Source organism: Brachionichthys hirsutus, unplaced genomic scaffold (genome assembly GCF_040956055.1).
Source record: "Brachionichthys hirsutus isolate HB-005 unplaced genomic scaffold, CSIRO-AGI_Bhir_v1 contig_1197, whole genome shotgun sequence".
Lineage (NCBI taxonomy): Eukaryota > Metazoa > Chordata > Actinopteri > Lophiiformes > Brachionichthyidae > Brachionichthys > Brachionichthys hirsutus.
In genome coordinates, this window is record NW_027180657.1 from 1 (window position 1) to 53000 (window position 53000).

Consider the following 53000-nt stretch of genomic DNA (forward strand, 5'->3'; position numbering starts at 1 on the left):
CCCATCAATAAGAGAACAGGGAGCCCCACCGACAACAAATTGAAGAGCCATGGAATTTCCTGAGCCATTCTAAGTCCGTAGGTGAGGACATGGACTAGGAACGTGGGAGGGCAGAATTCTCCGGATGTTTGAGGATGACACGTCAGGATGTCATTCCCAAGCTGTCAGCTGTATGCCCATTACCTTTAACTGTCAGTGCTGCCTTTGTCTTTGTGTCCACTGTTTGTCATTGTGTGGAGAGGCCTATGAAATCTTTACAAAATGATGATTGTGACAGGAAGCAGCAGCAGCATGCTGGGTAGAGTTATGTGCCCTGCTTGGAGGGGTTTCATGGTGATGCTGCAGCCCTTTTTTTTGTGTGTCTGTAGTGTGGAATGGCTTTGCGCCATAGTGTGTGCGCTGAGAAACAACACATTTGTCAAAGTACCTATTCGATGTTCTCCCAAACGAGACTTAAATATCATAATTCCAAGATGAGAATTACCTTCCCTTGTATTGAGAAACCTCTTGAAGAACTTCTGGACAACTTCTAACCTACTGTATGATCATGAACTCATCCGATGGGAACAAGAGGAGAAACATGAAGGCTAAGAGACATCATTGCCATAGAATTCACACAAAAAGCAAAGATTCAAATGAAGCTTGTGTCAAGTGGCATTTCACTGACGGGCACTTGTATCCTACTTCTGCCTCCTCCTGTCAGATGTCCTGATAGCTGGAGTACCTTGCGGTGAGGGGTCAGGTGAATACTTGAGACAAGTGTCTCCCTCTCACCTCTGCTGCTGTTCGGGGATATGCTTTGATTGCCGTATTACACAATAATACGCAAGTGTCTGTGCCACGACAATTGCCACTTCCGCTGTTCCCTACTAAAAGTTGCCCGATCGAGGTCCTTACTTCAATTACAGTCTACAAGTAGGATTTGATCGTGAACTGCAGTGGCCGTGGCTTGTTAATGGATGCTCAGAATGAGACAAGGTCCAATGATGGAGTCGAGGTTGATATTTTTCATACATGTTGAACCTTTTCTTTTTCTTTTTTTAAATCACTCTGTCTTATCCTCAGGCCTTGCAGACAGTCTTAGCAATATGGCATTGACTGACAGTTTCTTCAGTGTAATATTTGTGTTTTTCACCCTCGCTCACATTCTGATTGTTGTTTTCTTGTGTTCCTTTTATAGAGGAGGACCGATATGATAGCTACTCTCGTATGATCTTAAAGTACTTCCTGGCAGAAGGAGTGGTGTGTCGACATGAACTTTTTGTGGCAGCTGCTCAAATGAATCCAGATGACATCTTGCAGGTACAAGAGGATGTGTGGTCTTTTCTCAAAGCTCTTGGGAACAAAACGTTGCTACAAAGAATTGTATTCTTCTCGGTTCCAAATGGAGCCTAAACGGCCTGAATGTGTCAACTCCGATGTCAAACTGGGCTGCTGCTGTAGACTTGCAAAATACATTTTTGTAAAACTTTTCTATACACATGTCACCATAAAATCTTGAAAATGTTCTGACCACATGCCACAATATACCAACCAGCCACCACTGAGCACAATTGACCAGATATTGTAGATACACAGCTTTTCCCAAGATGTGCCAGGGTCAGTCTAGTTGTCTCGGGGGTCGAGGGTGGCATGGTTGTGGCATTGTTGAAATGTTTCCCGATGCATCACACTGTGAAGAGAACCATAGCCGCAGAAGCTGACTGTCACCCATCATAAGGGAGAAGGGTCACTCTCCCACTGATTGATAGTGGGAGGGGTCAGAGCCTCACCCTGCTTTTACATATCAAAGGCTTATTAAGAGAGGGGCAATCCCAGTGGGGATATATCACATCATTTAGTGTTTTCACAGCTACATTCATGAAATGGGGTGGCAGTGGGTTGGGCTTTGGGTTGGGAAGCGGAGAGTCCACTGGTTCAAGTCCCAGCTCAGATGAAATAGAGTGTGCGCTTGTGGCTGGTGGTTGGAGAGGGGCCAGTCTACCTCCAGGGGTGCCCGAGGTGCCCTTGAGCAAGGCATCACCCCCCCCCCCCCCCCCACACCCCCCAACTGCTCCAGGCGTGCCGTTCATGGCCGCGCCGTCACCCTATAGCCTCTCCATTCATGTTACAGGGCCCTTAAATATATGCATGTGTGTGGATTGTTAAAGGGGCCCAATAGCAGTAGGGTGTAAAAGTGTGCAGTGATTGTGTATGCGACAATAAAAGCGTTTACCGGTAATCTTTAATCTTCAATGAAATGCTAATATTAGATACTAATGTTATTCTTTGTGTCTTATTTTAAAATGGACACAAGAAACCATCTTATTGTGAGAAATCAGGGCGAAAGAAGGAAATTAAAGGACAGGTCAACTCTGACAATAAACAACTTGTTTCCTTTCAATGGCCACAAAGTTTGATGGTACTTTTATATATGTGTAATCATGGAGTATTAGCATAGATGGAGTTACACTCTCTCCAAGTGCCTTTCTATTTACATTTATCTTTTTTTGTTTGTTTGTTTGTTTTTTTTTTTGAAGGAGCTCCCTTCTCCCATCCTGGACGACGTTGCTGTCCACAGACCAGTGCAGCATCCCATGATGTCAGATGAACCTCAGGACAGTTTGGATGCCATGCAAATTGCCTGGCGTTATCAGAATCTTCCAAAAGTACAGGTAATGACACGATATTTTATATTAACTCCTGTAATTCTTAATAATTGCAGCCTACTGGGATTAGAATGCAGTCAAATATATATATATATATATATATATATATATATATTTATTTTTTTAATTCAAGCTCAAATGTGTATCTGATCATGATGGTATGAGAAAGAACAAACTGGCTCACTGGTCTTAGTTGTTTGGCAATTGTTTCCAGCACTAAATCCATGAGCTTCTAAACTACTTTATGAGTGAATGAGGTCCGAGCCTCTCCTTTGAGGGCTGAAGCAGATTACTCACACTTAGCTGGCACTAGGTAGGCTTTTCACTGGTCTCCAACTCTAATATACACGGATACCCAAGCGGCTGCACCCCTGCTTGGCCTGGGAAACGAGAATACTTTGGAGTCTGTGCATTGACATGTCTCCTTCCTCAATCCTATGACCGAGATCTGCGCCTCAAATCCCTGCCTTTCCCCCCTGCTAGGGTCGGCATCCCTACACTCTTTCTTCCGCTTTTGAGTAGTGACCCTCTCCTTCTACTTCTCTGCAGTTTCTCCCCATCTGTCTATAATCCATATCGCTATGTGGATTAACAGAACACAGTGTGTCCCTGGTGATCCGCTCCCTCTTTTTCACCCCCTGGAAACTTCTTTATATCTGTGTCCTTTCCTCAACTCTCCCCCTTCCCCTGTAAAATTGTCTTTACAAACCACTAGTAAGCCCCACCAGAGGATTTGCATTCCAAATTCACCCCCAGAGTCAATGCTTACTTTCCCCTTACACACACCTCCTGGCATTGCCCACTGTGTCGCTCTCCCGATGAAGACATCAGATCAAAGGTGAGGCCGTTAGGGCGGGGATGGAACGCTAAGCGGGTTGCCAAGCTCACAAAGAGAAGATGAGCCCCTGACCCCCCCTGCCCTGCTGACCCCCTCGTCCCACCAGGAGAGGGACACACCGGGGGCCCTAATCCAGATTAGGAGTAGATTAAGGGCCCCTCGAACAATGGAATCCCCGGTTTCACTGAGAGAGAAGAGCTAAAACTCTCTTTTTCAGCTGCTGGAAAACATCCGCCTTCCCATGCGTCCCTGACACGTTTGCTTTCACAGCCAGAAGTGGACGTTTATGTGAAGAAATGATAAAGAAAATGGTCATAGTGGTTATTAACTTCTCTGCTGTAGGAACGTTGAGGAATGACCCATAAACAATGCAATTGCATTCACATTGTATCGTGAAGCGCACTCATTTAACATGTTTTTTTTTTTTATTAGTTTATTGCTCGTGGATTGTTGTAAGTAGGTTAAAACAACTAGATGGGCTGGCTGCAAATACATTTAAATGTTCTTAAATAAAAGGTGTGAAGCTTTGCTCTATGCATTTACATGCATTTTCAATGTTGACCTCCTCAGAGTGCCCTAGCATCCTCATCCCGCTTTGGGCATTACTATGACGTTTCCAAGGTAATGGAGGCAGAAATTCGCCAGGCAGCCCAGTGTCACCGCTTCTACCTCCCTGAACATCCCTCCCAGGCATCACCCACACGGAGGTAAAACGACAAGGCAGCGTCCACAGAATGCATGAAAACCACCGAGACTTTATCTGCAGAACACAAACGTGACATCATGCACAAAACATAGGTACACCATCATTTACACGACACAGGCAAGCAAATATGGCATTGTTCACAGAATAGAGGTGAATGGCCATTGAGATGGCCCAACTTCACTTAAGGAGCTCATACGGCAAAGACCCTGTAATTAGAAAAAACTACGTCGAGCTCTTTTCATGAGATATCAGACTTATTCATAAATAAATCTGAATTCAATTCAATTTTATTAATAAAGCACCAGTTCATAACAGAAAGTTACCTCAAGGCCCATTACAGGTGTAGCAGGGAAAGACCTACAGGGAAAGACTGAACCCAACTTGAATGATTATCGCTAAAGGATAAAGCACCCACCGTTTCCTTAATTATTAAATGAAATTACAGATTTCAACTAAGCAGTGTTTTTTTTTTTTTACTCTGCATACTTAGTTTGTTTTAGTTGCTTTAATTTTTATTCACATTTAATTTCTACACATTTTATTCATTCATTGATTCAGGTCAGGTTCATCCTCTGTTTGCAGTAACTTGCCATTGGCCCGTGACATTCAGCCTCTTGGAAAGGTTGTGCATGTCTATTCAAATAAGGGTCTTGTTTGCTCAGCGTCTGTTTGATTTCTCCTGTGCTGAGTGTACTTAGTGTTAAGAGGTAATGCAGGCTCTTTACTCAGAGAGTGCCGCTGAGCACACCAAGGCACACTCTCACACACTGGGTAAATACTGCAATCTGGAGCACAGAGGATGTGGAGGAGGCTTTACAGAATCCCTCTTCCTTTATTTCGGTAAACAGACTGTTTGACAGAGCATCCATGCAAACACATTAAATGTTGCAGACATTCTTAAAGGAATACAATTCCACCAGATCATTTGCTATTGCTCTATATATCATTGTGTGTCCCCGCAGATGACAATTAAAAATAAAATAAAAAGTATTTCATTTCATATTTCATTTCATTTCATCAGATCAACACAAAAATAAATCATATAATTTGGGGAACAAATAAATAAATAAATCCCTTTATCCGTCATTGTCAGCAGTGTTATACGATGGTTCGGTGAGTAAGAGTTATGTGGTGCCACTGTTGAGCTGTCTGAATTCGTTGTATATCTCACAGACATTTTGACAGCAGGAAACTACACCTGCATCGCACCATTGTGGCCCCGGTCCCGCCTCAGTACTGAATGCACACACACGACACACATGTACCACACAAACTCCGAAGCAGGCAACTCCCCCTTGCACGTGTCCACAGCCCCATGTTGATACCCTAGCTGTTAAATTGCTCCGTTTCACTTGAAGGCATAATTGGTACAAATTGCTCTCTAGGTGATACAGATCCTGTTGTTTAAGACCAAGCATCCCCCTTTCTCTCCTCCTTTCTTCCTATGCTGAAAGAGGAACGCTAAGATAAAGAAGCTTCCCTGTGCTTGATCCTAATTAGCTGAAGTGCTAGCCCCTGTAGCTAAGCACCTAGACCTTTTTGGTACCTGAATGAGGGGTGCTCAGTAGGGGTAGCTAAAGCACAATGACGCCCTACACAATAGCTGCTAACTATAGGCAACCTCCTCCTCAACTGCATGTCAAACCATCCTAGCCCCCTACCTCATAGAAGGGGAATGGGCAGAGAGGCCAAGGAGGGTAGGTGTCCTTCTTTCACCAAACTAGCTCTATCATTAGCCCCAGCGGGGTCAGGAGGCACCATTGTTAGGCTGAATAACAGAAATAGAGTATATGAATGTACTTGGAGAAGTGTAATCAACACGATTGTGTATCACTCTTTATGCAGAGCTATTGGTGTGTGATCAATCTATATGTATCGGTTTTTGTAGCCCGCAGGTCAAATTGATAACTGTCACAGCAGCCTACTGTGACTCACTGCAGAGTCATTATTACATTGGGGTAGCGTCCTTAAGTGGCATGGGCCTGTGTTAAAAGATGGGGTTAACATTCCCATTGGCCGTCCCCTAGGCACACGGTAGGCTCAGCAGTAAGCCATCCCTTGACTGTTGCTAAATGTTGCTCCAGTGTTAGCGGATGCCCTTTGTCAGAGGTGCACATCTTACCCATGATTAAACACCAAAATGCTGGTCCATGTTAATTTTAGATATCGGCCCATTAATCCTTCTCCAACCTGTCACTTTTCCTCTTTGTTTTTATGTTTGTTAGTCCACGCGGACGTCTCGTGTGTGTCTGCAAAATCAGATCTTTGGGGAGCTGACAGTCATGTTGTAATTTAATCAACCAAATAAATTAATTGGATCTCTTGACATGGATCATCTGTCTACTTCAGTGGCTCCAGAAAAGCAGAGTCGGAGGAACTTGCTGCAGTTATAGAGGATTAAGCAACTGCACTGATGGGCTTGGCCTAGATTTATCAAACTGGTTTCATTTACAGTTTATATGTCCTAAGTAACCATCTTGTGTTCTTGCTCTGATTGCTTCCTCCACCCTGTCCACTCAATGCTGTGTCTTGTGCTTTTTCACAGTACCATGCTTGAGTCCTACTCTGCATTGCTGAAGTCACTTCAAGAGGTCATACACAGCCGGGGATTTGGTGTAGCAACATCCTTGGTAAGACTTGAATTTCTGTTCTGAATTGGTTTCATTCATCCTGAATTCAAAGGTATTTTTGCCCCGTAGTTTCTTTAGTTGTATGCTTATTCGTTATTCTTATTTGGTCCCACAGTTAGATAGACAGTCTAGAGTTGTATTTAAGATTGACATTTGTTGAAATACATAAAGTCAGCTCTTAAAAATGAAATACAAAATGCAGCTGTGCATTTTTCAAGAGCAAAACCATTGATGTATGTGTTTGTTTATAGATCTCTCTCTATCTCTAGACAGAGAGACAGACAGGCAGACGTACGGACAAATGGTAGATAAGTACGGAGAGGGACAGAGAGGGAGATACCTGCTGTGTGTATGTGTCCACATCTTTTTTATCAAATACATTTGGTGACCCCCTCTGGTCTTCCCCTGCCACCACTCACACACAGGATTCACCTTCAGTGCGCCTCACCCCTCCTCCTCGATCACCCACATGCAGGATTAACTGCTGACATCACTAAAGCAGTATGGCCACCTGACATACTGTTGGCACAGTCCAAGAATGCCGGCCAGCACAGAGTAACATGGGCTCTTGCACAAGAATGTCTAGTATGGGTGATGGCCATTGTGTATACATTCATATATTTATTTGTTATTCTAACATTGTGAATGCTAAAGAGATGCAGATTGCATATGAGCTGTGGTGTTATGCACATTACAGATTTGAAATGTGATTAAATTCCAGGTGCATGTTGTTTGGTAGTATTTTGAGATGAGTGGGACAGACGTGGCAGCTGGATTGAGCCTCTTCAGAGACTGGCTGGTGATCAGGCTGCGCTCCCAAGCTGGCTCTACCCTATATGGCTGGCCTCTGGTTCTTGGCTGGACTCTACTGGCACTGGTCCCTGCTTTCTCTATAGGCTGAACTATAGGAGTTTGGTTTGGCCGCTCTTGCTGATGCCACAGCAACAGTCTTGTTACCACAGTTCCTGCCTGCAGGGGCTGCAGACAGAAATTGAGTTCTAATTCTTTCCCCCCCAAGACCTATATAGACAAACAAAGAAATAGCATATGTAATCATGACCAAGGCACATTCACAACACTAATACTTTCATACAATAAGGTACAAAAATGCAGGATTGAAGTTGGATGTTGTACAGGAAGATGAATAGTCCTGTATGAGAGATGTGTTTGAGGAAAGTATGAGCGAACGTTGAGAAAACTCTGAGAAACAATGGAGTTTATTTTTCTTAGATGCGCAAGATCGTGATCCAATTCCAAACAAAGGTTAGGTCATACTGATGGGAGAGGAAGCAATGGAGAGTGGGGCAGAGAAGATAATGGAGGGGAAGGGACAATTGAGAAGCGAGGTTGTAGAAACAATTGTCGCCTGGACTCATGTTGATCACTCTTGGGTATCACCTCAGTAATTAGGAGTCACCACGAAAACATTCCCAGTTAAGAAGCTGTTGTACCAAAGGTTAGAAAAGTCTTGCCGTTCAGACAGGCTCCTCCATTCTCTCCATTCCCATGATATATGTCCTGCTACTGTTTGTCCATCTTCATGAGAGTTGGTTGTCGCTGATCTCTGTTGGTGGTGTGGGGGGGTTTCGAGGGGTGGCCCTCCACCCTTACTCAGGCCCCCCTTGGCTGCAAAGCGTCGCTGCTGTGCCAAGAATGTGCTAGGATTTCTGGGTGGCAGCCATATTGGAAGCCTGTCTGACAGGTCCATTGTGCATGTGTCAGATGGCCTCTGTGATTGGGCAGTTGTGTCCAGTCACGTTTGGGCACTGTGTTCCAATCGTCTGTGTTGGTGACCAGACTGTCCAGTTGGTATCTCCCAAAGTTTGGGAATCTTACCCAAAACAGCACCTCTCCAAAATAAATCACAAACATTGATCTGTAAATTTTTAGATACACTGTGAGATTAACTTTAAAATAAGTCTAAATCTTTTGCTGCATTGTGTTTTCTTTCTGACTTACAGTCAAAGACATCCAACATCCTGCGAATTGGTCTACATTCTCTTGGCTCAGTCATGTGGGGCGATGACCTGTGTTGCCATGACAACCCCACAAATAAACACGCCCTAACTACCTTTCTCTATGGACTGCGCTCTTTGCTAAGGTCATCGCTCTCCATCGCAGTAGTAACTGTGCCTTCACACCTCATCCAGGTAAGACGGTATTTGACACCATCTGATTTGCATTTTTCTTACCAACTGATCTATAACAGATTCATCCACATATTTTTTATTAGATGAAAACAGTTTACAATAATTTTATGAATCGTATTATTCTCCAAGAAAACCATGACATTAAATGTTATTACTTTTTCACTTCATTCATTTTGTCTTTGCTTGTTTGTCCTAAATCATTTAACCTCAGATTGTCACCAGAAGGAAAATGACTTGAAATGAGATGAGTTTAAATATAATAGTCAGGCCTTTTCAATGCATTGGGTGAAATTTTGCAAATGTACTTTTGCTTTGTATTGTTCATTAAATGGTTACAAAAAAAAGTTTCAAGTCTTTTGAACTAAGGCCTCCTTGACCCTGTGATTCAGTGTCACCCTGGTTTGACTCAGACCTGTGAGGGGCCTCTTCCCCCAAGCATCACTCCCCACCAACTGACCCAGTCAAGTTCACATTTCATTCAAAGGCCTTCGAGTCTGTTTGTTTGTTTTGTTTTTCTTGAATCCTTAAACAGTTGGAGTGTTTGCCTCAGTATGCATTTTATCCTCTTACAAATATCCCTCCTTGTAGTTGAGTCTGTCTCTGGCTGTTTTGCAGGTTTGGGTGTGTATGTGTTTTAGGGGGTTTATGTCCATGTGCATGCATCTGTGTACAGTCTGGCCTCTCAGTGTGAAGGTAGAGTCATCTGCTCAGGCATATGGCAAACCACAGCCCTCCCCCAGACCATAGAGACAGACTTGCAAGAAAAGCCATTTGAGACTTTCTACCAAAATGTTTTTATCTCAACGTCACTTAAACCTCTACTTCCCTCTGGTGTATTCACAACCACATGGAAGCTGCATTGTCTGTGATTCATTATAAAACAAAGATATAAGTCCATGTTTAACTTCGGAACAGCTGTGTTGTCATAAAGTGTTCTGGCTCCAAGCCTGTATGTGGCCGTCCACAGTTGCCTTGGCCTAGTCAAAAAAGGTGGAGTGTCTAACTAGCAGATGTCAGCTGTGGTGAGAGCGATTCCCCCAGTCCCGCTCTAGCCTGGCCTCCAAACCCTTAATCTGTACCCTCCCCTTCTCCACCCTGGGGAGTGAAGAGAATGAGTGGGGGGAGAAGTGGAGAGGAGGAAATTTTGGACTGAATCAGGTGTTCGGTGACAAAGCCAACATCGAGGTAATGAGAGGGTGTGTAGATGAGCATCAAGGAAGTGGCCTAATGATGATTTTAGTCTCAAATGATGTTGTTGTCATAGGAGTGCATTCTTTGATTGATCATCTGAGGTCACCAATGTGTGCAGGTTTCCCATTTTAATAATTAACATGTTAGCAGAGTGACTTTTCGGCCACTGCCTGTGCTTTGATAATTATCTCAGTTAACAGTGTGTGTGGCCTTTGGAAAACCGTCTAGACGAGACGCAGTGGGCTAGCTGGCCAAGGCTGCACCGGACTTTCTATCCATTATTGAGCAGCTTGGGAAGTTTAGCAACTCACTGAAAGCTTCCATACAGCGGCCCAGTGCCACAGTCCATCTGAAACATTAATTAGGCTTGTCCTTCTGTGGTCCTCCTCCATCAAACTATGGCCTGCTACCATGCCTATGCCGGCCAGAAAACACACACAACTCACCCTAAAATGCACCCATATAGACCTCACCTGCTGGTCAGTGGTATTTTGACCTATGCTAAAAAAATAATCCTGCCCCACACGAGTGTCTTCTTTATATCATCTCTCTACAGAAAGCCATTAAAATATAATAACATCTTGTATACATTTATTCTGTTAAAAAAAATGGTACTAATTTTCATTTGCATTGTAATTTAATCTGTGATTCTTTTTCTTGAATAATAAATTAACTGTTTAGTTTTGGAAATATAAAAATATTGTATTAAAAAAAACTACAGCTACAAACAAATTCCAAAAGTTCCAAACACTACAATATGTTATTTACGATGTCTGTGTGTAGGGATTTTATGTAAAATGAGCAGAGCAGGTCAGTGTTTCCCCTCCTTGCAGGGTGTACTCCCTCAACCCAATTGTGTATTTTCCAACAAATACACAAGCATACACACAAGCTTGTGAAAGTCGTCTGAAATGTTTCTGATCAGGTATCTCACAGAGTGCAATTTAAGATCAATAATTGGTGACAGTTAATTATTTACCAAATGTCCTGGATCTGTTACTGGATACTTCTTATATACTTTATGTTGAGATATCGTTCTATTATCAAAGCTGTTTGGGAATAAATGCATTCGTTTTTTGGATTTATCATGTATTGGCCCTTCCATGCTGTACTTCTGTTAATTGCATTGATTATAAATCGTATATATTGTCATCATTTGCTGCATCAACTTCTAGGAAAACAAATGTTCCATTTTTTTCCCCTCAGGTTTTTATTTTTTTACAACCTCAAATGTCTTCTGCTAGTATTAATAGGCCTAAAGTTGACACTGTCCTTAACTGTTCTAAAGTCGTCAAGATCATATAATAGCAGAACTAAACCAAAACTTCAGCCTTGCCATGACCTCATTTTTTATTTTTTATTAATTAAGTTAATAATATTGGTCATGCGCAATTTTTTTTTTCTTCATTTCTTTTCATTTCCTGTTGACCTTTTTCCATTTCCTTTGAGTTCCCAGTGTTCTATAGGCAGTGTAAAATTGTTCGTTTATTTATTTTTTTTGCTTTGCATTGCCATAATAAAAGAATAATGCCAGAATAACGGATAAATCCAAATCCTCTCATTTGGGCATTGTACTTCAAAATGTGACTAAAATGTTCAGTTAGTTATATCATATTTTATGTTTCCAAACATTTGTGAAAGAAGCACTCGACTGAATGAAAATGAAAAGTCTCCTTCAAAGTGATGCATTTTTGGACTAGACTCTGCAAAAAAGAGAAATCATATTTTGTAACAAGCAAAAGCCGGTACATATACAGTCAAGAAAAACCAAATGAGCAAATCAACTGTGGCGAATGATGGGGTTCATCTGTAACTACTTGCATGGAGTGACTGTAGTTAAGTAAAGGTAAGATGGACACTGGACTCTGCGCGTGATCTTGCAGTGACCTTACTTCAATAATATTCAATGGCTTATAGTGTAAAATAAAGTTTTGTTTTACCATCTTTTAATCATTCTGTACTATTGGTGTTTTGAATAATTTATGGCCAAACACTGGCATTAATTGCTGTGTTACAATGACCTGAGATACCCTGTAAGTGCTGGTGGCCGTGGCTGGATGGGGTATGCATATTTTAAAAGTAGGACAAAACTGAAAAGGAAGAATAAAGAGTGGGGGAACGACATGAATGCATGAAAACTGCATTAGGCGGTGGCAGCCAACACAGAATGAAGGATGTGAATGATTCAAGAAGCAAAGAGATTAATAATGCAGGACTCCTTCTTTCCCTCTACTGCAGGATCCCTCTATCTCCTTCCTCGCCACTTACTTTACCCTCTGCGTTCACTCTTCTGTATATTTCCCCTTCATTCTTTCTCTTTACTGTATTTGCCCCTTATTTGTCCTGTTAGGGCACTGACCTAACCAGTAGGGGGAGCGCTCCCCATCAAGCCTCTGCTACTTTCCCCCACCCATTTATACCCTCTGGCCTCCCCCTGCTGTGTGCTGGTTTGAGAGTGAGCAACAACTGTGAACCCTTTCATAGGAATTGATGCTTGATTAAAAGAAATCATCAAATTTTATAGCTATGCCATTTTTCCCATGCTACTTTAGCTTTATGACAAATTTAAAATGCATGTCCATTCACCTGCCCTGACATCACCTGTGACCCCCCCCCCTGTCAATCCCCTATCCCTAAACTACCTCATCACCCTCATTGAAGCCATGGACAAAAATGACCTGGTCTGGGGAACTGATGACCTATTTAATTGCAACATTGATGGCTTGTCGGGAGGCTTTTAATTACCTGCTCATGTCTCTCTCTCTCTCTCTCTCTCTCTCTCTCTCTTGTCCTACAGGACAGAGCTCTAATGGGAAGCATAACCAGGCTATGTGACAATGCCATAGCGCTGGAATCATTCAAAGGCTCTGAAAGAGAGACCAACCCACTCTACAAAGATTACCATGGTAAGAACACACACACGCACACACTCGCTTATCTTTCTATCTCTTTTCCAACAAATACACAAGCATACACACAGGCAGTGCATTAAGGCTGGGGCTGGGCTGTGGATGGAGGCAGGGCAGCCCCCTTGCAGGCCAGGCTGTCAGTGCAAGTTAGCGTGCTGTTGCTCAATCAGACGTGCTCCTCAGTAGACAGGCCGGGGGGGATTCAGCTGCCACGCTGTACCCCCTCTCCCTCGCACTCTCAACCCCCCCACCCCCACCCACCTCCAGCACAGCCTCTCTCCCTCTCGCCTCGCCCCCTCTCCATCCCTAGTCCCATACCCCTGAGGCTCTGGAACAGAGCAAACCAACACTGGGGAATCGATATTCTCACCATCACTCTCTCTTCCTCTCTGTCGCTATCTTTCTGTCCCTCGCTCAATGTCTCCATGGCCAGAATGCTCTGCTGATAAATGGAGGGCAAGGCTTTCAGTTGGGGAAGAGGACATGGGTAAGGGATGACTGGAGAGATGGAAAAGGGAGAAAGAAGAGGAGTAAGGGGTGCAACATGGTTTGTCCCGGCTCTTCCAGTTCTCAACATCACTTTGCCTCCACAGTTTTACCATTCCCTTGTTTCTCCTTTTTGCTTCCCTCCTTTCTATCTCTCTATCACACTCTTCACACATAAAGGTCAGTATATGCGAGTAGAGTATTTTTAGCTGTGCCTCTCGTACTCTCCACTCACTCGCAGGCTTTTCCTCCCAGTTCTCCCCTCCCTTTCCTCCTGGGGTAAGACATGAAGGGATGAGGAGTAAAAACATTCAATGGCAGATTTTGGTTTCTTCCAGCAGCATGTTTTATTTGGAAAATGCATATCATAATCACATTCCTCTCAGATTGCACACCTCATGGCAAGCAGATTCAACATGAGTCTCATCATTATCTTAGTATTATCAGTATTATCTTTTACAATAATTGCAAATATGTTGATAATATTGTTTAAAATTTCGAGTCAAAAGTCTTTGGCACAGGTTTTCTGTTCAGATTATGAAGTACATTTACGTGCAATGATTGTTTTGATGAGCGTACATAGGCGCAAATGCATCTGGTGTGAGAGTGCGTGCAGATACGTGTGCGTGCGTGTTTGCGGCAGCAGTTCAGGGCTGCTCAAAGCATGCTGGGAAGCCTGTCATTGCAAATCACACAAGGGGAAATCACCCAAGTGCACAGAGGAGAGAGCCCACCATCCCCCTCTTTATGTCTCTGTCTCCCTTTCTTCATTACTCCCTTGATCTCTTCTTCTTTTCTCTCTCTCTGTCATTTTATACCACCTCACTTGTACAATACTTCTTACAGTTTCATAAAAATGTAACATTATGGTGACAGTAAAACATACTTTCTTCAGTGCTTTGCAAGAATATTTAGGTTGCAAGTTTGTTAAATTTCCCAAATTCCTCTAATACATATTGGTGAGTAGCAAGATTTACTGTACACTATTCTCCATAAACAGTAGAATAGATAGTTGGGATGTTGATGTCTAAAAACAAGTTCTTTTCCAGGCACTATTTTATTTTACAATAAATATACAGTAATACGTTTTATTTAATTGCAGAATTTCCGATTAGTTTCTGATGCTCTCATCAATAATGTACTAAAACAAATTAAAAAAAACATTGATTTAAGTCCAGTATTTTCAAAAATGTCAAAATCGACCTGTTGAATCATTGAAAGTTTGCTTTTAGATAAATTTCATATTTTCTACTCTAGAAGAAAGTTAGGTAAAGAGGAAACAGCTTCCCTAAAAGCATCAAAAAAGTTATTTGAAATACAGAATTGCAATAGTTTAGGAATTTATTATACCCAAAATAAAAATATCAAGAGATGTCCAGATTGAACATATAATAATGAACATTGCATTCTAGCCTCACCAAACTTTACACAGTGCCTTTTGATATTTAGAATTTTCCAAAATATTATTATTCAAGTTTGACATAGAGGGATGATTTTAAGATTGCTGTGAGGGTTAGCCATCTTCTTCATAGCATATATCCAAAACAATATTTACTTATCCCGGCTTATCTCGGTATGTCATATACTGATTTCATGGGGGGGGTATCTCCAGGTGACATTAGTTTCACGCTTGCCACATTTTAACAGAAATTATCTCTTGTGTATGAAATGAAAGAATTTTACGAAGGAGGTTTCAACATCTGAAAAATGCTATTGGATGTTGCATCTATAATTTAAACAGAGAAAAGACATTATTTTGAAGACCTGATCCTTTCTATGTTGAACTATTCAAACAAGAGTTTTGCGCTGTAAAAATCATGTACATACAATTATTTTTACGACGCATAAAACACCAAAATTGCAGATAGGACTAGATATGTTGGTTGCACTTTCTCTCTTTGAATCTATTCTTACTCTTGTTTGCAGGCCTGCTACATGTACAACAGATACCTCACCTGAACTGTCTGGTGAGTAATCTCCCTGACCACAAGGACCTAGCCTTCAAGCTCAAGAGAAAACAGTTCAGTATTGAGGTACGTTGTCAGGATTACTCAGCATCACCAGGGTTGCATCCTAAACAAAATATAATGTTCAGCAGCGCAACCCTCCTGTTGTATTTTTCATGATGTCAAATCTTTTTGTTTTTATTTTGTTGCTTAAATTTTATTCCAGGAATGTGTTTTTGTGGGCTAAAACGAGAGCTGAATTGAATGATGACGATGAAGATAAGTCTCTCGTATTGTCCAAGACCTAGCTTACCTTAACGTTTGTCTGTTATTGGGTGTTGATCAAAGGTAAAGCCATTGATTATCCACTGTTGTTGCCACACTCACTCAAGAGGCAGCAGAGTGAGAAGATTGTCAATACCTTATTCATGAATGTGCCACGAGAATTAGATGGCAGTAGTAATTGAATATATTTATATTTTGATGTACTGAAGGAGCATGAATTAACTGCACTTCAGCAGAGTGATAATATTTAAAAAAAATAAGACGGAGTGACTTTCAAGTGAAAACGACACACGCACCATTCGCTGCTTCATGTGTCTGGCAGCCCACCTGGCAACAGGCGTGACCTGCTGAGAAAATCATTAGACATTTTTAGAGAGCAACAGTACCTTATCCTGCCAATGCCTGTCAGCTCATTTGAATGGCAGGGTGATAAGAGCGGCTTGTAGTTTGATGAAGTAGTGCTAATATACGGTAACTACTTACAGACTTCTAAGTTCTGACATATCTGTTATATCTCTCCAACAAGCGAAAATTATATTTTGACTTCTGTAACATAACTGCGACAATATGGGACAAAGTAATAAGAAGCAAGTCATAAGAACAAAAAGACCGTACCTTTACTGCAAGTGCTCTCCATGCAGTCGGCAGTGGCAGCAGCCCAAGTAGATTTGGGATGTAGTTACCATATATGTTTGGCATTATGTCATTTGTATTCATCTATTCGGACGTTATTTCCCGGTATGTAGCTGCATGTATACGCAGAGAAATTCTTCTCTGACAGGTTATTTAATTTGAGCACGGCTTCGGTATCTGTCCCAAGGGCCTTTGTCTCATAGACGCAATAAAAGTGGAAATGCATGACAAATTTCTTCTTTTTTGCTTCTCCATGTTGCTTAAATCCATTGATTAGTGTGACCTTTCTGAACAAGTGCAGAGTAGGGGGCATATATTTTAAATAGCACAATACGACAAGGCCTTTCCCATTCTTGTGTCGTTTTGATTTGATTTCTCATTCTCACGCTTCCTCTCATAGACAGATCCATTTTGCCTGTGTCACATCATCACACTCACCCAGAGCAATCAATCTGTCTTTGAACTACCACTCTCAAGACAAATTAAGGGGCCCTCCTCTCAGCTCGAGCTCATAATTGGTCCTCATTACATTATCATTACCTTATCACACCGTGGCTCTGAGGGAGGCCTATTGTCTTGTGCATAAGGTGAAGCGGAGGAAAGGAGTCCCTTCCCTGGAACTTCTCCACAACCTGCGGTCGACCCCTTTTCATCTTCTGCTGGCCTTCACCATCTTTCTGAATCTTTCTGCTGTCTGCATTAACCCCCCCCCCCCACTCCTCCATTCTCTGACACCCTGAATAGGCCACTGTAGTATAGATTTATAGCATCTATAAAAGTCAAGGTGGTTATCCTCAGTGCTCTTTTAATTAGGCCTCTTTATTGGGCAAGCCGGGGGGCTTAGCCCTGGAGCATCCCTATAGCACTGTGGAGTCTGGAAACTATGCCATTTATCCCAGCAGCACATTGTAAAGATCAAGCTTTGTCTATCAGGCTTGTTTATGGAATTTTATTGGTGCTTTTTGCAGAATGGATACCACCCACTTGCATTTCCCTCATGATGTACACATATCATTAAAAGAAAATCAAAGTGTTGTCATTACAGGACTTTTCTAAATACTATATTGGCTTCTGGCAAAAGAGAGTACTTTGTACGAAATGTCAGTCGCTGGCCTTGGCCATTACACTATGATATGTGTTTTGGGAATTCCGAGAAAATATCACCAGCCATGCATCAAATCAATCACAACACGGATTAGTCACTTTTGTGAGGTAGTTATTTTCTCCTGTTGTGTTTTCTGGCAATGTGATTGGCTGTCATTGTTAATTTGTACATCTCAGAGAGCCTTGTCACAAAGGTTTGAGTGCACGTTGGATCAGTGCCCTTCAATGCAGAGGGATTGGTAGATAGCAGAATGCATGCACATACGTTTGCATGTAAGACTATTACTGTGTTCTGTCTTAAGTGGCTTGTGCACCGCGTTTGACCTGTTGGTCAACTGCTTCGGTGGACCTCTGATTGACACATGCAGTGGTGACAGTGGAGTCTAAATCCGGTGTCTGGAGTGTGACAGCTCACACCATCCCTGCTAATCATCTCATTTAGCCAGGCTATTGGACTCCTCTGCCTGGGGGCACATAATACAACATTCTTGTGCTTTTTTTGGAATTGGTCAGCCTTTCCCACATCCATCATGGAAGTTATATTATAACCTCATTTTTCAACCTTTGAATTCTTTTACATATTGTAAATTAAGAAGAAAATGTATCTTTACTCTACGCAGTCTCTAAATTGTTCTGTAATATGACATTGATGGATGTTGGGTGATTGACAGTGCCAGCGCCTCACAAGTTGGGTCAGGCAGCTAAATTGCACCTCAGCTGTGTATTTATTCATCCTGTTGACTAATTTCTTGACTGCTGTTTGACTCATGACATTTGCACCAAGCACCTTGAGAATGCAAGGAAATAATTATTTGTTTCTCACATCTTGAAGGCTTCGCCAATAAAAACATGCTCTGTTCAGTTTGTTGCAGTAATTGATTTCACTACATAATTCCCAGCCTCACAAACTGAAGCTCCATTGCCAAAAGTTCTGTTGAGTGCGTGAGTGTCTCAGACTAGCAGTTGACGCATCTGAGAGTTCAACCTGCGGTTGATGAGCGGTTATTAGCTGTGGCGCCTGAAGCCAGAATTAACCCATGGCCCTGTCTGAGCAGGCAGAGGAGTGTTCAGTGTTTGGACAAGATTAACACATACTCAGAGGCATCCACTGACATTTCTTACTCCCACAGAGAGAGCGATATTGACATTCATGCAGCAGCACAGGTGAAAACCTGAGAAATGCACGTATGTGGCACGCAATGCCTGAGAATTCTTTTCACTTGCTCATGTGAACCTAGCAAAGTCTTCTGTCACGCGTCTTACAATTCAGGATGCTTGGAGGATGAAGCTCTGAAGAATGCAGATGGCACGCGATTACAGTCTCCTTACCTTTGTTTGACCCTTTAAACTGGCAGGCAGTATGCCTGTGGGGTACTGGGGTGCACGGGGGCAAATACAGCATAAGACAGGATTTGTGTCAAATTAGTCTTCTCTTAGTGAGACTGTTTAGAGGCGTCTGTTGCGTTGACGAGTTCGGCCAGTTTGATGGCTGTGTAGTCTGCACACGTGTTGGCCTTAAAGAAAACTTTGCCATCTTAAAAATGTGTGGCTTTATATTTAATGACTTTATGGTTTATGCTTTTACTGACATCTCAAGTTTTACAAGAGCTTCCATCTTTGGATGAGGAGCAGGAAAGGCAAAATGTATACAGAAAAAAACAGAGGAAGCTGATAATGGTGCTAAGGGGGAGAAGACGTAAGGAGAATAGGATTGCAAACTGAAAGAGTCCAAGGGAGGTGTGTAGAGTAGGTTAATGTTTCTTGGCATGTCCTCAAAATGTCTTTAAGACAACGCCTGTGTGTGTCCCCCTGTTGAAGCCTGTGGGTGCTGAGGGAAGGGTGTTAATGGACCTATGTGAGGAGCAGAGCAAAAGCTTGGAGAGGAGAGGGAGGCATAAGCAGAGAGGAGCAGATAAGTGATTCTCAGGTCAGGTCTAATTAAAATGAGGGCTTTTCCTTGGAGGCACCAAACCATCTTATTGAGAGAGGAATAAAAGGGGAGGGAAAGACAGAATTGTAGAATGCAGAATGAGTCAGAGACCCAGTCCTCTGGGCTTGCTTTTGTATATGTTTACATGTTTGTTTGCTTTCCATGCCTTCCATATATCTGTTATAATGCTTGGTACAACAGATCAGAGAACAGCCAATGTTAAGAAGAACTCATGTATAGAACTGAATTGGGTCATTTAATATTTACATATTAGCTGATCAGAATGGTTATTCACAGGCTGAATAAAGTAAATGCAAGCAATAGGCTTATTGGATGTCTTGAACCTATTAGTAGAATAAAAATCCTCACATTCTCTACACAATCCTGTGATTCCTATATCTGCCTTGGGAGTCACGTTCAGATGGGAATTGACCTTTGTAATATTATTTAAATTGAATAATTTATACTTCCCCTCTTGGTATACACCAGCCTCTGTCACATTTTGGAATGAGGTGTGCTTATGGTTTGTGCATGTATGAGGGAGCGAGAGAGCCTGGTGCAGGCCAGTCAGTGGCACGCAATCGGACCCCTCAGCTGAACAATATTCACAACATACATCAGATTTCAATCTATTATTTAACAGCGATTTTATCTATTCTGCAAATGTGTATGAGGGTTTGAAAAGGGCCAGCTTGTAAGTCATCTGTGCTGAGTCTTTGGGATGTGAAGAGAGATACAAATATATGCAAGTCTTTGTTGGTTGTTTGCTGATTTTTATTTTTAAATACTGCTCTAAATCTTTGATTGAGAAAACCAAGCCTACGGCACCAAAGAATCAACTGAGTTTCACAGCTTGAAGTGCAAATTCATGCTGTTACAGTGGTTTAGTGTTCTGATATGAAGTCATGGCATGGAAGATGTGGTTGTTCTGACAGGGTCACAGTTCAGAGGTCATTCAGAACACTGGATAAAACATACCCGGAAAAATTTATATATTTTTTTTTATCATTGTCTGGAACGCCTAGGGATGAAAACCAGCAGCACTCTTGTTTGCTGCAGTCGGGACGAAGCTCAAAACAGAGAATATCTGGGACTTAGTCAAATGTGCTGCCCTCTATGCTATATCAACACAGTGCCGAAACGTTTCTTACAAACAAGCCATATTAAAGGAAACAAAACAGGGCATGTGTGCTCCTCCTGCCAGATTGAGTAACACTGTGGTCTGCCTGAACTCGCCCTGGAAGTGAAGCTGTTTCATCAGTGAGCAGTGAACCCTTAACATAGTCCATGCACCACTCATTCCCCATCAGACTAGACTGGCCACACTGGACTCAGTCCTTATTAAAGTAGCCCAAGTTGTCTTCAGTTCCTATTAGAGAGAGAAGGGGAAAGAGGCTGTAACTTATAAGGCGTCCACGGGGTCTTGTGGTTCTATAGGGTATGTGTAAGTGTGTTCGGAAAGGGTTCCACATTAGCATAATGGTAGTGACTGGGGAACCATTGGGCCCCCTGATTCTTATTAACCGGGTCTTCATTGTATCCTTTGGCTTCTCAGTCCTGCTATTGTTATCTCCTAGGCTTTAATAAATAACGTCTAATGTTGTCGAAGGTTTGTGCACTTATGAGTATGTTTTAAGTACTGTGAATTGTGTTCACTGTCGGTATAATGGAGCAACAAAAATGTAATAAATATGTTAGCATTTATAGAAATGCATTCAAACATTTGGTCACGCAAAATTAAATGACAAGGATATAAGAAAACATTTTACAGGTAGTTTTTAAAGCTCAGCCGTAAATGTGGTTCTTAATCCAGACATTGCACTAGGCAGTTCCTTTAATTGCCCTGAAGCAAATTTCGCAATGGACACAAAAAAAATACTGGCAAAAGCAAAGATTGTCGTGTTTTGCCTGAACCAGCCAAAGTGAAATAGTTTTGTCACTGCGGTTGATTCACAGAAAAAGTTAAAATTGCCATCATGGGCACAAATAGCTCAATGGAGGGAGTGATTCAAAGGTGGAATGTTGATCCGGAGCAGGGGCATCAAACTCAGGAAGGCTCTTTCTGCTTGGGACCTAAAAAAAACTTTCCCACACTCTCTCTGCTCATTGTCCTGGACGCTCGCTCAGGATGAGCATATATGCATGTATTTCTCTCTGTGTCTCTTTAGTGTTTGCAAATATTGTATTGTATGATACATGTGTGTATATTTAACACAGTATTTTTAATGAGATGCTGTCCACAACAATCCTATGGTTGTTTTGCTATTATTATTATTTTTCTGATCCGGGTCACAGAGTTGGAAGCAAAAGAAAGTTGACTCATTTGCGATACTGTTGACAATCACATTTAACACCGTTTTTGTAGAAACCTTGGGGTTTTTTTTTACATTCTCACTACAAAATGAATCATCTCTCCTTGTCTTCAAGGAGACAGACGGGACATGATGGCGTCCTCACCACAGCACGTCTGTGATTAACTTCATTCATTTCTCTGCTTTACAAAAATTCTATTTACTGTCTTACCTGTCTCTCAAATTCTATGCCTGATGAAAGCATAATCTTTCCCTGTCACTGATCCTCTTTCTTAACACACAATCAAAGCATTTGTTTCAGCTAATTATGGGAGCTACTTAACCTCTGCTACTCTGAATATGGCTGTATTTATAAGGGATTCGCCCGACAGTCCACACAGAGTTATTTAAAGTGGTGTTGGCCATTGAGAAAAGTTGGCTGGCTGTTGAAAGTAGCAGTGCTCATGAATTTTATGAGGGCAAGTGTCCCCGTCCTTCAGAGTTCACAGGTGGCTGTTGAAAGGCCTGGCCCGATGGTGGAGGATAGTTAGGACACATATGGAGTGCTGAATAGACTTTAATTACACTCAGTAGATGAGTAAGAGGGCCATTCGGAGGGCAAGCCTGCACTTCAGAAGGCAAGTTAGAAGCCAAGGTGATGCTGTCTTATCGGAGATCTTTCAACCCCATCCATCAGGGTGCGTGAGTTAGTAGTGCTGTGTCCATGTGTGTGTTCTACGTAACACACACATGGGAATGTGTTAAGGTGGGCGAGGCACTGGCTGGGAGAATATACTCCAGTGTGTGGCTTAACCAAACTTTTCCTTTTGTCCCTAACAATGATGAGTGATGATGAGTGACAGGGGTGTTAGGAGTGGGATCTGGGGAACAGAATGTGCCTAAGCAGTGCCCGGCCAAACTCACACAAAAGACAGCGAAAATTCAAATCTGTGGAAAGCTTCTTATCCCAGCAAAAAAACGGTAAATGTTCCAAAAAAAAAATTTTCAGCTCTGGAAAAATGAGAAGCTCTGCACCATTTGAACCTTGAGCTTCTCTGTCTTGCACCTTGCAGGCAGCCTGCAGGTGGGAATGGGCCTTATCTGTGTTAAACATTGCATCTATTTTGCCTGCATGCTGATCGTCTGCATGCCATGTTCAGCATTATGCTGGCATTGATTCCTTGCAGAAGAAAAAGGGTATACCAGAATATCCCCTGTAAAGAATGTAAGAAAACATTGTTCAAATATTCTGCTTGCACAGCCCAGCTACAAACTCAGAAACCCCTCCCTTCACCCATGCAGACACATTATGCCCCTGTGCTAGCTGAGGATGAGGAGGATGAGCGTGCAAGTGTTTCCCAAGAGGCAGTTGTAGGCTGAGGGTTCTTTGGCCTGAGGATGGCTGTAGATGGCAGTTAGCAAGAAACCAGTATTATTATTATATTATTGTTGTTGTTATTATTCCCTGCTTTCCTTATAACCCTCCCCCATTTCTGAGCTCGGGCAGTGATCGTAATGAGGGTTGACAGCTCACCTCTCCCTAGCGTGCCTACGGTCCTAGGAGCCTTAGACCCCCCTGCGTAACCCCACCAACACTCCCCCAAGTCCCAGAAGGCCACAAAGGTTACTCCATATGTTAGTCTGAGGATTCTGACGATTTTGTATTTTCATCAGACAAATATTTCTAGACATATTTGTAAGAATCATGTCAAATCAGGTATAGTTCAGCTTGATACGTCAGAAATACATTTGCAGTTGCTCTGTTATTTGTATTGATTTATTCCCATTGCTCTCTCATCCTGTGCCTCATTTGTTAGCCCTGTTCAGACACACAGTGAATGTAAACCACATTGTCCACCTATTTGTGATCAGACCACTCGCACCAAATTCAGAGGTGAATCTGTGTAGAACATCATGTTGGTAGAAATTCCATATGGATTTTTCTCTCAAAGCTGTAATGAGGGTATTTTATGTCAAGTTTTTTTTTTCTTCCATATTGAGAGATTTCATTTACTCATTACAGAGAGGAAAAATCCCTCTGAACATCCCTCTCCACAAATCTGATTAAAGTTAACAGCCTCCTTTCATGCACATCCAAAAAAAAAACACTGACATTCAGCAGTCACTATTTGAGCTTTTTGCAATGGCAGAAGTCTTGCAAAGGAGATGAGAGATGTAATGCGCTGCATTATGATTAAATCAGTGCAGTGAAGTCCTTGCACCCCCTCAGTAGATTACACATCTTGTAATTGGAGTGCCTTTGAATCTTTGCAAGAGTGTTTGCGCTCGTCTAAGCCTGAGAAGACCAACTAATGATATTATATAATGAGTAGTGTATGTATTGAGAGACTGGCTTTGACAAAAGGATGTGTAATAGTAAATATTAGAGTAGGGAGAGCGTTAGCAAGGTCACTGTGTACAGAAAGAAGTGCTTTTGCAGCTCAAGCTCACTCGCACTCACCGTTTCTTTTGTCAAAGTCTTCCTCTGCACTCGTTCTAAAAATTAAAGTGAGCTTTTAAGGAGTCTCTGCATTCATAGGCCTCATCCCAGCTTAGTAGCCTTCATGTTCACCTTTTTCTCCTCATTTGCTACCAGACACAAAGTCAGCATGGCATCTTATTTTTATTTTTTTTATAATGTAATCACTGTGGAATTCAACCTTTCCTCAATTGCTGAGCCTCACCCCTCACCACCGCTACCCTGAATAGGAAATGTGAGATAAGTGCTAAAGGGGGTGTGTTCACCTCTCTGGCACCTTCTCCAAGCAGCCTTAAGTGGAATCCCAACCAGGCCCCACACATCACCACATGGGATGTTTGGGGACACATTCGGCACCTTCCCTTGACACACAACTATTTATTTATTTATTTATTTATTTGTTTTTTTTTATTAGCACATGGCTCTTCTTTCCTTTCTCAATACAAGTGTCTCATCACTTCTGGCCTTGATGGCACACTACATATCAGCAAAGAGACACTGGCTGGGTGTAATCTGACTTCTCTTAATTGCTGGCAGTATCCAGTAATAGGCTGCTTCCATAGATATCGGCCATTAGAGCAGTGCGTTTGACAGAAGTGGTCTGATTGGCTATGAGGTAGGTGATAAAGAATCATGCCTCATTTACCTCCAATGTTTTTGTTCCCACAACCCTGTATTAAATTCAAGCGTGAAGATGGCGGAGGACCGTGTTAAACGGATTTATGTGCGCTGCTATGTAATCTACTCCTCCTGATTGCATCGTCAGCAATCGGTTCTGCTCTACAAGTAAATGAATTTGGTGGATGGAAGTTATTTCAGCAAAGTTTTTGTGAAATGCTTCCTTTCCTCTACTCGTAAAAATGTATATTAGCGTGACATTATTAATTATATTCATTCCATGTTCTGAGTTTTATAAATAACCTTTATCCAGATTTATTTTTTGTGTCTGATTTCACCTTCAAAACCTTAATGGATTGAATCACAACAAGAATCCTCAAATAGACTTTTGAAAGTGTGTCAACTCCAAAGTAAATGATGACCAGAAGATTATTAACTAAGACTCAGCAATATGACTTTGATTATTTTTAACTTTTACGAAGAATAGGATTTATGAATACAAATATATTTCCTGTTCTTTTTTGTTCAGAAAATCAGCAAATTTTTCAGATAAAATTTGTACTGTAAAGATACTGAACTATTAAAACTGTGATGCGTGAAATATTCTTTTAGGTATCAGCTGCTCGGGTTGAGAACTATTTGTTGTCTTGTTGTTGGTGATGTCATTGAGTCGCCATCACAGACACAGTCAGACAGCATGGAGGCCACAGAGGAATTATTTTTTTTAAAGGACAGTTCACAGTGCACTCCTCAGAGACATTATTAATTGAATTAACTGACATAATCAAAGTTAAGTTGGTAAGAGGCTCCTAAAGTCAGTTTCAATACTTTTTTGGTTAATTGCCCAGCCCTAATATGGATAATACATTCAAAATGTGCTCATCTCACCCATTCACTTTGCTGTTGTCAGCACTAGAGCAGCATGTGATCTGATGACATTATATGTTTGAGTAATTCCACAGACGGCTGCACCATCCATTTCAAATGCCATAAAACAAAGTCAAACCATTAAGGATAATATACCCATTATTAGTATGGAAATTAGAAATGGAATGCCATAAAGTACTGAAAGCTTGTCACTTGAGTGACAGTTAAAGACACTCCTGGTTCAGTGCACAGTATTTATGATTTGTTTGATGTTTTTCAAACTCCATATTTGGCATATTATCCTTGGGTGGCAGCTCACACCTTGTTGGTATTTAAGACAGATTTCAACAGATATTACTGGATTGTGACAGCAGTTGCTTTTAAGGGTGTACGGCTCCCTCATACCAGGGAGGTGTCGTCTGCTGACAGATCACTGTCTGGATGAGAGAGCACAGCAGCATCCCACCTCATTACCGCAGCTACACACTAACCGAGGGACCGACACACTGCTCTCTGTGATTAAGATGTAAATTTCCTGTAATTGGAATGTAAATTCATACATTTATATGAAGACGTCAGCTGTCAGATTGGAATATTGTGTCCTTTTTCCCCTCCCTCTCCCCTGTTCCCCAGGCAGGGAGTAGGTGCCTGTAATCTGTATCATACTCCTGCAGCCCATTCTGGGATTTGCCGTTTGTTTAATGTCGGGGCCCATTGTCTTGCATCCAGCCCATCATTGTAATGCTTCCCATTCATGTTTCTGTGTTTTGTTGCAGTCTGATTTGCTCGTGCTACCTGTGTTTGTTCCTCCATGCATGGCTGAGCCATTAGGGCTTTGGGGACGCGAAGGGACTTTGAGACGGGGCTGGGGTCATTGGGTGGCCGTATTTTGTGTGTGCATCGATTACTTCTGCTGAATGTTCCTCAATGCAAATAAGTCTGCCACTTTGAGAGGAAGCACATGTATCTGAAGTAATTAATTTTACCCTTGAATGCCAGCTGTGGTGTTGGTGTGATGTGTTCCAAATTGAGCTTTCTCACCAAAAAGGTGTTAATTTAGGGATTTGGCAGATGAAGTAAGTGAGTCCGCCAGTGAACAATATATGGCCCAAATCAATGGGATGTGTTGTTGTAGTCCAGCTAGTTTTGAAGCATCATGTTGGATTGTGAGATTATATTTCATATCGCACATTGAAACCTTGCAGTTCTACTATGATCCTAGTGTGACAAATAAGTTAGTCAACAAAGTACAGAGCAGTATTAAAATCATACCCAGGCTTCTGATTGGCTCCCATGGCTGTACAAGTTCAATTTAAATGATCCTTTACTGGTGTGGCATCCTCACAGCATTATAGCTGCCTTTGTACTCTTTCATGTGATGTAGTTTTCATATGCCTGTTTGGGTGGACATACATACATATTTTTTTTTGGAAAAGGAGTAGAAAATACTTTGTTTTCTGCCACATTTGTAGAACCTAGCTTCACTACATCTTCAATACAGGCCTGGTGCACCATCACTCCACCCTGAGGTTCTGTGTGAACATAATGAAGGGGTAAAAGAAAAATGAGTGTCTGTCTGTTCCACCTCTGTGACAGCTGCAGGGGTAGTAAGTAGGTGAAATATAACGTCCTTTATATTGTCATTCTGTTATTATATTAGTTATTATATTATATGCATTTTCAGTTGTGGCAATGACGACTGACTGCCTTGTCAGACGCAGTTTTCTTGACAACTTTTGACAGATTAAAAGAACCGCACAGAATGATGTCTGCTTTCTTTGTTTACAGGTTGCAAGCTGTCAGGTTTTTCTGGGTGTGTACTGTACTCACAGATCCAGCCTTTCTCCTGTACATTCTTTCTCAGGCATAAGTAGGGTGTGAATTCTCACACGGGTCACGCAAGTCTACGAAGGAGTTTAAAATGCTTGAGTTTCTTTAGCATGTCTTCGGTTGTTCATATTGCGTTCTGAGAATGTGTCAGTGCTGATATGTTGTGTATATTATATTATACATCATGTGTTCTCCTGCACCCTACTGTCTTCATCGAACACAGGAACCCTTCTGTTTTTCAGTACAGCCACCAGTCAGACAAAAAAGCCAGTAGGTATCCACAGGCCTTGCTTGTTGTGGTGTGTGTGTGTGTGTGTGTGCGTGTGACAGAGCTCCAGATTCCTATGCAGGTTGCGTGTTGAGCGTTGAGCAGTACACCAGGAATTTTGACAATGCTGTAATAGCGTGTTGATGCTACCCCACCCCAATGTGGCACCGGACCTGGGCACTGTGCCCAACCTCAATCAGCCCTCCATCAGGAAGGAATCTTTATCAACCTCCTCTTTTCACTTCCATTCCATCGATCACCTTTTGTTTATTACATGGAATTAACAGGGTGGAAAGGTGACGAGTTCCCAGACGTTTCTGTTAACCAGGAATCTGCCTCTGGTCATGTGAACCAGTCAACTCAGGTCACTTAACGTTTTTTTCATGTTTGGAACATGCTTCTACTGCAGGTGACTTTAGAACAGCCTAGAAAGAATTGCATAATTGCGCACTCATTGACGCCAGTACTCCCTTTATTCGCCACCCGCAGCGACTCGTGATTTCATCAATCGCCTGCCTGTTCTGGTGTGTGAAGAGGAAATGAATCATCTCTTTTGAATGTTGGTGCCAAGAACTTTAGTATTTTTCTTTTTAATCCAAACTCGGAACAACACATTACAATGTTGTCTAAATCCCGATATTAATTTCTAGTAATCCAGATAAAAGATTCAGCCAGAGAACTGTGTGTGTCTGTGTTCAAGCCGTAAGGAGTTTTTTTTTCAATGAAGAGTCACTATGTCCACAGTGATATAAGCTCGAGTGCCCTACCGGACTAGCAGAGGTGTCAATCATTAGTCCCAACCCTTTAATTATGACATGCACAAAGGAATCTTTTTTTTTTATGTTGGTAAATTTACAGTTGTCATCTTAACTGTGAAGAATTAATCCATGTTGTCACTTCTGCTCAGAGAAACAAGCAACCATGTCATTTGTAACTGCTATGAGAAACTGCACATATGAAGAAGTGAGTCTGCTTAACTTTTCCTCCCATCTTCTTGGTTCTTCTCGTATCAAACACATTATCAGCTATGAGGCTGGTAAGTGTATTCCATGCCGCTTGAACCTCATGTTATTCTGATGACTGTTTTGTCTTTCAGTAATTTAATTAATATTCAGTGTGAATTTGAAAGACGGGGTCAAGAATTGCTCAATCACATTTAAAATATAAAATTTCAAGTTTGCTGCCTGTAAATGTGTGTAGTGATGATCCGGGTGCAGAGAGCTGCAAATCCAAAGAGTAGCCTTTCAAAAGTTCACAGGATATTTTTTTCCTGACATCCCTAAACCCGGAATGATTTGCATTCACAGAAGAATCTTTACGATTCATTTTTTTACATTATCCCATTGATCTTGTTTATCATGTTTATTGCATTCTACGCTCAAGAGAGAAAGGACATTCCCCAGCGCATTGCTCTGGCGAGACTCGATTGTATTGAGGACTTTGGGTCTTTTCACATATTATTAATAATATTATTGCTTTATTCAGACTGTTAGCGACTCCCTCAGTCCTACTTTGCATGACAGTACTGCAGGGATAACAGAGCATAGAGATGGGAAGAAACTGGGTGACTGATAAACAGAAGAGAGAGACCATTTTGTCCCCCAGGTATGACAGAGTCACTCATGCAGAAAGATACCACATGGAGGGAGGTGGGAGAGAGTGTGGGCGGGAGGCATGGAGGAACTCTTGGCTTCTTCTCCTCATTTGTTCCTCCCTTCCCTGAAAACGCATCTGTCTTCATTTCTCTGCCACACTCCTTTTTTGCATCCTTTTCTTGTGCACGCTTCTCCAGTAGCAGTCCTTTCTCTGCCTTTATTTTTATTTTTTCATGTTGTCGGCCAGCCAGGCAACACATTTCTTCAGAGCCTTTCTTGTCACGTTTCATGCCACCTGCCATATTTTATCCAACTTTCTAGGGATTGAGCGCTTTTTGGCTGCTGGTGCCCTTTGCCCTTTGGAGGCGGTGCCTTTACCATTAACCCAAGCGGTCTATCTTACATGCAAATCTGTGTCGTAACTACAGTGATCCCCATTTTTGTCCGCAGCACATGCAGCTATCTCATGGCTGCATGCATTAAAACAATTAAACTTTGCCCCTCCCCCGCCACAACAATCATTTGCGAATGTGTTGGGTGAAATTTAGCAAGAAATTATCATTTTGTGAATCACTTCACTCCGCTTGTTCTGTGTTTGTTTCATTCTTTCTCTTTCTCCGTTTCGTCTTTGAGCTTTTGAAAGACTTGGAGCCCCCTGCATGTTCCTCTTTTTGCTTCTTTTCTCTGTACTTTTTTTCATCATTATCCAACAGCACTTTTCTGTGCGTTCAAATGCTTTCTGAACGGCTCTCTTTCTTCCCTTTCAGGCTGGATGTCATTGTTGGTGCCTGTGGGCTGGGTGTATTTATTTAGGGGTAATTGGTGTGTGGATGAGTGAGGTAATGAGGTGCATCCACACTTGGCTGCTCCCCTCCCTGAGAGCCAGAGACAGACGTAGCATAGAAGCTCGGGCTAGAGCCGTACCTCTCTGCTGTCTCTGCTACATAGGCCAGAATTCCTCTTTCATACCCAGGTGGTCAAATACAATCAGTGGTGCTGATACCTCAAGAAGGGTCTGTGGTTTCAAGTGGTGAGTGAGTGTGTGAGTGAGTGTGTGCGGCCGTGAGTATATCCCCCTGGGTGTCTTCATGCGAGCGTATTTTTTGTGTAGACAGGGAAAACCCGCACTCGGTTGCTGACGTGTCCCGTATTGAGGTCTTGTTTGTCCGGTGGCTTTCATTTGTACAAGTGCATTTCTCTATGTTTATGAGTGTGGAACCTCCTGAGTGGGGTGTTCATTAGAGTTAAAGGAAGACCTCTGGCTCTCATTGCCCCCTGTCAACCTCAAACTGTCCCCGATGTCCTGCAGAGTTACCTAATGATTTCACTTACACCTCCCTTATCTGGTCTGGCCCATGTGGCAGCAACGGTCTGACGCTTCAGCCTTTACATGCAATTTGCTGCCTCATATCCTGTGAAATTCAATTGCACAGCCCCAACTGTTGCCAGTGTTGAGTATCCCCCTCTCTCTTTCCTTTCGCTCTCCCTCCTCTCGCATTGTCTCTCTCCCATCTCCCATACTCTTTAATACGTGAAACTTTGCTTTGGTGTCTGACTTTAAATGAAATGCAGCACTTCAAACCGATCATCTTGGATATTTGTGGCTACCCACAGGTGTTCGGCAGATAATATTATGCATAGATTGTTTTGTTGTTATCAGGATAATTGGCGTAGACCTGCCAGCCTTTGAAAGACACACAATTACGGTATGTGATGCATAAGTGGACTCATTTTAGGGCAGGATTTTGAGTTGCTAATGGTGCATTATTCAGCTTTTGGTCGGTCCCCAAATGTGCGGAGCCAAATCAAACACGCCGCTCCAGGGTAATTGAGGCCCACTCTTCACCCCCTGCAGTGAGCAAGGCAGAACTATAATCCCCTGACAACTCTGACTTGGCCCCAATCTGGCAAGTCGCCCATTTCCCAGGAAAATGTCTAACTTGACATCAGTGAAAATGAAGAAGCTCATGGCCACATTTGGAACACTTTCCAATTTCATTATTCTTTTCGACTCAGCTGCTCTCTGTAGCCATCACTGTTCCTACCCTTACTTTTGACTTTGAGCTATATTTCATGTGATAGTGTTGCACACTAATGACTAAATCTTTGTCTAGTATTCTAATTATTTAGTCTCCTTTTATTTCCTATTAACTTAAGCTTTCATTTTCCCTATTAAACACCTATACGACCAAAGAGTCTGAATCCTACATGGCTTGAGATCACGTTACCGATCACTGCAGATAACCATGTGAGCAGTTGTGTAGTTCAGTTATAAACAGTGACCATTATCACTCATTTTTGTTGTTGTTGTTGTTGTGTCCATGTAAAATTAAATAGTTTGAAATAACTGAAGGTCATCAAGTAGTCTAGAGACTGGCAAAATAAATCCTCTTGTTTCAGAAAAGTTACACATATAGAAACAAAAATCCACAACTACATAATAGTTGAGGCTTTTTATGCTTTTATAATAATTATATTTTATGGGGTTTCCATGGAAACATATTATTGTAGGTGATTGAGGGGCCGCCGTATTTTGCAAACTAACTGCATTGTAGCCTCGCCACACTTAGATGATACACGTTAAACGGTTGCTTATTTTAATATTTTGATTATTTTCTACAGTTTTATTTCCAAGTAGAGTTGTTCTTATTCAAATGAGGAGGTAACAATTCCAAATCATCTGTATAAGCATAGCAAGACCCCGAAGGCACCCAACAAGATTAATTTGTGATGTTTTATCTATGTGCAATCCACACTGATCGGGCAAAACGTGTTTGACTTTTCTACACCCTGAAGTCCTGAACAGTTTTTACACTTTTAACATGTAAATGTTGTCATCCTTTTCAAATAGAGGCCAAAATCAATTCACCTGCTGGGGCACCTCTTATAGGGGTCATTTGCAAAGTCTGTCACATAGCATTTAGCACTGTCTCTCTGATTTTTTACTTTAGCATGTATTCTCCCCAGGCTCCAGTTCACTCTTTTAATGGCTTTATTAATGCTTTGCAATTTACACTTAGCCAGTGCTCCAGGTTAGGTAAGGGCTGTTGTGTTTCAGGCAAATTTAGAAAACACAAAACAAGCATTCTGTGTCGCTCACAGTGCTTCTAGGTCCTAGATGTTATGGGGAAAATGGACAGTGGTGAATGTTTTGGCAGATCAACAGAGGTGATGTCTCATTCCCTCTGACGTCTTGAACGCCCTGAAGGTGGCTTTTCCCAACAATCTGCCCAGGACACAACTCACCTAGCTCTGGCTAAATTTATACAACCACCTGCCTGCAGGGGGCAGATCAGACAGAAGAGCAGAGGTGGAAGTCAGGTCAAAAAGGTGAGGAGAGACGTTTGGGGGGTAAAAGATATAAATTATTCTAACAACAGCAGTGTATTTGTGCATATATGATGCTCGAACAATTAACCCTAACACTTAAATCACTCATTGAATCTTGATGACAATCATTACTTATGTATATTATATAATTTAATATATTATATTATAATTATATAATTATAATTTAATATATTATATTATATAATATAATTTTCTTGATAAAAAAAATTAACAACAGTCAGCGGGGACTGAAATCATCAATTAATTGAAGGCTTGATTCTAAATCACATTGAAAAATCAAAGTGTAAAATTAAAATCACAGGCTGATCTAATTTCCGTGAGGACAGTTGTTTTATTTTCCACTATGCCTGCACATGTTTGTGATATCAACATTACTTTTTGAATTTCATAAAAACTGTCACAAATTTAATGACTAATGTCTCAAAACAGAGCGTCAAATAGAACGGTAACAATTCTAGATGCTCCCCAGTGGCAGAGCTACTGTGGATTCCCTGAGGGCTGATGTTAAGTGAATGGCCTGAGAGGCTCTAGGCTGGTCTATGTGTGGCCTGGCTGGTCCAAGTCAGCAGTAATGACTGGCTTTGGACAGCATGCCTGTTAATGTGAATGGGGTTACTCTGGGCAACACCTTTTCAGCTGGGTCCTATGAAGTCCCCAGTATGGTGGTCTTTGTCCACACAAGGGCTGTCCTCTCAGGAAAAAGGGCTCCCTTTTTGTGAGGACTATCAACTGGTGATGGATTATACCCACCCCCCTTTATTCATCCAAGCACACTAATAGAAACGGATGCATGCAAACATACAGACACACATATACATACAACCACAAACACATCAAATGTTGCACAGTTGTTAATAGGGCTAAAATGCATTCATACAGATGCACACACCTTTTAACACTGCAGTTACCATCCTTGAAATTCACTTGAAATTTGAAACAGGTTTCTTACTGATCAATCCTAAAAATTAATAAACAATACAATGATTTGTCCATTGTCCATTTTTACCTACATTTACTGTATCACAAAACAAAGACAAATATTTAATTTCATAAACTTAGAAACTTCAATATTTTTAAAAATATGCACTAATTCTGGATTCTGTCTGCAATCGTTTCTAAAAAACAAAAAAATGTTTTACATAAAGCTGTCTTCTGTTATCACCGGTAGGAGTTTTGCAACTGCATGCAAAATTTGAAAGAAAACTTACTTTGCAGTCTTGATTTATGTTCAAACAACACTGGAGGAAATGTCTTCAAATCTGTCTTAAAATATCCACCTGAACTCAAGGATGTTCTTTTGCAGAGTTTAAGATTGGCACACAAACAACCCCTTGGACTCAATGATAATCTGATTACATTCTAACAGTCAAAGATTAAATATCAGTCATTTTGACATAAAAAAAACAAAAACAAAGATGTTATAAGCTATTTGTGGTAAATCTCCACACACTAACGTATAGGTTAGAAAGAAGTGATCACAATTTACATCCAAAAGGTCAAGGGTCAACTTCAGTGTGACATTGTGGTGCTATGCAGAACTACAGACTTTTTTTGGCCATTACGCAACGCCATAACTCAGGAACAGAAGGGGAGATTGTCAACATATTTCACACTTGGTTGGATACTGAATTGATGGCGCTCATCTGGGTACCCACCTTGAAACAGTGTAAATCTTACGTGCTGCCAGGTAAAAGATGTTTTGGAATTTGTAGATTTTTGCAGCGGCATCTATATATGTAGTGACAAAGTTATTTATCAGTCATCTTTACTGTTCTGTAAAAACATAATCTTGTGTTTTAACTCTTGACTATTTTTCCATTCATTTTTTTCTAAATACCATCAACTTTTGGCCGTCCTTGCTGGTGAATCACTGAACATTTTATAATTCTCCTTTCATCTACTTTTAACATTCAAATGAACTGAGGGTTTTTCAGTCATGATATTATAGTCTGTTACTGATTAGTATTTAGATGTGGAAGTTTCCAAAATTTAGTATGTGCCACACTTTCCCAAAGTTTTGTCGCTCATGTCCCAACTTGTTTGACAAATGTTGTTGGCATCAGTCAGAATAATAAAGATGATCATTTTAACACTGGTAATGAAATGAAATACAGTATGTTATCGTCTCCTGCCAACTGTCCTCGTATTTCATGTCCTTTTCTAAAGTGCTCTTTCTGTCCTGATGATGTCTTATGTTAGCACAATAATAGGCTGCATGTTTTCATCAGTGAGTGTGGTCACCCCCAACCCTCTCAAGGGGTTGGCTACTTACCCAGTCTGACACAGTAACCTCCACGCGACCTTTTTCCTTTGCCAACTGTTATGCCTGTAAACCGCTTGAAGTCCATCACAAATGAGGGAGAAATGCACTTTTCTGTTGGAGGGAAAGTTGAATTCAGGGAACCCTAGTTGCAGGCTTCTAGTCGGCTTTATGTGCTCTTATTGTATATACCTCTGTGTGACACACACAAAGGTAAGTGGCAGTGGGTATCTGTCTGTCTGCTTTTGTGCACGGGTGTTTGCACTTGTAGATTGAGCGCAACATAGAAGAAAGAATGAATAATACATGACAATGTCCTTACTTAATCCTCTGTTTTCTATTTTTTGGTGGAAAAAAGCAGAAACACAGAGCCACTGTCACAACTGGCCGGTAATCTTAAAGAATTATTTCTACGTTTCTAGAAATACGACCATTTAATTTCTATTTCTGTGCCAGAGTCAGAAGTAACTTCTCTGTCGAGACAGTTGCACAAAGCAGCCCTTGAAGGACCACACTTTTTTACGTGGATTAAGCAAACAATAATGTCACATTTTCATTAGTGAGCTCTGATTTTTAGTTGGCAGGTGTCGTTTTGTTCAAACAGAGCCAGTATGCCTGCTTTCTATTTGTGACCAAAGTCAACCATCTGCTTGATTACAGCTCTATACATAAATATGAGTGGTTTAAAATTCTCAACCAAATCTCTCTTTAAAAACCGTGTATTTCTGAAAACATATTTAAATAATTAGTGGTATTAACAGGCTACTTTTAGCTTACATGACATGACTACATAACCTATATGCAATTTCAGAGTGGGTTAAGGTCCAGTTTCAATACAAACACAAATATATGTTCCAAATGTTTCTCCCAAGTGCAGACTATATATATGCAGCGTTAGGAACCTGCTTTGACCAAAAGTGTCAGTGGTGTTTCAACCTGAGGACGTTTGTATCAAAGTCATGCTTTGAGGGCTAAAATGTGTTTGAGGGGTGGAGGGTACAAAAGGTCCCCCCAGATATGCTGTCATAACCCATGCAGCAGCGCTCTTTGCTATGGGCCTATTGGTAGTGAAGGCAACACTTAGATATGTTTGTACTCTACGCCCTATACTCCTCTTCCTTTCTGCCTGGGCAACATGTCTCTCCAGGGGTGGAGTAGCGCTCTCTCTCTCTGGAAGTGCCCAAGTCCATAACACCAACCAACGCTCCCTTACTACCCGCCACCACGAGGGTCAATGCGCCCTTGCCCCCTCACCCTACACTGCCCACGGCCCATACCAGAACTGCCCTCCAAAGAGAAACAAAGCCAAACTGAAAAGAGACAAAACGGCCCTACGCCACTTCCCTTGTCAAAGCCCTTCCCTTGACAGGCCCGTGAAGGGGCCCCCCAGAGGAGGGTTCAGTTGAAGATGATGACGACAGAGATAACAAGTCAAGTTGTTGTATTTACAGCACAGTTACACTTTGGCCCTTGTTTGTCCATGGGGTTGTTCAGAAGCATCGCAGAGAGAACTGATTCCCATCCAGGTTATGTTTCGTAATGTGACAGATATTGTTTTCCATCAGTCTATAGAGTTTATAGAATGCGATTAAACATTCCATTAGGTGTTAAAAAAAATCAAAACGTGAAAATTTGTCAGCTAATCAATTTCCTGTTTGGGCATGCTGCTAATGAAAATCAGTCAGTTGTTAGTCTCTTCCCATTCTTCCCTTGTTCAGGAATATAATTAAACTCAGAATGCTTACTCATCTCTTTGCCTGCCTGCTGCCTGCTCTGTCAGATGCATTAGCCATGAAGCAGAAGAGATGAGGAGCCTGTGTCTGTATCTGTCTGCCTGAATATCTGTACGCCTGCCTCTCAGATTATCCTGGATCAAGCAGCAGGTGACATTTACGAACAGGTGACCACCCTCCCTATTACCAAAAAGAAATTTGAGATGACCTAGAGTGTTGTTTATCTTACATCTTCGTGCTGCTCTTGTAGTTATAAAATAGTTGCTTTTATAGAGCCTGCATGTCGGCGGTGGAATGTTTTTTAAAAATTGTAGATTTTTCGAGAAATATATTAACATTATCAGTAGCTAATAGTTTTTTCTGCAAGTAGGAGGTCCAAGATACCCTGACAAATATATTGGCATTTATTTGACAAAAGTAATGATTAAGGTTGAATTTTGTTATAGATATATATATATTTATTTTTTGCGGGGGGCGGTAAATGACAAAGTCTAAGGGATAAAACCTTATCCTGTTCTTCGGGCAAGGTGAGGGATCGTATTGCACTCTTTGTTAGCGCAAAAAAAGGAAGAAGGAAGCGCTTCTTTTTTGCTTTGTCATGTGCAGGTGGTTTAGAATTACCAAAGTGATGGGATTTATGCTGAGTTCTTTCTGGCAGGGCAGCGGAAGTATTCTTTGAAAGTACTGCATAAATGTGATCATAGTTGGGTTTTCCAATAAAGCAAAAGCACATGACCTCATTATTTGTCCTTTGGTGTGCTGAAGTTAATACTAGTTCCTATAGGTACAGCGAATTATTTCCCACACAGTGCGGTGTAATTTAAGAAGTACAAGGGATTACGGCATTGGGGGAGTGATTTAGCTTGTTTTAGTAACTGGACAGACCTGCAAGTCTGGGAGATTTCTCCCAATTTCACTCTACATTCATTTTGACCCTTGGCTGGTTGTAGAAATGGGACTGCAAATGGAGGATTTTGACCTGCTGTCATGGAGCGACATCCACTGCAGCTGCCCTCCTCGGGGAAATGGAATTGGCAAAAGGAAGCACCTCTAATGTGTTCACTGTCCATGAACACTGGACACTTGGATTGTAAATCCATTCAAAATGCATTTTTAAAACGTTAAAACATACCTGGTGTGTTGTGTTGGAATTTCATGTTCATGCACAGCAATATATTGCCATATTGCTGACCTGACATTTTGTGACTGGCTTCCACTTAGTGATACGATATTTGGTTTCTCTCAATTCACTGACTACAGCTTGTCATATACTGGCCAAATTGCAAAAATGATTGCCTTAAGTAGGAGTTTATGGCAAATATTGTGTCACTTCCACAAGCTTGTTCTAGCTCCAGCTAATCTGATTGGAACAGCCAGACCATTCGTCATGTGTTTTAACAAGGTGTAGGGTTTCCCATAGTTCTAAGCTGTACAGCGACACGGGCCATTTGAAAGTGTGGTTAATACCCTATGGGAGAAATGACTCGTTAAATTAGCACCTAATGCAGGCATTAGCAGGACGTTGCCACCGGTGGAATGCCTTTGATGGTGTTGCTTTTGAGTAGGTCCTAATTCAGTTGAAGAAACTTGTCCATATGGATCTTGGAATATTATGCACACACATAACATTCATTCATTCATTTTCTTCCGCCTTTTTCTGCTTTTGTGGGTCACGGGTGTTGCTGGAGCCTATGACTTGCTATGGGCGAGAGGCGGGGTACACCCCGAATGCATCGCCAGCGCATCGCGAGTCCACATGGAGACAGACAACCACTCACGCACACACTCATACACCACAGACAATTTGGAACAACCAATTTACCTAAGCTGCATGTTTTTGAATAAAGTACTGGGTTCACGCACATAAATATTGTAATGCTAAAAACAGATTGTGTCTAAAACCTTTTAAATTGTACTTTGCTGCTGTTTCTGTGCTATAAACCACTGCTGTGTGCCAAGATGGTGAATGACAAGTTACAAACATCACAAAATGCAATATTCCTTAAGAAACAAGTTGTTGGGGGTGTTCCGTAAGCCGATGGAATTGTCCATTGTGGAGTGATATTAGTAACCCTCTTAGGCAAAGCTACTCTGTGGGCTGGCCCTGAGGGCTCATTTCAAGTGCTTAGCGCTCGTTTGGAGCTTTGTCACCCCTCACCCTGTTGCCAGCATGGCCCCAGCCCCTCTGGCGGTAGAACAGAGCTGAACCGTAGACCTCTACCCTTGCCCGCCACAAGGGAGGCAACACTGACATCACAAGTCTAACACACTCACACACACAAACACACTCGCTCAAACATTGTGCACTCATTCAATTGTACCACCCACCCAATGAACCACAACCAATGGTTTATTTTCCCGCCGTCCACTCCCATCCAACCACCCCACCCCTCTCTCTCTCTCTCGCTCTCTCATGGTTTATCTTCTTTCTCCACCCTCGTGAAGGTTGCCAGGCAGCAGAGAAAGACTTCACACACATACACCCCACTATGCCTCTGAGGGTTTTCCGGATGTCCTTGTTTACATCATGGAGTGTGCAGGTCGTAGGGAGGCAGATTCAGAGCCTCCCTCGGTATGTGTCTAAGTCCTAAACTGACCTCCATTACTTTGGAGTTAATACAGATGTTCATGGTAACCTCGCAGTTGGCCCGTAATTACCAAAATAAGCGCAGAGCACTTGGGCTCATATTTGGGCTAGAACATTTTACGAAGTTGTTGGCTGTCGCTTACATGTGGGATGGTTGTTGACTGCTGGCGGACTCTCTTTTCCCACTGCGTGTGTGTCAAATCAATCGATTGGTTTTGTGTGCTCCTCCCTCCAACTTTGATGTCACCATTGATTGTTCTCATCCGCCCCTGAACTCAAAGGTTAGAAGAGCTGAGTTGCCTTTCTGGATTGCTTTGACCTTCGTTGTGCACATGCTCAGTGGGTTCACCGAGCCCTGTGCCAAAGAGACAAAGCGTAGCCAGGCCCGTGGGTGCGAAACAGCCAGACAACAGTATGATGTCTTTATTTATTTATTTTTACCAGGATGATGTATATGTGATTGATTTTTTTCCTACCCCTCTCTCTACTGTGTTTCTGCTGCAATGCACTAAGCAGGATTGAGTCCAGGCATGATCAATGCATTGTTTTTCTTTTTCAATCACACTTGAATGAGCTGAAGACACGAAAGGTTACGCAGGTGAGGTTTGGCACGGGTGGAAGTGGAGCAGAGCTATCGGAGGCCTCTTCAATGCCAATGTATGAGTTTGCATGGGTGTATGTGAGAGAGAGAGAGTTAGAGAGCGAGTTACACACAAAGACAAGTTTATCCAACTCATTATATGCTTTTTTTGTTCTTCTTGTTGTTTTATTAGCATTAACTTACTTGTGAATTTCATGAATCTTCTTTCTTGGTGGGAATCTTCCATCCATACCTCTTTGTAACCTTACCTTTACCATCTTTCATTAAATTATAGGTCCCTCACAATGTCTCACTGCTCACCTGCCCCAGATAATCCGCAGCTGCGTGAAGACTTCTCCTCTTGTTTCCTCCACTTGCCTGACAAACGGTCCTCCAGCGCAAACAAAGGCAAACTCTTGACTGTGACTGTGACCGACCCGAGAAGCACAAGCACGAAGGCTTCTTATAAGACACAACCATCAGCAATGTTTTTAAAAAAAAAAGACACTCAAATTCAGGTGTTTTGATTTTTCCTGAAATAATTTAGCAAAGGGAAGAAGCAGTCTTCCCTGGGGGGGCGGGGGGTAAAGATTGTTGCGTCGTCCTGAATGATCTCTTAGTAATGACGCTATTAAATCCTGTACCCAAACACCTACTCGTTAAGATAAAGATAAGTATCTACGGGAGTGGATGGGCTCGTCTAAAGCTTCATGGCTGGAGGGGAAAAGGATGTGGCAAGCAGGGAAGGTTTAGATGCCTGGGGTGGGGTGGGAGCACATGCTTTTGTCCAGTGGGTTTCAGATGTCATGGCAGATTCTTTGAGGGGCAAATTACAGGGTTTAACTTCTCTTGTACCCAGGATTCCTGTATTCTGATTTAACTTCCTCGATAGACACTCGAGCAACACGCTACTCAGCACTATTGTTGTACGCACACTTGACTCTGGAGATACTTCAACCCCCCCTCTCACACTCTTAGCACCTCTTTAAGACTTTGTTCATGGAGTGCCATTAGTCCCCTGTCTTGTGGGTTGTTGAGAGAGCACATCAATGCAGCTGCACATAGGCTTTATAGCCGTTTTAGTAAGTTAGTTTTGGCGCTAGAGTGGGCTTTGTGCTCCGTAGGTAAGTTTTACTGTGAAACAGCTTAAATACATACTCTGGATTTAGTTGCGCTGAATCATGTGTTACAAAATAAATCAACACACATGCACATTTCAGACACACATTCTCTCTACTCATAAATAGATGCCACTGTGCCTCATACATGACTTCTCAAAACAGCTCTACCTCATGCTCACAAACACACACACACACACACACACACACAGACATTCCCTGTGAGCTGTAACAGACCTAAAGCTCTCTGAAGCATTTAGCATTGTGCTAGTAGGATTACTCCAGCACTGAGGGGAGTGATGAAGCATCTAATGCAATTTCAGCCCAACACAACTCTCTAAATAAACCTTGCTGAAGTGTAAAATCTACTGTATGTTGACCCACTGTAGTGCTTCCTTTTTTCCGATCTAGCACCCACCCTGCCTCTTTCCCTCTCTCGTTTCCGTAGAGATTGCATTTGCCTCCAGACTTGTCTGAAACGGTGAGTCGTGTGAGCAGGGGAGAGCTTGCAGGAGCAGACGCCGTAGCCTCCGCCTGTGGCTCCGGCTCTTCCGGCAACAAACACTTGGACTTCTAGAGCCACCACACAGTCGCCACGGGCAACCAACACCTGGACCGGTGCAGCGTTGCCCTCTTTACTGCAGTGGCTAGGTTGTTCCCTCACCCGCATAACGTCGAGCGAGATAACCCTGCCAGCCATTACCACCTGCCAACTTTCACAGCCAGGGGTGAAGCTCCAAACATCCACAGTACCTCCTCACATAATGGACCCTTTCTCTTTTTCTATATGCACTCCTTTTTTGGGGAGCTGGGAAATGCACAATCTAAGAGGCCATGAGCTCACTTACCTTTTCTAGTTTATATCATCAATTTGCTTTACTTTTATTCACTGCAAGTTTGATAATTTCAAGATTTTTGAAGATGGTTTATGTTTTGGCAACATTAACTAATACATAAATCAGGTAAAATTGGAAATTGGGGTTTTGTTCAAGACTCATTTCATCTGAGCTTTGTATTTCTCTGCCTCTGTGGTTTTGAATATTTCAAAACTATTCGTTATTTTGTTTTAGTCTATTGAATAATTTAACTGAATTTTCCCAAGTTGTGGTCTAGTTCGAAAAAACAAGTGGCCACTTCTGCCTTGTTCCACTTTGTACGGTAGCATGTAATGAAATGTGCGTTTCTTGGACTATATTAAAGAAAGTGACTTCAAGTATATTTAAAAAGAAATTCTCATTATTTACTTTTGATTGCACCTTAACACCAGCTGGGCAGGAAAGTGGACTAAACTGGGAGGGTGTAAAGTTAGCATGTTGGTTATGAGACTCATTTTTGATCTGCCTCACTGGTTTCAGGTTGGAATAGGTATGCCGCATTCTGACCCCGGGACTGCAGCGGCTCACCTCCACTGAGCTAAGAGAGCTGAGCAGGAATGTGTGCAGAGGGTAGGAGAGCTGGATTTGGGTGCAGGCTTCACACCTCATCAGGCAGGTTTGCTGGATGAGCTGCTTTGCCATGACAAGCCCAAAAAAATAAATTAGGTCAAATGGTGACATAGAGAAATGGAGAAAAAAAAAACATGAAAAATTAAATGTTTCATTTTTGTTTTCCCAAATCTACTCCTGATGCCAGTTTGAATATTTCTGTCAGTGAAAACTGACAGCGTTGGTAACCATCAGCCGAAGTGTTGGGAGAGATTCTCCTGACAGTTTCGTGTATGAACAGGATGATCTCATATCAGGTGTACGAGAGAAAGAGGTGACAACCACGGGTCACCTGTTCAGGTGAATTAGGATTTATTTGTTGTTGTCCAGATTAAAACTGTTGCTTTAGAAGATGTGACATATTCAGGGTACACTTTGAAAATAAATCAAAATGCAACAACTTCATCCCGGCTTTTGTTTATGTTGTCATACTTTTACTTTCCATATCTCTGTGTCATCCTGCTGCTGATTATTTTTTCTTTTTTTTTGTTCACCTATTTCAAACTTTATTATTATTTTAATCGTTGTTGTTCTTGAAAGAACAATCTATTTTTAATTAGCTTCGTGTAATGTGCAGCTTTCCCTGCACAATATTTAAAATACAGCTGCTCATTTTTTCAAATTAAAATAAACATTTAAAACATGCCTCCTTATCGCTGATTAACAATAATTTATAAATCAGCTGTACATGGATGAACAGCATGAAAAAGCGAAAGCTTTTTTCATTTTCAGCGATGAGGAAATGTTACTTGATTTTTGCGTAAAGGCAAAGAATTTAACCGTTGATACTGAGCGGGCTAACCGTTAGAATATCTTCCTCTTCTGTGAAAACTCTTATTTCTGGGTCAGGATTGTTTACTCATTAAAAACTGATCAAAGTTTCAAGGAACTTTTTAACGTAAACCTTTATTGCCTGACTTTATTCAGAGTGAGAATGACATACAAGCCTTTTCATTCCGACGCTGTCTATTATTTAGATTTCCGCTAATTGCAGTCTTTCTTGCATGTTGAATCTGTCTTTCGCTCTGTAATTATTAATGGTCCTCCACTGCTTCTGCTGCTAATGCCTAACCAGCTTTCTCATCCTTCCTCTCAACACAGTGTGTCCTCCGCCTGTAGGATAAACTGGATTAAACGAATAGAAAAATTGCATTAGCCCCGCCCCCAAAGGTATCCTGTTAAAAGTTTTTTTTTTATTAACCTCCAATCTTCAAAGATCTGATTGAACTCATAAATATTGAGATGTCTGAATTCACTGAAGAATTTGTATGATATTTGCTGTGCTACCTGCTGTGTGAATGTTACCTCAACTCACTCTCTCTTGGACATCCTTTCCTTTTTGATGCTCTCTCATTCTAACACACCCCCTCTAATCCGCACACATGCACAAGCCCCCACCCTTCCCCCCCGCTGAGGCAGCAAGTGAAGCAAAATAACTCACTCTGCCACACAATCCCTCCTTTGCCTCGCTCTGGGCTCTGACTTCTTTATTCCGTGACTTTTCTCTCTCTCTCTCTTCTCTGTTCCCTCCTCCTCATTGGTCCTGTATTTTTTTTTTCCTTCATACTGTCGTAACTCTGGTACAACAAGAGCCAGCAATTGTGAATTGCTTGACCTTTTTTATTGTGTCGTGGTGTTGCGCTGTGTGGTCTGCGTCAACCTGGTTCAACCTCATACATCAAGGAAGTTTTGTAAATGTGGACGTCTTTGTTTGTAAGGGATCGGAGGTGTTGGGTGTATATTTATTACAAACCCTTATATTGAAATTGGCTCAATTCGATTTGCTGAAATGTGCTGCATTATGTTGACATTTTAGAAGTGCCTACTTGTGCAGCAAATACTGACACAGCATTGAACAAGCAAAAAGGCTTTCTTTAAGACACAATTTTACTGTACAAAATGTTTTATAGTTTTCACAAAATACATTTAGAAACCTCCATTTTAAATAAAATTAAATTGTAATATTTAAGAGACAGCGTGTAGACGTTTTATCTTAGAAGCATTGCTCAGACGTAAACCCAGTGTGTCCATGTTGTACGTACACACTGAAATCAAAATGCAAAACTCTAAGAGCATGACAGATGACGCTAGAAAAACCCTCCCATGGTCTTCCATTATAAATAAGGACTGCGGGGTTCGGCTGCAGTCGTCCAAACTTGAAGCCAATGTAATCGAACAGAACGTGTTTACAAAATTTTGCAGCACAATACTAATATCTTTTAAAAAAAACACTGTACTAGATGGAAATACAAAGGCTTTGGTCTGTTTTACAATCAACAATGATTAAATCTGATATGTACTTGTAAACAACTGCCAAACACTGAAGTTTAAAACTCTGTCAAGCAATGTTTAATCATAATTATAGGAATTAAATAGTTCTAGTTGTACTTGTTTTTTTTCTTGACCATAGGACACTATAATACAACTATACCTAAGAGACAAATCGTACCTGACCCTAAAGAAATTGTTTTTGTTTTTTTTATGATGCATGGAACATGTATAGAATATTCTGGGGGGATATAAATGAAATCAACTTTTATTGGAGAAATCTTTCTGGAAGATTTCAAGGGAAGACAAGTACTTTACATTTTGACAAACAAACTGGATTATATCGAAGACGCAGTCTACCATTTACAGACTACAGGTTTTCTTTTACACCTGTTTTCCACATTTAGTTCTTCATGGTAATCTAGAGTCAATCCAACCACTGCAGCGCGGGGTCCAAGCTGCGTTGCACGTCACACCATCTTAGCAAGCGTTCGGTTGTCGAACCAAGTTTAATAAACCAGCAAACGCAGGCCGGTCTGTGTCACGGGAGTCGAGACCACAGCCTCAGTGGGTGGATCGAGTTTGAGTTTCCACTGCTAAATATCCATTTGTAAGAAATAAGACCAATAAATATAATTTTTTTCAACACAGTAAGAGTCTTCCCTCCACCTTTTTGTCTTAAATGATATGCGACAGTGTCCAGAGACCATGCAAAGGCTGGTAGAAAGTCTCCATATAAGCAGATTAAAAGATAGTCATGGCAGAATCTCTCAGGTTCTCCTCTCTCAAACAAACACAAGACCAACATGGTTTTCTAGCAGTCCATCTATCAGTACTTGATCTTGGATTTTCATATTAACATACAAATGGCCATTTACTAACACACCAGAGAAAAAAGGAAACAATGACTGAAGATGGAAATAGGAAAAAAAAAAAAAAAGTTTTGTTCCAAAACAAATTTAACACCGGGCACTTTACAGAGGTCCATTTTTTTCAGTCTTTCCATCATTGTTCTCTCGTCCAAGTCCCTGTTTGAATGTGCCTATTGAGCTACAGAACAGCGGACAGTCCCACTGGAAAAGCAATGCCCGGACGTCCCAAGGCACTCCCAGAGTCTCTCTCTCTCTTTGTCTCTTTCCTCCTCTTCTCTCTTGTCCTTCGCCTCTTCTCAAACCTCTTTCACCTCCTGTACTCTCCTGTGCCATGTGTGTGTGTGTGAGGAGCACTGCCGGAGGGCGATAGTGGAGTGGGTGGTCACAGGGTGAAGTAGCTCTTCTCTCTACTGTAGTCTTGACCAGTACTGAGACATGTCAGACTCACTCCCGGGGACTTGGACAGGGACAGACACTCCAGGAGAGATGAGTCCTGCAGAGACAAGGAAAGAAAAAAAAAGTCACTAAAAACAAAAAAGACCCCCAAGAAGTCAGCGTGCTTAATTATGTGAGCAGATGCAGCATGCACAGTTAGTGTGACAGCTAACATGGGTTAGCCTCATAGCGCAGAGCATTGTGCTTTAAATGGCTGCAAATAGGTAGACATGCAGTGAAGCTGCAATGAGTCACAATGTGCTGCACATGGCTGCACAGTAAAAGCCTCGCGAGCTCGATAAATTGAGGCTTTGGCAATGGCATTTAAACACAGAGCGTACAACAGCAAATGAATCAAATTAATTAGCAATTTAGCACAGAGGAAATGTGCTTATGCATGATTAACTCTCCATGACTATAACTGGTATATATTGCTCACAGTAACGGCGTCCTAATGGGCTGGAGTTGTGGGATTGACACGACGGCACAGAGCAACGATGAAATGCGCTTTGTTTGTGCAACATGCGCAGGAAAAAAATGATATGGAATGTATAGAGGTATTGATCTGCAGTTTTAAAAGCCAAGTCTCCCAAATAGAAGGAGAGGAAAAGGAAAGCATCAAAGCCCGAAAGATGGCTGAGGTAGTACCCCCGAAGTTACAGGTAAGGTGGCAGATATTTCAGAGTGCACTTTTTGTTATAGGCTTAATTCCCAAGCATGTTGGTAAAGCATGAATTTCTGCCTACCTGTTGAGGTGGTACCAGAAGTGGTCATTGATTGGCTGTTCATATGTGCCTGCATATGAGGGGGCGTGTATGTGTCGTAGCTCCGCCCATTCACAGGCGGACTGGTAGGCAGCATGCAGGAATAAGAGGAGGTCTGGCTGGGCTACAGATGGGGAGAGAATGTTACATTAGCTTAGCCAACCAGAATTGTTGTCTGCAGGTCTGTAATCTCTTGAAGACAGGTGTGTCTTCATTTTTATCTCTGAGAAAAGCTGCCCCTAAAAATAAAAGTACTTTTTTTTTTTTCTAGCCTATGAATCCACCCTTATGTGGCATCAATCATGATTCAATGTTACACCAGATGTGAACTGGCTGCGTCACGGTACTTACTTGCATAGGTAGATTGTTTGCCATGGTGAAGCTGGGCATGGGGGGCAGCGCGCTGTAGGTGTTTGTGAGCGCGGAGTCAGGTCTCCCCAGCATTGACCCCGAGGTGAAAGACACTGCGGATGAGAGTGCGGTTTAAACCATTAGCATTAAATAGTGCGCGTGTGAGGCGACGCCTCGTCTGACAGATATATGAACATGGATGGGGGGGGCTCAGGTGCGCTCAATCATCTGTCAGAAGAAAAGCGCCGGTGCTTTGAGACCTACTTTCCCTTTTTCATATTAATCCGCAGGCTGCCCGACCGGTTTAATGTATAATTACTTACATCATTAAAATGTAAAATAATGACTGGCGTAATTAAGTACGTCTGTGCGTAATCCTATCACCAATGAATAATACTCTAAGGGGAGGGGCGTGTCTGCGCAGACACCCACCCGGCGTGGTGGGCTGTGGGATGGCCTGGTAGACGCTGGTGCTGAAGCTGCTGCTGATGGGGATGTGACTGGAGGCGTTGTTGGCCTGCCGGCGCTGGTTCCGCAGCTTCTCCTCTCGCCTCCATTTCGCTCTCCTATTTGAGAACCATACCTGACACGAAAGTTTCTTATTAATTCATCATTGTATTTTATTTATTTTTTTTAGTTAGGAGCAAGTTTTGAAATGTTTTACAAATGTGGTGCACCAAGAACTCACCTGTATTCTCGCCTCTGGCAGGTCGATTTTCGCTGCTAGTCGCTCTCGCGCGAAAACGTCTGGATAATGAGTTCTTTCGAATTCTGTAACGCACAGGAAAAGTGTCGGTAAATGAAATGAATTCAATAAATCAGGTCGGGGTTTTTTATTTATATACAAATGTGTCTCAAATGAACTAAAGATAAAAATATACTAAACTTGATCAAAGAATTAAACTACAACAGATGAAATTAAAGCGTTTCACTTCAGTAAAATGTTAAATAAGGTGTGTATAAATGCCCAAAGGACCTTTTTCCAGAGCTTCTATTTGTTCCTGCGTGAAGGACGTGCGGTTCCTCTGTAGTTTCCTCTTGAGCTGCAGCCGCATCTGCGTCTCCTCCGAATCCTCCCCGTTGGAGCTGATGGAGTTTGTGTTTTCTCCCGCGCCGTCTTGCTGCTGGCAGCCATCTGTACCAAAGAAAATATAATGGAAATATACATTCAATTAAGCTAATTGAATAATGAATGATCTGCTCTCTTGTAGTTGCAGTCTGAGGCAAATTGCGCTGACCGCGGCTGCAGCGTCATTAATTAAAGGCCTCCCTATCACGCTTGATTTCATTCCAAATCAGAGGAATGATTGCAATTTGCTCCTCGACGTTTCCAGATTACAGAAAGGGAACAATATGAAGGAGACCTCGCATTTAAAGTATTTATAAAATATTGTGGGAAAGACGCGTTGTGGATGGGGATATAGGGTCCGCGTATCGCTCCGCGACAATGGCGCGTGTTCTCTAAAGGTTCACAGAAATGTGACAAGACGTGGAGAGCCTCCTTTTAAAAGCCCAAACTCTCTCCAGCCCGCTTTTCGGGCAGAGCAGTCCCTCAATGGCCGCTCCCATATGGGCGTTGAGCTATTGAGGTGACCATGCACCAACTTTCTGAATAGGAGAAGACGCTTTTCAGAATGAGACAATGCCTTCACGAATAAGGGAAACCATTAAACTATGGACACCGCCAGGGACGAGCAGTGCGCCCACGGTGGGTGTAATATATGGGAGGGGGGGGGGGGGGGTGAGTGGGGGGGGGGGGGGGCTTTTGGGGAAGATGACAAAAGGATCCTCTCTCTCTGGCTATAGTGCTTTGGCATTGTGCGCACGAGGATCGCAGTCAACAGAGCTTTGAGTCCAGTGTGTTAACCCTGATCCACGACCATCATTAATCACGTCCCCCGGCCGGCTTCACGCCAGTCAGGATTTCTGTCTTCAATTGGAAACAAATGAGTGAGGAGAGAGCGCGCAACCCCCTGAACAACCTAAATAAGGCCCATCTATTCACTGCGCCTTCAGTGTGCAGGGCGAGGCTTATCGGCTAATGTCTGTCTTGTTGTTGGACATCATTATCACACCGAGAAGTTAATGCGAAATTAAGCAGGGGTGCGTTTCTGTAATATCACGGAGGGTTCCCCGCGTGAAGGGACGTGCATGGCGGCTTCTTGTGGATGATTTAATCCAGGTTGGTAAACGGCAATGAAGCGCTGAAAGGGTGGAACAGGTGGAGGACGGTCTAGCTGCGGCTGCAACATCCCGCTGATCAAACTGAAACTTTATTTTATTAGATAAAGGATGTAACATCTAGATTAATTTAAACAAGATTGCGTCGAAGGCCTTTTACGCCTCTCTGCAGACCTGAAAACATAGAAAGTGTGTCTAAATATAAATGTCTTGGTTCACTAGAGGAAACCTGACGCGAAATGTTTCTTTTTTCTCGCGCGGTAAATCGGACAAAAGGTTAGTAGGTTTGTATCCACGCTATTTGTTTCTTCGCTCTGGATAATCCATAAAAAAGCAGTGAATGTGCAGCCATTATCCGTCTGCCAGACCCAGTGACGCTCGGATGGGATTTGTTTTCTTTATGAAAAGCGCTGGGAAATAAACTCATTCTTTAGTATCACGATGTCTCAGCCAGTGAGGCGGAAAAGCAGCAGCAGCAAAAAAAAAAAAAAGGATACCGAACCAATTGCGGCACCTTTCAGCTGCTGAGACCGGATCAAAACACTCTTGAGAAACCGCTTAGAAGTGAAAGAGAAAGTGAGAGACTAAATCCTACAGACGGGGTTTAGAGCCATATAGCCAGCGATCAGTGAGGAGTTTTTATTCGATTCACTTTGGATAGAGTTGTCTCCTTTTGGGGCCCTGTCACCTATTATCTCTGCTTAGTCGGCCGTCAGGTGGAAAATTTTGTTTCGTTGGCCTGGGATTAATCACAAAGTATTATTATTATTATTATTATTATTATTATTATTATTAATAATAATAATAATAATATTATTGTGGTGATAATGATTAAATATTAGATAAATGTAAACAGACATAATATATGAAAGGTGATAATGGCAATCGAAGTGGGAAAAAAATTGACACTTTAATTTATATATATATATATTAATAGATTAAGTTAATTTGTGTCTATTAATATAATTGTTTCTGCGCTATTACTCATTAATAACGGCTCCACGCGTCCACGTGATCGTCAAATATCCACCAGCACGTTTCCAAAATCAAACGTAATGCGCTTCTTGTTCAATGGATTCATTACAAAAGTGATGATTCTTCGGGGAAGAATCTGCTCGCGTTGGGCCTGTCGGAGGCCACGGAATATTTCCACAGGAGCCGTTCCACACTCCTACATGTTGCCACAATGAGAGACAAAGCTCCCTCTAATGAGCAATTACGCGTGGACCGTTCCCATAACCAGTTTACTGCGTGCGTGTGAGAGAAAACATTCCTATATACTAATATCCCGGCGCGGAGCTCCACAGCTCTGCCTCCCCATCCGACGCAGGCTGTTGGATGGACACCTCTGCTGAAAGGGCGAGATGCTGTCACGCACATCCACGTCTGGGACAGTGGAGGCTTTCAAACTGCGTGCTTGGCCTTCCTCTAATCGACCAGTCTAAATTGGGGGGTCTTGTTCAGGGCATCGACGCATGCCAATACACAATCCTGCAAACAGCCGTGGAGCGGAACGCGCAAAGGTGTAAAACTTAATATTCAAACATGACATTTTGTAGCTTCTGCAGAATTCAAAGGAAACGACCATTTCGAAGATGTTTCGAGCTGCTCGTAACTGTTACAGATGCATCCTGCTTCGATTCGACCTTAAACCCGCGCGCGTGCGCGCGTCAAGGCGTCTGAATTGCCGGTGTGATAATGAGACTCACCTTGGTTGGGCTGCCCTGGCACTGATGTTCCGGGGTACCAGCCGGGCCGGGTCCCCCAAGTTCCTGTCTGACCGTTGAGCATTCTCAGCTTGTCATACATGCCATCTGCGCCCATCTGTTGCTTTTCACTAGCCAGGTTGCGGAGGACTCTGTTTATCGATGACACCTGAATGACAAATTACATATGGCTGTATTAAATATTAGGATCAGATGGAGCGCCATAATCAGTGCGCAAAAGTTATAGGCTGCACAACAACGGCAGCAAAACCAAAGAACAACGCGCAAACCTTATTGTCAGATAAACCTGCACAGGAAGAGGTTCGAGCAAAACGCACATGGTGGGATAAGGCTCCTGTTAATGTACTGTGTGTGCGCGTGGGGTCAGTAACGCGCGTTGAAACGCGGCGTGCTTTATAGACTGAATGGTTCGTTGCGCATTTCCTTTTTCTCCACTGCTTAATAATTATTATTTTTTCTCATGTGGTAAATCAAGTCGTGCCCCTAACTTCCGGCCTCTATACTCACGCTGGGGATGTTGTCGTTGGTGCAGACGCCGTCCGACAGAAGCCTGTCACGGATCTCCCACGCAAAGATCGACGGACACTCTCGCTTGTACTGCGCGATTTTCGCAACCACCTCCGGCGTGGCGACGCGGGGCTTGCTGCCGCCTATCGCTCTCGGTCTTATGGAGCCGGTCTCGTAATATCTGCCCAGGATCTTGCTCACGCAACCGTTGGACACCTGGATAGAAGACAAAAGACACAATTCACATACATTATTTACGACTATTATCGGAATTTCTAAGATGACGTCAAATAATTATCACCTTTTCACTGTCCAGCACTTGGACTTCATCATGGGTCTATAAACACAAAAAATATGCCTTGAATATTACATTAGGCATTTCTTACAGTGGGTTCGTTCTTCATAAGAGCAGTCAGATTACTTTCCTTTTTGTCTGCCTTATTTAATTTAGTAAATAATTTATTAAATACTTATTTAAGTAAAAAAATAATAATAATAAATACTAAATTGTTATTTTAATCGCTTTAAAAAAAAATCACAGAATGCAATATCCCGGCTGGGAAAAGCAAACAGGGTGTGGAAGTCCTACCGGGATGTTGTCCTCTTGAAGTTCTCTTTTAAAAGCAAATAAATCAAAGTGCATGAAGCCGTTATCTGTTCGCGAGAGAGTGTGGCTGTCACCTGGAGTATCCTGGAGATGTCGCAGGGTCGAGCGCCGCTGTGCGCAAGTTCAACTATTTTCTGCCTGGTGGAATCCGGCAGCGGTCTACCGTTAACAAACACGCCACCAAGCTGGTTTACGCCACTGTGACCTGCGGAGACAAACGCGTTGGAGTTATCACAGCGCATTAGAACTCCAATTAAGCACATGTGATGCCGCAAAATGATTTTTAAATGAATGGCGAGGAAGATGAGAGAAGCGCTCAGGATTTTAGGATGAAACAGAAACGCGATGTTATTTATATTGTTTTAAATTAGAGCGCACCCTCATTCCCCTCAGGGGACAAACATCGCGCTGTCATTCCATAAAACACGCACAGCCATCAAAAACATCACATGAATCCATCAAAAACATCGATTTAATTTTTGTTTTAATTACACCTTTGTCCATCTTTCGCCCTGAGGTAACTCAACCTGTTGTCAAACTGGCGCGTCTCATTCTTAAAAGGTTCTCACGGATAATCCGTCCGCTCCGAGCTGCAACGATCATCAGCACCAAAATCAATAAAGTATCCTTAAAAAAAAAATCACCAGTGACGAGCGACAATCACATCAACACCAAAGCTGCAAAAATGAACAAAAGTATCGCTGAGTGGAAAGTGACATTAAAAAAGGAAAATGTTTTTAAAAATTAAAACAAATCGCATCCGCCTGGACA

At 42.1% G+C, this 53000-nt stretch overlaps 2 protein-coding genes across 2 annotated transcripts; one reads left to right on the forward strand and one right to left on the reverse strand.

Moving 5' to 3' along the window:
- Positions 1-1180: 1180 nt before the first annotated feature.
- Positions 1181-41610, forward strand: LOC137916329 (elongator complex protein 4-like; the record flags this gene model as incomplete). The annotated part of the gene is made up of 8 exons (XM_068759373.1): positions 1181-1302; positions 2520-2654; positions 4057-4193; positions 6738-6822; positions 8784-8972; positions 12961-13069; positions 15485-15591; positions 41482-41610. Coding segments are annotated over 8 exons (1013 nt in total), but the record flags the coding sequence as incomplete, so codon positions are not given.
- A 4454-nt stretch (positions 41611-46064) lies between these two features.
- Positions 46065-52438, reverse strand: LOC137916330 (paired box protein Pax-6). The gene is made up of 9 exons (XM_068759374.1): positions 52304-52438; positions 51824-51838; positions 51098-51263; positions 48184-48342; positions 47896-47978; positions 47640-47790; positions 47199-47320; positions 46839-46980; positions 46065-46150 (listed from the first exon to the last, which is right to left on the reverse strand). The coding sequence occupies exons 3-9, from the start codon at positions 51210-51212 to the stop codon at positions 46065-46067; spliced, it is 858 nt and encodes a 285-aa protein (XP_068615475.1). The 5' UTR covers positions 51213-51263; positions 51824-51838; positions 52304-52438.
- Positions 52439-53000: the final 562 nt, after the last annotated feature.

Excerpts from the sequence above, each read along its gene's own strand:
- LOC137916330 (XM_068759374.1), bottom strand. The coding sequence starts at position 51,212 with ATGGGCGCAGATGGCATGTATGACAAGCTGAGAATGCTCAACGGTCAG. Across the intron at positions 47,979-48,183 it reads AATAGAAGCTCTGGAAAAAG|AATTCGAAAGAACTCATTAT; the intron begins GTCCTTTGGGCA and ends TGTGCGTTACAG. Across the intron at positions 46,981-47,198 it reads TACCTATGCAAGTAAGTACC|CCCAGCCAGACCTCCTCTTA; the intron begins GTGACGCAGCCA and ends CCCCATCTGTAG.